Source organism: Lissotriton helveticus, chromosome 10, assembly GCF_964261635.1.
Source record: "Lissotriton helveticus chromosome 10, aLisHel1.1, whole genome shotgun sequence".
NCBI classification, from domain to species: Eukaryota; Metazoa; Chordata; class Amphibia; order Caudata; family Salamandridae; genus Lissotriton; species Lissotriton helveticus.
In genome coordinates, this window is record NC_136071.1 from 638,700,269 (window position 1) to 638,772,357 (window position 72,089).

At 46.9% G+C, this 72,089-nt stretch overlaps 1 protein-coding gene across 1 annotated transcript; it reads left to right on the plus strand.

Annotated features, from left to right (window-relative positions):
- The first annotated feature begins 4,424 nt into the window (after window positions 1-4,424).
- ARL6IP1 (ARL6 interacting reticulophagy regulator 1) lies at window positions 4,425-34,129 on the plus strand. Its single transcript, XM_078663173.1, has 6 exons — window positions 4,425-4,636; window positions 5,455-5,588; window positions 14,748-14,867; window positions 28,041-28,158; window positions 31,454-31,538; window positions 33,599-34,129. Exons 1-6 carry the CDS (start codon window positions 4,601-4,603, stop codon window positions 33,715-33,717), a joined length of 612 nt encoding a protein of 203 aa, XP_078519299.1. The 5' UTR covers window positions 4,425-4,600; the 3' UTR covers window positions 33,718-34,129.
- The last annotated feature ends 37,960 nt before the right edge of the window (window positions 34,130-72,089 follow it).

The following is a 72,089-nucleotide window of genomic DNA, read 5'->3' on the forward strand; positions in this document are numbered from 1 at the left end:
CACGACTCGACGCAGCTACAAACGAAGATCTATGTATTCCAGGAGGGGTCAGGTTTTCTTCTTGGCTGCAAGACAGCACGAGAGCTCGGCCTCATACACTTCGCCTTAACGGTGCAAGCCCAAGGTGTAGACCAGCTGGTTACAGAGCATTCCTCGCTGTTTGAAGGCATCGGATGCCTACGAGGCCCCCCCGTCCGGCTCCACATTGACCAGTCGGTAGCTCCTGTAGCCCTCCGCCACAGACGGATCGCTTTTCACCTCCGGCCGAAAGTCGAAGCTGAGCTGAGGATGCTTGAACACGCCGGCATCATCGAACGGGTAACTGGACTCACGCCGTGGGTGTCCCCCATCGTTGTAGCCAAGAAGCCGAAGCAACCCGATGCAGTGAGGATATGCGTGGACATGCGCCTCCCCAACCTAGCGATCAAGAGGGAACGTCACCTGACACCGACCATTGACGACATCATCGGGGAACTTGCAGGGTCGAAATGGTTCTCCAAGATGGACCTGCGGTCGGGGTACCATCAGATCCCTCTTCACCCGAACTCACGCCCAATAACAACTTTCTCCACCCACGCAGGCCTGTGGAGATATACGAGGCTGAACTTTGGCATCTCGAGTGCGGCCGAGGTGTTTCAGAACATCATTCACAATGTCCTCCAAGGCCTAGACGGCGTGCTCAATGTGAGCAACGACATCCTGGTGCATGCCCCAACACTGGAAGAGCACGTCGCACGTCTCCAAGCAGTGTTCGACCGGCTGAAAGAGAGAGGACTTACCCTCCACAAGGACAAATGCGAGTTCCTACGCAAAGACATCAGCTTCTTTGGATATAGGTTCTCCGACCAAGGATTTGGGCCCGACCCGGACAAGGTCAAAGACATCCAGGATGCACCAGCCCCCACCTCTGTGACAGCCGTCCGCAGCTTCCTTGGCATGGTGACATACTGCGGGCGCTTTATCAAGGATCTGTCAGATCTAACAGGACCACTCCGCGATCTTATAAAGTCAAATACCACATGGAAGTGGGACCGGACCAGCAAGAGTCATTCACAAACACCAAAGCAGCCCTGTCGGCTGACACGACCTTGGCCTACTTCAACCCGCAACACGAATCACAACTACTGGTGGACGCCAGCCCCACTGGCCTGGGAGCAGTCCTGTCGCAGCGCCAAGCATGCGGAGAGTGGGCACCTGTAGCGTACGCCAGCCGCACACTGACCCCGACCGAACAACGGTATTCACAAATCGAACGTGAAGCGATTGCCATACTATGGTGATGCCGCCATTTCCACATCTACCTCTACGGACATCCTTTCTCAGTGATCACTGATCATAAGCCCCTCATACCGCTTTTCCAAGGCTCATCTTCTCGCCCGCCTCCGAGAATTGAAAAATGGGTGCTGCAATTGCAAGAGTTCCACTTCACGGTGGAATACCGACCCGGCACGCGGAACCCCGCAGACTATCTGTCAAGACACGCCCGGCCAGTCACAGACGCTGAAGCGGCTGAAGCAGCAGCCACGGAAGAGTACGTCCGGCTAATCGTCGAACGGTCAAAGCCATGTCCAATGTCCCTAGAGGATGTAACGAGAGCCACGAAGGACGATGACTGCCTCCAGATTGCAATCCAAGCCATAGCATCCGGCAACTGGAATGCGCTACAAAGCCCAGCGTCGTTTCGCACTCAGGATGCCCAAGCCGTTCTAAAAGCCCTGTATCAGGTAAAACATGAACTATCTGTCTCAAGTGAAGGATGTCTACTGAGAGGCCCGCGCCTAGTACTACCCAGCAGCCTCGCCCAGCAAGCGGCCTTGCTAGCTCACGGGTCACACCAAGGCATCGTCAAGTCTAAAAACAGGCTCCGTAGCAAGTTGTGGTTCCCTGGACTCGACAGAGCCGTCGAGGACGTAGTTCACAGCTGTCCAGTGTGCCTAGCAACGAGCCTACCAAACCCTCCAGCACCGATCATTACCGAAGAAGGGCCAACATCCCCGTGGATTCGAGTGAGCGCCGATTTCGGCAGTCTTCCAGGAGGCAAGCACATGCTTGTAGTGGTGGATGATTTCTCCCGCTACCCCGAGGTAGAAATTGTGGCCTCCACGTCAGCGTCGGATGTGATACCAAAATTCGAAAAAATCATCGCCACCCACGGGATCATGAAAGAAGTCCGCACAGACAATGGACCCCCGTTCAACGGCAGCGAGTTCACAGAGTACCTGCAGAGCCATGGCGTCAAACATAAACGAATAACACCAAGATGGCCGCAAGCCAATGGAGAGGTAGAACGGCTGATGAGAACTCTGAATAAAACAATCCAAATTGCAGTCGCGGACGGTCACTGTCTGGAGCTGGCCATCTATCAGTTCCTCTGAGAGTATCGCCAGACCCCGCACTGCACTACCGCAATCGCCCCGAACAGACTCTCCTTCAACCGGGCTATTGCTGACACCATCCCACACCATCCCAGGTGGAAGTTAGCCCCAAACCCCAGCAACCGATCCATGGAACAACGCGCCAAGAACAACCAGGAGGCGTCCCGAAGGCGGAGGGCCGCAGACAGCCCCATTCAAGCCGGAGACGCAGTTCTTGTGAGAGACCGCCATCCTGGCGGAAAATTCCGCCTGCCATTTGAACTAGACCCCTGGAAAGTCACCGAGGTGAACGGGACTATGGTCACTGCTGTCAGAAATGGGGAAGTAGTCACAAGAAACGTTTCATTTTTCAAGCAAGTGCCAGAGGGAGGAGAAGATCCGGAACCGGATCACAGATACCTATGCCCGCAGCGCAGACCGTCAGGGTCAATCGACACAAGCACCACGACCCCCTCAACTAGTGATCTCGACCTGGACAACAATAGGCCAGAAAGACTCACTGAAGTCCCCAGCGTCGCTGAGGCTGGAGAAGCAGAAGACACCCCAACAGCCATGGCAGGAGATCGCAGCCAAGCGAAGTACAGTCTACGCCCATGCCCCAAGCCTTCCCAGAGGTACCGAGACTTTGTGGCCCAGTGCTGGCGATGAAATGATCCAGATGGCTGACCCCGCCGAGAATACAAGTAAGACTGTTCCAAGTTGTACCTGGTATGTTATGTTTGTTAAAGCAACTCAGAGACTACACCAGAGACTGTTCGGTGGACTTTGTTGAACACAGCAGAGTTAATGGTCCCAGCGCCTCCGCTGACCACCAGAGACTTTTATGTACCACTGTATTTCTCTAGCCTATTTTATCCCTAGGTAAAGGAGGAATGTAGTGTTGCTGCCAGCGGGGTGTACCACTGCAGCACACGCCCCCTCCCCACTGTTGTTCCATGTTCTACCCCCTGAGCGTAAGGGGGCTGTTGGTTTGATCCAAGCGTAAGCGTAGACACGCAAGGTCTTCAATAAAAGGCCCAAGGAGCTGGGCGTGGCTAGGTTACGTACTACCACCAACCATACCACACGTGTCCTGTGTCCTCTATGCTCAGGCCCATACCAGGACACCACAGTTTCCAACATCATATAAAGAGACTTGTGTCAATTTGTGGTCTGTTACTCTGAAATTAAAAGTTTGTTCACCATTTTAGCAGCTTTGAAGGGATGAAAAGTAAAACGGTTGACTCAGCATTGTGCATTATAGTTCTATATAGTTATCCAAGTCCATTATGGATTTTACAGCTATATGCGCTAGCACCCTTGCGGGTCTGGTTTGACTCAACAAGAAATTACGTAACTTGCTGGGAGGTGTTATGATATAATTATTAATGGTTATGACGTAATGAGAGCGCAGTATGTGATTGTATGCTGAGGAATAAAGAAGTACAATTCAGAGCTCAGTGTGTGGGTATTCCATTGTGCTCCCTGGGCTGGGGAGGGCGCTACAACTGTTACATCAAACCTACTTTCTTTGTAGGTGTTCGAGTTCTGAAATCAAATCTTGACGATAAGAAACCGAATTGCTTTCCTGCTGACTGATCAGTAAAGAAGAGATAAAGGAACAGGGCGGCTTTCATCATTTCTTGTGAAACGTAGCAGTTGAACATTGTTGAGCTTAGTACATTTCTCTTAAGTAACCGTGGCCATACCCTGACAGTAATGGCTGTTGTTTTCGAGACCGTTTCGCTTTCGTAACGCACGAGCACGTCGAACATTAATCTAAAAAGTAAATCTTCGTTGAAAAGACGTCCGTTAAGTACATGTTCTTCCAATATCCCAATAACGGAAAAATCGAATCAATTTTTGTGATCCAGATTATTGTTTAGTTTTAATGTGGTGTTGTGGGTGTGGTCTTATTTGATTATTTATTTTACGCACCAGATGTGCTCTTTGAAATGTGTTGGAGCTTCGTTTCGTAGCAAATTATGGCAACAGTAAACCGTGCGCATTCAAGCCTTCCAACATTTAAATGTAAACTTCTCCTGGTGGTTCGGGTTACGCATGCGCCTTGCCATTGGCTGACGAGGGTAGTTTTCGGTTGAGTTCACCAATCAGGAGCCCCGTGTCTGTCGATATTTCCTGTGAAGGCCGGAAACCCGTAAAACTGTCGGGGTTGCGCTATATTGTATACTCTGAACTCAACAGCTGTCGGGGTACAGTCGTTGACCGTCTGTGGAACAGGGATCATGGCGGAGGGAGACAACCGTAGCAGCAATCTGCTGGTAAGCAAGGAATGGGAGGGCATTACGTGGATTGCCTTAAGAGCTCAGGAACTGTGAGGGTGAGGAAGCTGTTTTCTGTGCTAGTTCTTTAGATGCTTACCGTGACGAGAAGCGGAGACAGGGCTACGTGATAGGAGAATAAGGACCCCTGGCAGGGGCTCTTAGAAGGAAGGGAGAATCGAGTGCTAAGGACGGAGGCTGGTAATCTATAAGGGCGGCTCTGTGTGAGGAGATGGGCACACGGTGTAGTCTCCGAGCTGAAGTCCGTGAAGGGATCCGGACTTCTGTGGCCCTTTTAGAATCATTAAAGCGAACGCAATAAGGGGGCTGACTGGGGTTGTAATAGAAGGCTTTCGGCGCTACAAAAGGGAACCTACTTAACGGGGCACTTGTTTAATGAGAATTGAACTGTTCTATGAAGAAAGAAGCGGGTTGGGGGAGTAGGTGAGGCGAGATTTTTAGGCTCTGGGTACCCTGGGACACATGTTTGACGTTATCGGAAGTTTTACGAGGGGGGGGGGGCGTAGACTGGTAGGCATGGCGTAAAGTGCAGAGCTGCCTACTTTGGAAATGGGGAACCAGGTTTGAGTCTAGGCGGCTGCTCAGCATTTTGTGATTCTGGGCAAATCACTTGATCTCCCAGTGCCTAACAAAAATGAATATGTCCTTGTGTAATGTAGTTGGTGCTCATGTATAGCACTCCACCTACTTTCGCGTTATTTAAAACTGCTCAAAAATAGAAGCGGGGTTGAAGTCCTGGCAACGTGTTACAAATGCAGTTTATTTACAAAAATAACGTTCTTTTTCTTGTTATTGAGGCCGCAGAAACAGCCAGCCTCGAGGAGCAACTTCAAGCATGGGGAGAAGTGATCCTGGTTTCCGATAGAGTGCTTCGATGGGAAAAACCTTGGTTTCCAGCTGCTCTGATTGGCGTCCTTTCTTCAATTTTCTTGTAAGTGTGGGATTGTTTAACATTTGCATGCCCTCTGTGTTTCACTGTTGCACCTAGAGGATTGGGACTCACCATTGAAATAATTGTTTAGATCAATGCAAATCTGAACTCATTTCAGTCTCTATCCACTACCAGACACTGCTACCCCCTCATCCTCCATCTGTGACGGTTTGCCCTATTTTCACCTCCTTAGTCTTTTCACTGCGTTTTTCCCCCACGTCGCTCATGGAGAATATCTGGTGAGGAAAAATAAGCGCAGGTCTCAAAAAACGTGTGCCGGTGCCCCCCCCCCCTAGTCAGTACACCAGTTGTACACACAAGGAATAGGATTGCCCGGGTAGGGAGGCAACACACACACACCTGTCCACGCTAGAAATTGAAGTTGTGCAGGCGTTGCTCACTTTGTGCCAGTGATGGCACTGCACTGTGAAAGAAGCTAGGTGATTAGTGCAGAGGCCTAGAACTTTTTTTTAATTTTTTAATTATTTATTGGTATTTCAGAATAAAACCATACACATTCTGATACGGTGTACGTATGCAAGATATTCAGCTGATCAGAGTACTTGCAGTAATCCGAAGACATCATGTGTCCACTATAACAGTGTGAATTGATATCACCAGAATCAAGAATCGTCAAGCAATAAACATTTAGAGGCAAAAATATCTCCAATACTACTTCCAAGTTCTATCCTAGCCCCGTAATACCCGTTTCAGCCGCATATCCGCATTCATATCATATTAGTTATACCTTTTCAGTGTAGACAACGTTTAGTCCAGCAGTCACATCCTAGTCTTCTCCAGAGCCGATGTGATAAATGGTTCCCATATGTCCCGGGGTCTCGAGGTGGGTGGCATCAGTTCCCAGAACCTGGCCAGCTGTGTGACTATATGTAACCTCTTTGATCCAATCCATGATTGTAGGTTTCCTCTTCCTCCCCGAGTGAACTTTAATTTGACGTTTGGCGAATAGCAGTGTGGAATGTAATTTACGTTTTGATATGTGTCTCCTTAACATAAGTCAGCAGCCCCAGCAGTAGGGATGGTGACAGGGAAACACCCAGGATCTGATGTATAGCCCCAAAGATCTGATAACCAGTATTCAGTGAGTACAGAATATTCCCATGCCATATGTAGAAAGGAGACGGGGCCAGCCCACTCCTCCAACAGCAGTCATCATCCCGTAATTCCACACGTTGTAAGCTCATAGGCGTTCTGTAATGTATATGGAGAAATTTGAAATGAATCAACCCTAGCCTATAGTTTGGGGATAGCTCATTTAACTGATTGCAGCAGTATGCCCATTGTTCGTCGGTCAGTGTGTGTGTGGGAGCTCCGCATTCCATCTCAACAACGCAATAGGTGTCCTCACAGGAGCTGCGGTTTGCATGTGTGTGTAGACCCTGGTTATAAGTTTACGTGGTGATGGTGAGTGGAGTAGGTTTTCCAGGGCTGATGTAAGTGTTGGGGCTGGGAAATCTGCAATGTGCGGCAAGCAATCCATAACATGTTCCCCTCTCTCAAAGAGCACCTTTCCAACACTCGGACTTACACGCAGATCACCCCCTGTCCCACCTCCCCTAACGTCACAGCCCCCACCCTTAACTTCCCCAACACAGTTCAGCAGCAAGAAGACACACACCTCACCTTCACACCCTGCTCCACAGTCAATCACCTGCCCCTCGCAGCTACCCCTCCCCTCATTCACAGACATAGACCTAGTCCCTACACACACCACTCGCTCTCCCAGCTTTCCTACTAACCTTCGTACCTCCGCTCTTCCTCTTGTCTCCCCCTCCACACTGTGCACTCCCATACCTTCCCCCGCACATTTTTTCTCGGAGCACCCCATCTCCCCCAATGGCACCACACACAATATGACTCTCTCTCCGACTTCTGCCCCCCCCCCCCACACTTAGCACTCCCACCACACCTAGCCTGCACCCCTCCATCAACCTCCCACCCCCCTCGCTCACTCCTCAATACCCCACATCCTCCCCCACAACAGCCAGCCTTCACATCACCCCCTTTTTCCGCTCCCCCACTAGCACGGATGCGCTTCCCAACACCTACCCTCGCGCTAACGCCCCCAGCACCCTCATCAGTCCCGACTCTCCACCCGGACTGCCCCCGGTCAACGCACCCATCATCACCTTGGACACTATTATGTCTACCCTCCTCCAATTGAAAGAAGAAGTACACTCCATTAAAGAGTTGCTCTTCACACACCCCAGACACCCCCACATCAACACCCCTACCACACCTAACACCACCACTTCCCCCTCACCTCCTACCCGCCCTACCACACAACACTCCACACACCGGACCTCTATCCCCCCTCGCAATACCAACAATCGCCGTAACAATTGCAATCTCGTCACTACCAAGCGCAGTACTCCCCCTTCTCCTCCTAACAACACTTCCTCCTCTCCCCCTACTCGCCTTAACACACATCTCCCCCCACATTGGACTTCTACCCCCTCTTGCAATACCACCAATCGCCCCAGACGCACCTCCAACCCGATCTCTGACCATGACGTACACACCCTTCTCCACTCTTACGACCCGGCTCCCCAAAAGCCACTAGCTACCAACATGTCCATCCCAACGATTATATCCAACCCCCTTAGGCAACAAAAGGATAACAGAGGCGCTGTCCCCAACAACCTCACTAATGTACCCCTCATTACGGAATCGTCCTCCACCCTATGCACCCCTAGCCTTAAATGCATACTTCTCAACTGCAGATCGGCCCAAAGACATTCCACGGAGGTCGCCGACCTCATCACGTCCCGGGAACTGGACCTAGCCATTCTGACTGAAACGTGGCTGTCTGATTCCTCCACACCTATACTGGATATCCTAGTCCCGCCCAACTACTGTATCATTAGACTTGACAGGGCCATAAAGACAGGCGGTGGAATTGCCTGCATCTACAGAAGCAACCTCTCAGTCTCCAAAGTGGCCGTCCCCTCTCTTACTTCCTGTGAATACCTTTGCCTCGATATCATCAGCGAAAGCAAACCGGTATGTTCACTCCACATTATATACCACCCACCTGGGGACAATCTCTCCTTCGTCCAACAACTCATGGATACAATATCAGCCAACTCAGGACGGCAGCACACCCAAATTTTCCTTGGCGACTACAATCTCCACTGGAATGACAGCAGTGACGCAGTGGTAAACAGCCTCAAAAGCTTTCTCAACGCACTTGATCTCAACCAAATATGCAATAACCCGACCCATAAGAGAGGTTCAACCCTTGACCTTATCATCTCCAAAGAGGGCGCTATTCAACTGGAATCAATCAAACCTTGTGATTGGTCAGATCACTACATTGTCTCCTTCCTCATCAAGGAAAAAATCAGACTTAACTCAGTTCAACCCCCTAAGCACAAAGTGTGGAAAAGAGACTTGAAGAAACTCAATCCAAACTCCCTACCGCCTAACAGCTGCAATCGCCTACTTCCCCCTCCCGGCGTATCAGACGTTCAACTTCTGACTGACTACTATCTCAATACTATGTCCACAATAATCAATTAGGCGGCGCCCATGCAACTGAAAAGAGTCTCGTCCAAGAAGACTTCCAACCCATGGTATGACGGTAGCCTCAATGAGGATAGACGAGCCATGCGAATGGCAGAGCGCACCTGGAGATCAGCCCCTTCTGCAGTGCACCTAAAAAGTCTAAAGATACAGAGAAACGCCTACTTCAGGAAAATAAAGCGCTCAAAAAGAAACTTCTTCAGCCTCCAACTCGCCCAAGCTAAAAACCGTCCAAAAAACTGTTTGAGTTAGTCAGAACACAATCCAAAGAGCAACCCCAGACACCCAGCCCTATGGGCGATACTCCTTCCTGCGAAGACTTCTCTGCCTTCTTTATCCAAAAAACTGAGAGAATAAGAAGTGATCTCCTCAATGACGCTATCCTGTACTCCAACCCCCGACACACAGCAGTCCTCAACCAAAGAACAATGCTACTTGGTCAGCCTTTGACACCTACTCCGAAGAAGAAATTGGCAGACTGCTCAACACCTTGAAACCTTCCAATCACCTCTCCGACCCCCTTCCTGCTAACGCTGTAAAGGACTTTTCTCCTTGGCTTCTCCCACTCTGGTCAAAGATTATCAATAGCTCTCTTCAACAAGGATCCATCCCCAACGCCCTCAAAGTAGGGCAAGTCACTCCGCTACTGAAAAAACCAACAGCAGACCCCACTGATCTAAACAATTACCGCCCTATTACAAACATTCCCACTCTCGCTAAACTGCTGGAAAAATGCGTACAACAACAACTGACTAAACACATAGATAAGTTTGATCTCCTAAACGCTCATCAGTCAGGCTTCCGAGCTGGGCACAGCACCGAAACTGCCATGACTCACATAGTGGACGATGCCCTCCAAATCCTAGACCAAAACGACACCTGCCTCCTCATCCTTCTGGATCTCTCCGCAGCATTCGATACAGTTAAACATGAGAACTTACTCGAACTGTTAAACACAAGAATGGGCATATCTGGGACTGTTCTAAAGTGGTTCACCTCATTCCTACACAACCGGACACAAAGATTCAAAAGCAACAACCTGCTGTCCTCTTCGGTACCTGTATCGCTAGGCGTCCCCCAAGGATCCTCCCTCTCCCCAACACTGTTCAACCTAGTTATGGAACCTCTCACTACGTTGCTACAGGCATCTAATGTGCACTTTCACATGTATGCCGACGACACCCAACTTTATCTCAAAATACAATCTCCCAAGGACATCATGCTTCTGAACACCACAATCAGAAACACCCAATCCTGGCTTTCTGAGAATCACCTCAAACTCAATGCTCTGAAGACCGAGTTCCTCCTGATCTCACCTCCCGCTAAAATATCCACGGCTCAAACATGGCTTAAGCATTTAACGGCTCTAAATGTACAGCCCATCGTAGTTGACTCCGCAAAATCTTTAGGCATAACACTGGACACCAATCTCAACATGCAGCAGCACATCAGCAAGGCAACCAAAGGAGCGAACTTTCAAATCAATACCCTGAGGAAACTCAAACCCTTCCTTCCTGCCAAAGACTTCCAAACTGCAGTACAATCTATAGTCATCCCGCACATAGATTACGGTAGCACCGCCCTCTGTGGGCTCCCCCTAACTACAACGGCACCCCTAAGAGCATCCCTTAACGCCGCAGCGAGACTCGTCACTGGCTCAAAAAAACACTCGCACATCTCCCCGGACTTTAAATCACTGAAATGGCTACCTTTTGAAGCCAGAATACAACTGAAAATCGCTTGCAGGACACACAAGGCTGTGCACCGGAATTCACCCGCCTATCTCACTCAAAAGCTGACAATTTCGGGTGGCTCCCGAACTACTAGAGGCACAAACAATCTTTTGCTGAAACCTCGAAGATTTCGGAAGGAAAAAACTTATAAACGCTCCTTTTCAGGAATGGCACCCAGGATCTGGAACTCACTCCCTCCGGAAACAAGGCTCATCTCCTCCGAAACAATCTTTAAGAGGGAAGTTAAAGCGATCCTCATGGCAAAATACACATGATCTATTGCTCCGTATCACTCATGAATCTGCCTTGCAAGTCCTTCCCGACCCTGGTCTACTGTGCCACCCGTGTTTTCGAATTACTTAACTGTATACGTTCACTCTTTGTATTTTGTTATAATGTTTGATGCACCTGGTTGATTATGTATATTGTTATATTGTTATATTATTGACGCACCTGGTTGACTTTGCACACTTTACCCTCTCCATCTCAACGTTCCTTACTACTCTCGCACCTGTGGGACTATACACCCTGCTCACACCTACCTCAACTGTACCCTCCTTTAAACTCTAAATATTCTAAACACGTTTAAGCAGGTATATGCTCCTTATTATTGCACTTTATACTATTGACGCAATTGTCTGCCTATACACTGTGTACCGACACTACCTCACCTGTTACCTACCTCATGTCCTTTATCCCACCTATGTAACTAGCACCTTGTACCTAACTACCTCATATATTACTCTGTATATACGCTTCATTACTTTGTATTTTTTACCCCCATGCCCTTGTAAAGCGCTCTGATATCTGCAAAGATCTTGTTCGCGCTATATAAAACTTTCAAAATAAATAAAAATAAAATAACTTGTGGTAAAGAAATAATTCCCCAAATTGCACCCTCTTCTGCTATCGGGGATCTCTGAAAGTGTCCCCTGGATAAAGATCCGCAAAAGTGTGTAGCTGCATTTTTTGCCCAATTGTGTTGCTGATCTCGTCTTTGACATTGGGCAACATTAGATTTTGTGCTAAAGGAATTGTGTAATATAATATCTGGGCTCCAGCGCGCCTCCGTAGCCCACCCCAGGCCCATCTAAGGGTTTCGGGAGTGTCAATACCGTCTCTGTGGCGGTGATATGCTTGGTACAATGCTACTTGAAGTGGAACCGGTGCCACCGCATCCCTCTCCACAGCTACGTGTGGTTGGAATGGCGTCTGATAAACCCAATAGTGCAGAAATTGAGTTTGTGCGCAAATCGCATATAGTTTCATGTCTGGGGCACCCAGGCCTTCTTGTATTAATGGAAGGGACAACAGCTCCCAAGATACTCGAGCCTGTCCGCCCACCCATACCAAAGAGATCATGAATGAGCGTAATGTTCTGGAAAAAAAGGTTGGGTGAATATAATTGGTAGGTTAACAAAAAGATATAAAAATTTAGGTAGGACAACCATTTTTGCCAGTGCGATCTTCCCAGCCAATGATAAAGGAAGCTTGGCCCATAGAGCCACCTTTTTCTTCCAGCCAAGTTATGGCTCTACCATAAATCGGATTCCACACCTGTAGGTCCTGGCTAATCCAATTCCCCAAATATTTTACTTTCTCAGCCTCCCACTTCAGTGGTAACTCCGAGGTCACAGCCCTGGTATTGTCTGTTAAGGGAAACATCACCGACTTAGCCCAATTGATAGAAATTCCATCCAGTCCACCGAACCTAATGAATTCCCTCAGAATAACGTCCAAGTTCTGCGCAGGGTTTAGGATATGCAACGTGACATCTGCATAGAGCGCTATCAGAAGGCTCCTAGACAGGGCTCGAAAAAATCTGAAAAATGGTACTAGTCCTGCAGGTCTAGTACCTTGAAAAATCTCCTCGACCTAACGGTAACCTACTTGACCTCCGTCTCTGAAAGCTGAGGAAATGTGACACGAGAAGATTTAAAGGCATCTTTATTGCTCATTTGCTTTGTGAGCAATAAAAAGGTCTTTACATCTTGTTATCTTGTCATATTTGCTCCGTTTTCAAAGACAGAGGACAAAAGTTAGTATGTTTTCCTACTCGCCAGAAAGGGCGAGTAGGACCTAAAAATAGCTCGACCTCATAAAATTTACCTCGCAAATGCGAGCGGATTTGTCGAGCCCTGCTAGAGCTAAAACCTATCCCCCTTGCCGCGTGGTGCTGTCTGATGTGTGCAGCTAGTGGTTCCATCGCAACAGCGAACAGCAGGGGAGACTTGGGCACCCCTGCCGCGTACCCCATGTTATCGGGAAAGGGTCAGATAGTAGACCATTAGCACGTATCCTAGCAGTTGGCCCAGTGTATTATAGCTTGATCCATTTGAGGAAAAGAGGGCTAAATTCCATCTGCTGTAATATCCGGAAGAGATAAGGCCATTCAAGCGAATCAAAGGCTTTTGTTGCGTCCAGAAATGCTGCCGCAGCCTGCACTTCTGGGTGTAAGTAATGCAAGACTGAAAAGATGGTTCTAGGTTAAGGGAAGTAGATCTACCCGGTATGAATCGCGACTGGTCTAGAAGTGCTATAATGGGTAACATAGGTTGTAACCTATTGGCTATCAGTTTCGCCAAAATCTTGACATCTACATTATTCAGCGACATTGGGCGATACGAATCGAAGTCAGTCAGGTTTTAACAGTTATAATAATTGCCTCTCGCATCGTGGGAGGCAGTATACCTGATTCATGGGCTTCTGCATATACTGCCAGAAGTTGAGGAGCAAGCTCCTCCACATATGTTTTATAGAAGGCGGTCGTCAGCCCATCTGAACCTGGGCCTTGTCTAAGGGTAGACTTCTAATCGCGTTATCTACATCCTCCACCGTAAATGGTAAGTTCATGTATTCCCTGTGCCTGTTATTGAACCAAACCAATTACAGGGAGTCTAAAAAGGCTTGCATACCCTCCGGGCACTTGGATTGTGTAGCTCTATATAAGTGGGAGTAAAATGAGGCAAACTCATTAAGTATAGCTTCTGGACCTTTCACACTACTGCCATCTCGATTTACCAGTTCAGGAGTATAGGCCGAGGACCTCGGGGGACAAATCGTGTTCGCCTTGGTCTATCCCCTGCCCCATATCTACACGCCTCTGCCTATTTCCCATGAAACTTCACCTCCCTCTGCGCCTCGTCTTCATAATTTAGGAGTTTGGATTTCAACGGAGCTAATGTAGCTGAAATCCGTCAGTAAAAGCACGTCTCAAGCTCTCTGATTTGGGACTCAATGGAGCTCAGTGTGTTTCTAATTGCCTTAAGCACCCCAGCTTGCCTAGCAATGCATTGTCCGCGAATGACCACTTTGAATACTTCCCATAAAGAAGCTTCAGTGGTAACCGAGCCTGTATTTAATGAAAAGTAGTCTGTTATATGACTTCGAATTTCTTCTTTAAACGCCTCGTCTAATAACGCATGTAGGGGCAATCTCCAGGAAAATGCTCTTCGCGCTGAGTCAGGGAGTGATAGTTTCAGGAGACAGGTGGAGTGATCTGATAGTGTTCTCGGCAAGTGTGACACCTACCACCCAGCTCGCCACACCCTGGGATGCCAGCCAATAGTTCAGCGGCGACCATGCCTTGTGCTCAGAGAAGCAAGTGACCTCCCTAGACTGATGGTATCGTGTATGCCAAATGTCGACAAGGCCCCCATCAAGTATTGCATTTTGGGGTTTCCCAGCAGCGAGGTGAAGTCACTTCTGCTTTATCTGGTGCTCCTGGTTATGTGTGGGAGAAGGGGGTATATCTAGGCTCCTTGGAATCTTGTTCTACTTTTCCAGTTGCTCGTCGCATGACATGTAGTACAGTATACACTCTGATATTGCCAGACCAAATATTTCTGTAATCATAACTTTTTATTTTATACATTTGCAGGATGATTTATTACTTGGACCCATCAGTTCTGTCAGGAGTTTCATCTTTTGTAATGTTGCTGTGTTTGGCAGATTACCTTGTCCCAACTCTTGCTCCTAAAATTTTTGGCTCCAATCAGTGGTGAGTATCAAAGTAAAACGTAATTGCCGTAAGGTGTACTGTGAATATAAACTGGATGTAGTTTCTTTTTTCCATGTTGGGTGTATTTCTGTCACATTTAGCTTCCATTCTATTTCTGATGTGCAAGTCCATACTTGTTAGGCAGCAGACCATCCAGAACGCAGCCGCAAGACTCGTACTCTACCTCCTATGCAGCACCCACATCACACTGCTCCTCCGGAAGCTTCACTTGCTCCCCACTCACAAGCACAGCCAATTCAAACATCTCACGCATACATACAAAGCCCTACACAACACAGGACCAGAATTCCTACTTTCACCAACCCACCAAACACGACCTCGACTCGACCTCGGACCTGGAGGAACTGGGTTCGAGTCTCGGTAATGACGCCAAAACCTCCTGTGATTCTGGGCAAATCACTTAATCTCCCCGTGCCTAAAATGAAAGTAACTGGAAAACGTAAAAATGTAACGCAACTGGAAAAATATGTAAAGCGCTCTGATACCTGATTCGGTTCGGGTCTAGTTCGCGCTATATAAAACTCTGCAAAAAAAAAAAAAAACACCTACACTCTAGCTCGCACCCCCGCCTGCATCAGGAAAAGCCAAACTGGAGGTCGCTCATTCTCCTACATCCCACTCAAGACATGGAACCACCTCCCTCAACACACCAGAGTCTCCTCTTCACTTAGTGAGTTCCGCAAGCATAGCACTCGTCACTTTTGGGCTGGACCCTGACCTGCAATCGGCATGCTGCACTTTTCGCCTGGTCCCTGCACAGAGGAGGGGCGTGGGACGCCTAGACAGTGGAGGTCCTGCAGCGCGAGACGTGCCCGGGCGAAGACCGGGCCTGTCTTAGCCCTGAGGAGGCTGGTGTGGGCCACCCCCTGAAAAGTACATAACTGGGAGACTGAACTCTCCGGGGATGAGTCTCTCTATCTTCCTTGTGGCCAATTACTAATTGATCTACTAATTACGGGAGGCCGTACGAGATTTTACACAACTAGGTCAAATTGTTGTAGGCTTTAGCTGGTACGGCCGAACATAGGTTGAGCCCCAAAACTGTGTGGAACTGAACTGAATTATTTGCTGAAACTCTAACTTGTACGTCAACAGGCTTATGATTGCAGGCCTATGTTTTATCAAAGACTTTTCGCCCCTCACCTATCATTCTCTGCGTGATTAATCCTAATTCTTTTGTTACTTACGTGCGAGAGAGTGGGATGGGTAAGAGAAAAGTGGGGAACATTGCTAAAACGCCAAGGGGTGTACAGTAATCACAAATGAATGATTTGACTGGGGCGATGGGGGGCCATCGAAAAAGAAATAAATTCCGTTGAAGAGATGCCAATACAAGGGAAGGTTGAAACTAGGAGCCCCCAGCTAAACTTACACCACACCTCCTTTAAATAGCCAGCCAGAGGTTACACAAGGCCAAGTGCCGCAGAATGGGATGTGTGCAAGAGACATCTGGGCATATATGTTTCAATCTTTTCCAGAGCTGGCAACTTACATGGAACGCATACGGGTATCAACATTCTGCCTCTGGGGTATTTTTACAAACCACATCGTTATTCAATCGAGAGTACAGAACAGGGGCTTCCAGGCGTTTCCTCCTGATCTCTATAATGTTCCAGTATTTAACCGTTTTGACATTTTCCCCACTCTCGAGGATATAGATTGACCGATTGCCACTAATGTCCGTGGTGTCCAAACAGTGGGTCTCTGTGTTTGTTTTTCCTTGAACGTCTGTTACCCCTATAAATACGTCCGCTACCTTGCCCACGGGTCCTAGTTTATTCGATCTAATTAAGACTTCTGTAAGCACTCAGGACATACTAACCCAGACAGACTAAAATGGTTTGCCATGGTATGGCCACAACTCAGGGAGAAGGTGCTAAGAACAGGTCACCTGTCTGTAACAGATTTGGTAATGTTGCCCGTTTGCGAACTAAAACCAGAGATCCTTTGTGGCAAAATTTGGTTGAAGAACTTCCCATACTGTGTTTACCAGACACCTTGGTTAGACAACTCGCTGCATATTAACGGATACAAAACATTGCACACACCAGTGGTACTTGCATCTTTCGGGAGAAACAAGGGAGGTATGTGTTCTTCCATGTCCAATCAGTAAGATTACATTCAAGATTTCGGCCACTTACTATCAGATCGTACTCTTGCATGTGAATAAAAAGTATTGTGTTGCTTTATTGTGTAGGCCTGTACGGAGTCCCCGTTGACGTGCATAATCAAATCTTCTGCTTTGGAGCCTGCTATTAATTCTGGTCTTAACAGCTTGTTGCTTCATTCCATCTTGGGCTGAATCGATTTTGGTCCCGATATTTAAAAAGGGCGATTGTAACAATCCCCATGTTACCGTCTGATCTCCCTTTTGAACTATTTTCTTTAAGTGACAGGCCGTGTTATTTTAAATAGATTGCAGTCATGGGCGGAAGATACAGTTGCCATCTCTGATCTCCAATACAGCTTTCGACAGGGCTTGGGGACAATCAAACAGGGCTTAAATTTAAGCCTTTGCTAGGTAAATATACACAGGCTAAGCAAGGGAGGCTATTTCTGGCATTCATGGACCATCGCTCCGTGTTTCATTATGCGAGACATGATCGACTTTGGAGCATACTTGTGGGAATGGGGGTGGATTCACCCCTTATAAACTATCATATTTGGGCATTCTTTTTGATCACGGGATCTTGGTCACATGCGGTTTTAGCCAGGAAACTGTATTTTTCCAAAGCCACTGGTGCTCTGGGTAACTTTGCTAGAAGATTGGGCAGAAGACCGGTGGTGGAACTAATGCAAGTCTATAAAGCTAAGTGTATTACAACTACTATGTACGGAGCAGGCATTTGGTGACACACGGATACTCTGTCCCTACAATTAACTGAGCACGCATTTACAAGATATTTACTGGAGGTCTCCAAAAGCGTTGCTACTATCATTCGTTACTCCGAGCTTGGGATCCCATACATTTCGGATATGATTAAGATCGAACCGATTTTGCTATGGCACAAAATATAGGGGACAATACATACTAGCTTCAATTGGAACATCATTAATGATTGCTTAAAGCTCCATAGGGTATCTTCTATTCCCTGGCTAAACTATATTAGAAAATTCATGAGTGATATTGTCCAGCCTGAATATTTTGTTAGGCTGGATAGTATTACCTCAATTTCAAGAAGAACATTGAAAGCTGACTGTTTAATGCATCTACAGCCAATTACACTTGCGCAAGAAATTGTGACAAACTCCGGTCTTATAAAAACAGTTGTTAATGACCTGCTTTGGCCTACAGCCCTATCTTGTGTATGTAACTGGGAGTTATGACAGGATGTTGCTGACTTTTTTCCGCCTGGGGTCTTTCCATAGACTTCTAAGTGCCCCGGCCATAAATGACTGGTCCAAAAACCTGGGCGTTTGCTCTTGTGATTTATCACCACAATCCACTATGCACATCCTTTAATTTTGTCAATTTTATTCTGTTCCAAAAAAAGATTGGATTGTGACCATTTTAAAAACTTTGGGCATGAGACCATGTCGTCCAGTTTTTGGTCATACAACTTTTAGATCATGAATTGGTCACTACTTCTGTTACATTCTTGAAATGTGTTATTAACTCATGGAAACCAATGTAAAACATGAGTCCTGGCTTTTAAATTTACGAATTTTTAACTGGTGTAAACATCTTTTTAATTGCTTTATTCCCCTATGATTGTTTGCTTGTAAAAAGATGTTATTAACTGTGCTTTTATGATTTACATTTTAAATCAAATAAAGCTATTTTTGAATTGCATTGAGTTCCGCAAGAAGCTGAAGACTTGGCTCTTCATATAATTACTTCTGATAGATACATCTGCCATGTGGATTCCTCACCTTGTGAATATCCCCTTGCGTCAGCAACATTCGGAAATTCTTTTTGTAGCTTCGCGCCGACGTGGATCCGGACGTCACAGAGGCACGGCACCGCACGCGACCTCGCTGACGTCACCGGCGCCTATAACAGGCCCACGCCGGCGTGATGACATCAGTTCCCTTTTTTCCGCGTCGTCGACGCTAACGGTTTTCAGGGATCGTGTAGTAGCTTACAGTAACTTTGTTACTATTTCTTCGTATTTGTGTCTTTCTTCATTCTCTTCGAGATGTCGGCGAAGAAGACGGGATTTAAAGCCTGCGGTGAATGTGGCAAGACCATGTCAATCACCGACCCCCACGACTGTTGTGTATGGTGTTTGAGCTCCGACCATGATGTCGAGGACTGTTCCTGCTGCAAAAAGATGACTCCAAAAGCCTTAAGAGAGAGGGAGACAAAGCTCCTTATGGCGAAACTCAAAAGCAAAAAAGCTAAGAAGTCATCAAAATCTCGATCTCGCCGATCGAGGTCGAGGTCTCGTTCGAGGTCACACTCGGAGTCATCGTCAGCTCACGCTTCGAAGTCCTCGAAGAAGAAACACAGAAGGAAGTCCCATGAGTCACGTCATCACTCTGGGAAGGACTCTAGCTCAAAACCGAAGTCCCAGATCAAGCTCGTGAGTAAAGTGGAGGTTTCGGAGTCGGAACATGAAGAGACTGTGCATCCGGTTTCACCCGAACCTCAGGAACAGGTCCATTCTCCGATTCCATCCAATCCTTCTGGTCAGGAGGATGAAGGTGAGGAGCAGGGGGCTGGTGGAGCCGAAGTTCCGGCACCCGATGGTTCATCGACTCCGGTTCCGGCACCCGAAGAAGAGGTCGACGTCGTATCGACTCCGCCTCCCCGGGAACAACCGAGAGGTCCGTATCCTGAGTTTCCGACTCCAGGTCAGGATCCTTCCCAGTTCCTGAACGCCATGTATGGTGTATATTCAAGGGCAATGTTCCCGTCTGGTGCACCTGTTGGTCCCACGGGTCCTATGGCCTTTAACCTAGGGGTTCCGCAGGCTTATGCCCCTGCACCCTTCATGCCCTTCATGCCGGCCCTACCGCCGCATTGGTATTTTCCGACACCACCGGTGTCGTCGACGCCGAAGCGCACGACGCCGGCTCCATCGACGCCGATCCCATCGACGCCGATACCCGTGACTCCGAGGCAAGATTCTGTCCGACCTCGTGTCGAGAAGCCTCGTCTGACGTCGGGTTCGACGCCGGCAGCGACCCCGTCGGAGTCGATTCCGAATCCTTTGACTTCGATTGTGAAAGAAAGGTCTCGGAGAAAGGCCCAGAGACTTTTAGAAGAGGAGAAATATGGGTATTCTGATACTGAGGAAGGAGAATTACAGGATTCTGAGGATCCCTTTGATGACTTATGTGAAGCCAGTGGTCTTGAACTGTCACCTGAATGGGAGTTGGCTTCTGTATCGAATGCTCCATCTAAGGATGTGGTGCCTTACCACACTGTGATTAAGAAGGCAGCGAGTTTACTAAACCTAACTCTGCCTACAGCTGATTATAAACCCAATATTTTAACTGAGGTACTTCATTCTCCCTCATCTGTGATCGAGCCTATGTTACCATTCAACGAGGCGTTGTCTGAACCTGTCTGAGGTCTGGAAGAAACCCTTGTCTGCTCCAGCGGTTTCTAGAACGGTGGCGAGAAGGTATAGAGCTGCACCGGATGATCCTGCATTTTTAACAACGCATCCTCTTCCTGAGAGTTTGGTAGTGCAGGCTGCCTGTTCTAAAAAATCTGCTGGGGCATTTCCACAGGTTCCTGGAGACAAGGAATCCAGGAAACAGGACCAAAATGCAAAAAAGGTTTTTTCATCAGCCAGCATGGCATTGAAATCAACCAATGCTACGTGTTTGATGGGGAGATATATCCATGCTTTGATGGACTCTGTCAAACAACTTATTCCAAAGGTTCCTGAGGATGACAGGAAGGATTTTCAAGAAGTAATCTCGGACACCCAAGCAGCTGCGAGACAGGTCATCCAGAGTGGTTTGGACACTGCAGACTCGGTGGCAAGAGTCATGGGTTCCTCTGTGGCTACTAGGAGAGCTGCTTGGCTCAAATCTTCAGAGTTTTCTGCTGATGTCCAGTCTGCTTTAATGGACTTACCCTTTGATGGTTCAGGTCTGTTTGGAAAAAAAGCTGATACTGCCTTGGAGCGTTTTAAGGACAGTAGGGCCACTGCAAAATCTTTAGGCCTTCAATCCAGGGGTACTACCGGAAGACGCTTCAGAGGATTTGGCCGATCTTCCTTTCGATCTTACAGATCATTCCAGCAGCAGCAGAACACGCTGTACAAGTCGTACAGAGGCAGACAAAGACCCCGTCCTAGAGGTCGTCAAGCTTCCTCCTCCTCCTCCTCCTCTCCTTCCCAACCCCCGGCCAACGCAGCAAAGCAGCCCTAGATCCGCCATTCCGGATCATGTGGGCCCAGTAGGGGGTCGGCTTACTCATTTTCTACAAGATTGGGAATTTATAACATCGGATCTTTGGGTTCTCAATCTTGTAGAGAATGGGTATGCTCTTCCTTTCCAGGAATTCCCTCCCAATTACCCTCCTTGCCAGGGTTATTGTTCGGAAGACCACCTGCTTCTCTTGCAGGAAGAAGTCCTGGCATTATTTCGAAAGGGTGCAATAGAGGTGGTTCCAGAGCAGGAAAGGGGTCAGGGGTGCTACTCCCGGTATTTCCTGATCCCCAAGAAAGATGGCAGACTTCGGCCAATCCTGGACCTCAGGATTTTGAACCTTTACCTGAAGCAGGAAAAGTTCAAAATGCTCACTCTTGCACAGGTTCTTCAGGCGCTGTTGGAAGAGGACTGGATGGTGTCGATCGACTTGCAAGATGCGTATTTTCATATTCCCATCTTGAAGTCTCACAGAAAGTATCTCCGTTTCACGGTTGGGTCACAGCATTACCAGTTTGTGGTCCTTCCGTTTGGCCTTACTACTGCACCTCGAGTCTTCACCAAGGTGATGGCAGTGGTGGCAGCTCATCTCAGGAGAACGGGGATTCATGTATTTCCGTATCTAGACGACTGGCTGATCAAAGCGGAGTCGCCAGAGAAGGTGCTCCATCATCTGCAAGAGACAACTCAGTTGTTGCACAGGGTGGGTTTTTCGATAAATGTACCCAAGTCTCACCTGGTGCCCTCACAGCGCAACCTGTTCATAGGTGCGGTACTGGACACAACCGTATGTCGTGCATTCCCTCCCCCTCAAAGAATTCGCGACATACGGGAGATGATTCCTTTATTTTACAATGGAGTGGTCGTTCCAGTCCTGAAGGTCCTTCGCCTACTCGGTCTGATGGCTTCATGCATTCTGTTGGTCAACCATGCACGCTGGCACATGAGGGCACTCCAGTGGTGCGTCCGCAGGCAGTGGTATCAGCACAACGGAGATCTCGGGGAGTCAGTGAGGATCTCCAGAGAAGCTGCAGCGGATCTGTCTTGGTGGAGCGTGGAAGGCAATCTGTCACAAGGAAAGCCTTTTCAACTTCCTCCATCGATGGCCACAGTGATAACGGATGCATCCACTCTCGGGTGGGGTGCTCATCTGGGAGACCTGGAGGTCAAGGGTCTTTGGTCTCCAGAGGAAAGGTTGCTTCACATCAACCTTCTAGAATTGCGGGCGATACGTTTGGCGCTCAAGGCCTTCCTCCCTTCCCTTCGCGGTCAGTCAGTCCAGATCCTGACGGACAACACGACCGCGATGTGGTACATCAATAAGCAGGGAGGAGTGGGGTCGCAGTGTCTCTGCAGAGAGGCTCTGCGTCTTTGGTCCTGGGTTCAGGACCATCAGATTTGTCTGATGGCAAATCATCTGGCCGGGGTTCTGAACGTTCGTGCAGACAGTCTCAGTCGACAGTTCTCTGCCGATCACGAGTGGAGGCTTCACCCGGAGGTGGTTCACGACATCTTTCAGATGTGGGGGACACCTCGGGTGGACCTGTTCGCCACTCACGAGAATGCTCACTGCCTGTCATTCTGCAGTCTCCAGTATCCGATGCAAGGAGCCTTGGGAGATGCGTTTCAGTTGAGTTGGGACTCGCAGCTCCTTTACGCGTTTCCTCCCATACCCTTGATTCCTCGGGTTCTGAGGAAGATTCGCCAAGACCGGGCCCAAGTCATATTGATCGCCCCGGATTGGCCAAGAAGGGTGTGGTATTCGGACCTTCTCCACCTCTCCTCTCACCCGCCGCTCCGTCTCCTTCACAGGGCAGATCTCCTCTCTCAGATGGAGGGGCAGGTTCTACACCCCCACCTCCAGACCTTACACCTTCATGCCTGGAGATTGAGCGGGGCAACCTGATTTCTTTTTCTCTCCCTTACGATGTGGTGGATGTCATTTTGTCAGCCAGGCGTGACTCCACTAAGTCCATCTATTCTTATAGGTGGTCTAAATTTGTTGTTTGGTGCAGGGAGAAGTCTATAGACCCTTTGAGGTCCCATTTATCTGATGTGCTCCAGTTTGCCCTTTCCCTGGCCCAGCAGGGACTTGCTGTTGCCACGGTGAAGGGTTATCTGTCTGCGCTGTCGGCATTTATCTGTATGCCTGACCAGCCTTCTCTTTTTAAGTCTCCCATTGTTTTAAGGTTTTTGAAGGGCCTTACTAATAGGTTCCCTCCTACACCCTTTGTTGTGCCTCAGTGGGATTTGAATCTAGTTTTGACATTTTTGATGGGTGCTCCCTTTGAGCCTCTTCACAAGTGTCCCATGAGGCTTCTAACTTTGAAAACGGTTTTTCTCGTTGCAATCACCTCGGCAAGGAGGGTAAGTGAGCTTCAAGCTCTTAGTTCCAAGCCCCCATTCCTGACCATTCATGCTGAACGAATGGTTCTTAGGACCAGGGCTGCTTTTCTGCCTAAGGTGGTGACTCCTTTCCACCTTGGTCAATCCATTACCCTTCCTACCTTTTATCCTCCCCCCTCACCCTTCCAAGGAGGAGGAGAGATTACACCGTCTTGACCCCAAGAGGGCGGTGTCTTTTTACTTGGACAGGACAAAAGACTGTCGAGTGGACGACCAGCTCTTCGTTGGCTTTGCTGGCTGCAAGAAAGGAAGAGCGGTCCATAAGAGGACTTTGTCGAGATGGATCGTCCTCCGCATTAAGATCTGCTACTCTTTGGCTGGTAAGGACCCACCAGAGGGTATTAGAGCACATTCGACTAGAGCAAAGTCTGCAACATCTGCTTTGTCTAGAGGTGTACCTGTTGAGGACATTTGCAGAGCCGCGACTTGGGCCTCCCTCCACACTTTCGCGAAGCACTACTGCTTGGATACCGAGGTGAGGAGGGACGGCCATTTCGCTCGCTCTGTCCTCCAAGATTTCCTGGTATAGCAGAGTGGACACCCTCCTCCGGGAGTGGGGACTGCTGTGGGACTCTATTCACAAGGTGAGGAATCCACACGGCAGATGTATCTATCAGAAGAACAAGTTACTTACCTTCGGTAACGCTTTTTCTGGTAGATACTATATCTGCCTGTGGATTCCTCACTGACCCACCCGCCTCCCCGTTGTCCACTCTTCTATGCCAGAGTTTCTATGATGTGTTATTTTATTGTCATGGAAATGTTCATTTCAAATGTTGTTATTGCATTTGCTTCACACTGTGTGTTACCTTGGTTTCTGTACTATGTATACTGTGTGTACTTCTACTATCATCGGTCCGTCCGTGTGCCTCGATGGCACGGAAAAAAGGGCGGAACTGATGTCATCACGCCGGCGTGGGCCTGTTATAGGCGCCGGTGACGTCAGCGAGGTCGCGTGCGGTGCCGTGCCTCTGTGACGTCCGGATCCACGTCGGCGCGAAGCTACAAAAAGAATTTCCGAATGTTGCTGACGCAAGGGGATATTCACAAGGTGAGGAATCCACAGGCAGATATAGTATCTACCAGAAAAAGCGTTACCGAAGGTAAGTAACTTGTTCTTTGGGACCACACACACCTACTCACCTTGGATAAGCACCTGGATACCCTCTTTGGATGTTTTTTTATTTATTTTTTTAACAATTTTTTATTGCAGGAATATGTAACATAGCCAGTATCTTAATATACTTTACATTGATCAGCGTAACAGAACATAATGAATGCCATTCAAGTTTGTTGTACACAGCCATTTGCCCACAACCCGGAGGTCGGGCGGCGCTAGTTTCGGATATTGTACATTCCCTGTTCTGCGCCAGAGGCCAAAGTCAGTATTTCAGGAGCTCGTCTTCCCGCTTTTCAGCTTTAAATGTGGAGCTCCTGCTCGCTAGACCGTTGTGCAATTCCTGGCTAACTGTGAAGTCTGTAAACTTGGTCCCTCCCCCACCCTTGTCTCCCAGTGTCTAAGTTGGTGCACGGTATGAGTATATGTATTAATGGTGTTGGATCACGGAGTAGATACCTCTGAGTGTATGTGTGTGTCCTAGAGAATCGTAGCTGGTGTGTGTGTCTCAGTCTGTTGCGTCTCAACGTGTGTCTCTTCCCCCTCATCCTCCTCCAGTACGCTGTCCCTCAGTGCCTGCACTAATGCTTCCCACCCCATTGCTGTTTCTTGTGCCCTGTCATCTGACCTGCGGCGCGCCAACTGGTAACGGATAGTGCTCTCCGCAGCCGCCCATTTTATGTATTCGTTCAACCATCTCCTGTGTGTCGGTGCTGTCTTCGATTTCCATCCTTTGGTCAGCTCCCTCTTCGCTATGAGTAGCCCCATATCTATAAACTTACTTGTCAGTTTGTTCTTTTTAGTGTGGGGGAACCAGTGTAAGATGGACACTGCACTATCATATTGGATATTCCTGTCAGTAACTGCGTTCAGGGTTACCTCTATGTCCGCCCAATAATCTTGTAATCTCGGGCAACTCCGTAACATGTGGACCAGGTCAGCCCTCTCCCGAGTGCACCTCCGGCATGCTGCATCCGCTACATGAAAGTATGCTGCAATTTTACTCTGGGTGAGGTAAGCGCGGTGAAGGATATAAAAGTGTATCAGTTGAAAGTGCGCATTTCCAGTGCTCTTTCTGGCCCTCCGCACTAGTTGCGACCACACAGTGTCTGGAATGTCTAACTGTAGATCCGCTTCCCATTTAGCTTTAAGAGATGTAAGCGGCCGTAGGGTCTCTGTGTGCATTCTGCGATATAGGCACGTTACGGCCTTGAACGTCCCCGCTGCCATCATGGTGTACTGGCATGCCAGCGCTGTGTCAGGCTCTATGAAACCCCCTGCCCAGTGCTTTTGTATGGCTCTCACCAACGCCGCATGCAGTAAGTAGTCTCCCCTCGGGAGATCATATCGCTCCTGCAAGGTCTGGTACGGGGATAATACCCCATCTTCGTAGAGATCACCTATCACCTGCAATCCCGCTTCCTCCCATAAACGCAGTCCTGACCAGTCCCCTCCGTGTGGGAGCGCTGTCACCATGCCCAACGGGATCTCCGGGGCATACGGGTATCCGGATCCGGTTCGCTTCTGCATGCGGTTCCAGCACAGGCGAAGGGTCCGCTCCTCTTGGGAGAGCTCCCGCAAAAGCAGTTTCTGCTGTAGCGTGATGTATGCCAGAACATGGCGGGGCGTACCGAAGTCTCTCCCCTGTTCCGGGCCGCGGTACACTCTCGCTACCTCCTGTGTAAAGAATTGCATCTGAGCCGCTAAGTAATAGAGCTCGCAGTCCGGGACAGCAAGGCCCCCTTCGTCTCTAGGACGGATCAACGTTGACAGTGCCACTCTGCGTCTACCCGTCCCCCACAAGAAGGATACCAACAGTGAGTTCAGTTGTTTGAAGATTGCCCCAGGTATCCACACCGGGAGGGTCCGGAAGAAGTACAATAGACGCGGTAACGCTATCATTTTCAGGAGTGCTACTCGGCCCGCCGTTGAGAGCGGCAGAGTTGCCCAGAAGGATATACAGCCCTTCAACGAGCGGATGCAGCGACCGACGTTACCGTCGAGGAGAGCCGTCGGGTCGTGGTAGATGTGCACCCCGAGGTAGCTCAGGCAATGGGGTTCCCAGCGTAGGTTCCGCTGAAGGGGAGGGCATTCCTCCTCCCTCCGCAGTGGGAAGAGGCAGCCCTCTTTGGATGTTAAGTACACTGCACAGGTCAACATAACGTATCTAATGATCCGCTAATCTAAGCAGTCGTTAAATAAGCTGATTTGTTAATGCAGACCAGTTGCTTATGCCGGTCTCAGTCTTGGCATGTTGTTTCCATGAGGCACATGGTCAAGACTAGTTGTATATACCACTCGCTGTATGTCAGGCACACCGGCAAGTCCTATCCTCACCAATGACCACCAGTGTTAGAACTGGTTTGCACCCTGTCCAGATAGGGACCCTACTGATTTGCATATAGATGGGTCTGAACTGGGGTGGCAGAGTGAGTTAAAGAAAGATGATGGATTCAACCCAGATCTGTGACTGGGGGTGAGTGTCTGAAAAGTTTCAGCACTCCGTCCATCTCCTTGTGTTTACTTTGTTGACGCTAAGTTGGCAGGGTATTTCCAGACGTGGGTACCTTGTTTGATTTGCCACTGGCTGATGAGGGGTGTTACCACTAAACCGGTCCCAGGATGCTTGTTTCTGGTTCAGGGAAGACCTGGCTTGGCAGTTTGAGCTGGACTGTTCCCATGAGGCACAGGGTCAAGACTGATTTGCGTATAGCTAGGTCTGAATTGAGGTGGCGATGTGAGCTAAAGAACAATGATGGATTCAACCCAGATCTGTGACTGGGGGAGAGTGTCTGAAAAGTTTCAGCACTCCGTCCATCATCTCCTTGTGTTTGATATGTTGGGTTATTTGTCAGCATATATTTGTTCTCACAAGCTACTGCTTGTGGCGTGGACTCCGATTCGACTTGCATTCACACTGCAGGTCACATGCGTGCATGTGTTTTTCTTTCTTTTTTTTTTTTGTTTTGCTGCACGCCATCTTCAGCCAGTAAACACAATGGTCCTCTCGGAGTACTGTTAACTGTTGCCTCCCAGTGATATCTTGTACAGCATGTTATCTTATTGAAAACAGTTATTGCAAAATGTTAACAAAAGTTTTGTTGCCAAACATCCTTATTTATTAACCCAAACTACATGGATGAATTAATTAAATAAAGTATACTCTACTGTCTTTTAGATATTTAAGGATTGTTTTTTTTTAAAATTTTTGTAAGTATGGTAATATCTGTAAAAATCTGAACTCTTAGTATTGCATGTTTATGTAGTTTAAAAATGATCATTTTTTTCTTCTCAATTAGGACAACTGAACAGCAGCAAAGATTCCATGAGATCTGTTGTACTCTTGTTAAAAGTCGTCGAAGAATCGTTGGCTGGTGGAAACGTCTTTTCTCTTTGAAAGAGGAAAAGCCTAAAATGGTATATATTGCTTTTTCCTGATTTTAATGTGTCTTGAGCGCAAATGTCATTTTTGTAATTCACTGCTTTGTATAGTGTAAATATGTCATGCAAAATATAAACTGAAAAGATTTCTGGTCTACCCAGTTGAACGTTGGTTCGTTTTCTGCACTTTACACTTTGGAAGCTTGCCAACATTAGTGAGCAAGGACAACAAATAGAATTTTATTAAAAATGTGATTTCCTAAAGTAATGTACCTTCCTTTATTCTGTGTCAGCAGGCTGTACAAAACCAGCATATGACCACTTTGACATCGTTTCATACTGTTTCAATTCTAATTGCGATTTGTCTTGCATATGAAACATTTGCTTTATGGTACATGACCTGGTCAGACTCACGTTATTTTTCTTACAAAAATATTTGTGTATACATAGAGGGCCTTTCAGGTTAGCGGTCTTCACTCGCTGGTCTTTTCAACTTTGTAATTTGCTACCACACATACCGCAGGGGGCAATATGTCGGTCAACTTCAGCTGTTCGCTCCCCATGCTATTTGTGAATGTGTTCTACAGGTACAGAATGTGCATATCCTTGGTGGGTCAAGAATGCTCTTTTATTTAGAACTTCTGGTTCATCGGTGTGTAAATCGTTTGAGCAAGGCAGAATCGGTTACTGAAGCGCATTCTGCTATTGTGTGGTACTCGTGGTTCGGTGGCTGGAAGGAACAGACGCCAGCAGGTTTACAGAGCAACGCACCTTGATGAATGTGTGACTACATGGGTTTCTGAGCCCTTCCTCCATGGAGCCCAGATTACCCTATAGTGGGGTACCTAGGGGCTCTAATATCAGTCAACAAAGGTCAGCCCTACACTGGTGAGTGGCACGCACTTGGGCGCTTGCCACGCAGGGATCCTGTGTTTCCATCTTGAAGAATGCCACTGACTCTCAGATGGCAGAAACATGTTGCCTGTGTGAGTGATGATGGGGTACTAGTTCCTCTTTTTCTTTTCCCCACGTTGGTTTTTTAATAAGAGGTATTCCGTTTAAATATAACGGTCAGTTTGGCATATCGCATTTTTTTTTTTTTTTTATTGTTCAATTTCACTGGTCCATTCTTAGTTGGAAGTGCCTCCCTGACTTCCAGGTATAGACTGGCCCATCGCCAAACTGGGTTTTCGATGAACATAGGGAGTCCTATGATGAAGCATGAGGACACGTCACATTTTTGTGTATGTCCTGAAATGGGCTGCTGTGAGGTGGAGCATTGATTAGTATACAAAATAAAGTTTCGGGTGGCTCAGTATTGATAGCGCGGTGGTGCCTGGAATGCAGCTCACTCTTGAGGCCCCATTGACTCTGGGCCCCTATTGTTGATGGAATCCAGGGTTTTTGTGCTTTGATGAACTGGAATTCCACACTAGTTCTCCTCTTCCAGCAACCGTTCACTCATTCTTAAATTAATCTGCAAGCTCCTCACATACAGCTATGCATGCAAACTTACCAGTCATTGACTAAGTACAATTGCCTATTAAAAAAAAAACCACACACATTGGCCTATAACTGCGCTGAAAACCGTTTAAGGCCAAACCTTTATGCTTTATTAGTGGTTGTAGTGCCATGAGTAGATTCAGTTACCTTGCTTTGGTATTCTTACAGTTGTGAAAGGATATGTTCTAGGATATGTTGAAGTGTCCTAATCAACATACAGTATGTCATTGTGGCTTAAAACGAACACCCTATTCCAAAAATGTAATTGTAAAACTTGTGAAGATGCTGAATTGTGTTATCTGTATTTGTAATTGGAGCGTAGACCTTGGAAGTTGGCAAAATATTTGACCGACTCTCCTTGTGGCTATGGCTCCAGGTTTCCCAGGAGTATTGTGCAATGCCTTTGACCTCCGATTGGGTCTTTTAAAATGCCATAGAGCAGGAAGTCTGTTGCCTAAAATCCTGCAGGTTCCAACGTATAAGTCACAGCAATTCTTCTTTCCAAACTACTTTCAGTCTCAGACCGTGTTTAAATATCAATGCCAAAATTGTCTAGCCTGGATTCACTAGCGAATGCGTTCGACTATTACTCCTTCCACGCTCTCCTTTATTACTGTTCTAACACCATTTAGGTTGTGTGAACCAAAACGGAATGCATAAAAGTGGTTTGGTATTAAAAAAATCTTTTGCCCTTATTGCATGCTAAGAATCACAAAGAATAGGCAATCAACACGAATGTTGAATTGTTTGATTTCTGTTTTCTTTCCACACGTTCCCTGATGAGACCACTTAATATCTCTGTTGGGAAGATGTCCTTATCCAGTGAAATGTGAAGAACTGTACCCCAGCCATTAAAAAAAAAAAGTGCATTTATGAAACAACCCAATTATGCCATTGTTGTCCCTGCCCAACTTTTGTCAAGAACCTGGTTATGGTGGCTAATCGACCCTCCGGTTTATCTTGTAGGTACTGAAATTTAGAGTTTTGTCGTATTCTGAGTGATTGACGTGGCCATCTCGTTAATGAAATCTTAGCGACGTATTCATGTAAACTGTAGTTCTTCTACCAAGTATTAGTGAAAGAGGGAGTGGCCAGGTCACACCACTGGGCTCTGTAAAAAAAACATCCCTTTAGTTTCCTTATCATTACTACGTGCCAACTTTTACAGTGGGTTTGTGTGGTTTTTTTGGTGTTTTTTTTCTTTCTTTTCTCTTCTCAACATTTGGAGTTTATAGAAACAAAGCTACCTTCCTTACATAGTGACTCACGTCTTTGAGCATTTTCATGAGACTTTCTACAAATTGATTTTGGTTACCACAGAATCATTTCACATAATCTAGAAATCTAGTGGTTATGTAGAGGTGAAGTTAGTGACCGGAAACATTTATTTCGAATAGTTTAAGTTGAAAGATATGAGCTGCTTGCTTTTCAAAAGAAGCCGAACAAGTTTCAAGGTTCTTGGGTAGGTTTTGTTTTTTAGAGTTATTTTAAGTCGTCCCCATGGTATTCCTGCATTCTAGGCTGCAGCTGCCTCCATAGCAAAAACGTTGCCCTCTAGACTTCACTGTTCTTCTTTGAGCTTTCTTTAAATATTGTGGCCGCTGTCTGCTTCAGGTCAGACCCTTGACTTAGCTGTGCTCAAGGATAGTAATATTGCAAATATCTTTGAAAAGAGAAGGCATGTGCCTGGGCACATTTCAAGAGGAGAAAGTCCTCTTAGCAGAAGGGGTCAGGATACAATAATTGTTCGGGTGAGAAGTTTAATGTATTGCTTTATTGTAAGTTTGAACATTCCCTAATCTCATGCTGTTATGTTTCTTCTTTCTAGTACTTCATGACTATGATCAGTACTCTGGCTGTAGTTGCATGGTTAGGACAGCAAGTCCACAACCTCCTCCTTACATACATTATTGGTAAGTTTTTGTCAGTGTCTATTTTTAGTGTTTTGTACGAGGGATGGTAATTTACAAATACTATTTCTGTGACTTTTTGTTGTTAGTACTCACATTTTTCATAGTCTTGCCATCTGGCTGTTCGCTTAATTGAAAAAAATGTACATGGCACTTTTTAATAAGACCTCAAACTGCTTGTGGCCTGATGTTTATTTTTTTTTCTTTCTAGCCTCACCTTTCTAGGGGGTCGGGAGGGTTGGGGATTATGCCAGTGGCATCAACTGGGCTCGGAAATTTAAACGATGAGTTTGGGCGTCCAGCTAGATCTAAGAATGTGATATGGTTTATAAGTTTGACTCAAATGTTAAAGTTTCTCCTTAGTGAGTAAATAAAATAAGTGCCGAGATCTGTTTAAGGAACAGTACCCTAAATTGTAAGATGAAGAAGACATGGATGCCTTTTGTACATCTACTGTGGAGCCGGGGCAGGTCACACTTTCACAATGGCATTGGTTTCCAAGGAGCAGTCCTGGCTATCTACAAAGGAGAACAAGCATTTGCAATGCAATAGGTCTTGCATTTGCGAAAGTTTAAGCTATTGGCATTGTAATTGACAATGCCTTTAATTTGTTTTGCTAATTAACACATAAATAAAAGGCGTTTTCCTTTTACAGTGCCAACAGCTCAAACGTTTGTAAATGCAAGACCTATTCAAAGAAGCGGCCGCCATTGTCCAGGGCTACTTTGAATGTGAAAGCGCGCATGGTTCCCTGAATGTTGCAGGAAAGCATGTTGTGCCTGCAGTAGGTGAAACTCTTTAAAGAAAATAGTGCTAACAGACCAAAAAATACATACCATGTAACAACTGAAGTACATGGGCCAGTCCTCATGGGAGGTTACAAATGAAGACCAGAATTGTCAGAATCCAAGTGAGATCTCTCCTTGGACAGCTGTCAGTACAGTGCATGTTACGTTCACTCAATATTTGTACTCTAGGTTGTTTTTCTTTTGGTGTTGGATGAATGTACACCTTGAAAAGTTGCCTGTTAACAAATACATATGTATACAAAAAAACCCAAAGGTTAATAGGACATAGTTGAGGGTGGTTAATAATTTTTTAGTTAAAAGTTTAGAAAAAACAAAATCTATAAATTCACTGAGGGGGGGTGGTGGGGGTTGGAAACTAAGGTTATAGTTGGGTGAAATGCGTGTCTGGTGGAAGTGAGCGCTACGCAGTCTGTGCGCGGAGTGCAGACTCTGTAGTGGGGCATGCCCACCTAATGGGGCTTGGGTCTCTGGAGGAAGTGGACTGTATGCACAGACTAGGTACAGAACACAGACTGCATAGTAGAGACGCCCCATGTAATGGGACTTCATAATTTATTGTGAGTGCACTTTTTGTAAGAAGTTGGGCACAACCCAAATACCTTGCTTTAAAACTTTTTTTTTCTATCTCCAGCTGGAGCTCTCCAACATTAATATTTTGTTAATTTGACAGGAGGGTGCGTTCCCCAACGAGCCCCCAGTTAGCTTAATTGTAGCACAGTGATTTGTGGTGAAGTAGCTACGAACTTGTGAAACCTATCTCCCATGTCAGATCAAATAGATGCATTAAACTTCATCCCTACAAACTGGGCAAGAGCTGTTAAGGTCACCTAAAGTTTTACAAAGAAAATGTTTCCAGTTTAGTTTGCAGCTTTATATAGCGTGGCTACTCACCTGTGAGGGGATACAGGCGGTGTTGATTAAGTCATTTGCCCAGGTTCACAGGATGTTGCGCCAGGACTCGAACCTGAATCCCCAGCTCACAACCGATATGTTATGTTTTACCTAGATGTAATGTGTCGCTATTATGCATACACGTTTGCTTAATTAAACTAATAATGACGATTTGTTTGCCTGTTACCAGTATTACAAACTTACTGCATGGAATGTTTGTGTGGCTATTTTGAAAATTCAATAGATCAAGCTTGCTTGGTCTTAGGTTAGAACCCTCTTGCTCCACTATCCACACTGCCTGATGGGCTCAATGTAAAACAAAATATTCTTCTGTTTTGAATGTATCTTTTCTTTTTTCTTTAGTGACCTTCTTACTGCTGCTTCCTGGGCTAAACCAACACGGACTTATCTCAAAGTATATTGGCATGGCTAAAAGAGAGATCAACAAACTTATGAAGCAAAAGGAGAAGAAAAACGAATGAAGCAACCATTGAAAAAAAAAATGATTTCCAAGGGAACAGCAGTCTGCATCATTCTTCACTGATGTCTTTTTAATTATATATGTTTTGTTGTTTGTTAATGTAAATGTTTGAATTGCACTGACCTTGTGTGGAAATGAAAGTAATGCATAATGTACTAATCAGCTGGTTTTTAAACCTACTGTTTTCGAAACCACTGATGTAGTCACTGAAATGTGTTGCATGTGAACATGTTTTATGTGTGTGGTCCTGTATTGCAAAACTTGTGAGGCACACTCTGCTTCTTACTCTGTAAATATGCCTGTCTACCTTTGTGTCTTTTTCTTAGCACCACCCAACCTCACTTAAATTATGTTTCACTTTCTTTAAATCTGTCTTGAATTTTGGCTTGTCAAATAAATTAGTCTCTTTTAAAGTAATTTCTCTTTCTCAATTTCTAAAAGTAGTGCCTGTGGTCCTTAACTGGGGCTATTAACCCCTTCAGCGCTGATGACAAAGCCAGCTTGTCATGGGCGTTACCTGCGCTACGCGGATGACGAGCTGGCTTTGTCATAAACAGTGCATATTTGAAATTTCAGCGCACATCGGGAAAACGCGGTCGAGGTTAAGATGGCAGGTAGGGTGAAAAGGAGGGTTATGAGGGACTTGACAAATTCAAAAATGTTCATGTTCACGTTCCCAGGCCTTCCTGATTATTTATTCTCACCCCAAAAACACCCCACAGCAAGCCTTCCCGCTTTTTATGGACTTGTTTTCCGCTGGTGCTCTTGCACTGCCTAAACTGTTCAATAAGTTAGTCTTCATTCAAGCCAGTACCGATAGTAACTGGCTTTCGAAGTATTATTGATCTCGGCCACCACCCTGAAAGACAGGCAGGTGACCATGATATTTCGGGCTCGGGAGGTGCCAGAGTGAACAGACTGGTGTGGGTTGGATAGATAGGGGTGAACCAATGAAGGACATTGCTTGTGAATCTCATATGATTCTCCAGTTTGTGCGTGTGGTGGTCGGATGTGTTGATGGAGCAGTTTATTTGTTTGATATTTTGCTGACCAGGCAATACAAACATTACAGCACAACATGCCAAAAAAAGTTAAATCTATGCATCCACTACTTAAATTACATTGCTTGGCAAGTAGCAGTTTTAGTATAGCTGTTCCTCAAGAAGAAACATTGATACTAAAATCCACTTGTGTCTGATTCCTATGCTTGTGTTGTAGCACATTTCCATCAACCTTCAGTCCTTGCATGTCAGTTAACCATGTTATTTTTTTCCTCTGTGTGAGAAGTTGGCCTGATGTGCAGTGCTCACTATTCTAGTGATCACTATATATCAGTCCAAACAACCCTTATTGATGATTGGTTGTAAGTCAACCTTATAGACCAGCTATCCTAGTAGCATGGATACGAGCAGTCTAAGGCTAAGACTCTAGAGGGCGTGTTAAGCCAGCTGTTTTACCATCACATTACCCCTTGAACACCCAGTGAAAGGACACCACACAAGTGTTATGAAAATAAACAATGTATTTATTAGAATCACAACAACCCTGTACTCTTTATGAGGACAGGGTGCTAAGCACACAACAAAACTCTTACGAAAATACTTTTAAGTTAGCACGTTACACAAATGCCCGAGGGGCACGAAAAACCATATACTTTCAAAGTGGAATGCGAATTACTAGCAGGTAAGTAACGATTCTCAGAGGCTTTGGGATCGCTAGGACTGGACTACTGAACCTTTAGATTACTAGCAGGAGGCCTAGGGAACTCGGGTGCAGAGTGTGCACTCTCACGCGGGATGCGGGACAAAGTCTATGGAAGCTAGAATTCACAAAGTTAGTGTTCACGGGCGAACCCGACCTGGTAGGGAGAAAATGACAGTGGATCCTGACCCTTGGATAGTGAGGCTATGCTGGGACACCGGAGTGCCGAAGTTACCTAGCCCAGGGGCTGCAGCTGCATAGGTCTGAAAAGACGTCGGGGATCTCGTTGCCGGACCGGGAGCCTGGAAGGAAGAAGTTGCTGGCAGGCGACCAGTGAAGGAAAGTTCGATGGATCCAAGCCTGGATCAAGGAAGAAGAAACCTGAAAGCAGAGGGGACCAAGTTCTTGAATCACTAGCCAGTGATTAAGTGGGCACCAGGATGGCACCGGGCGAAGTCACCGCAGTCAGGTGAGTGGGCGCTGCTGGGCTCTGCAGTCTCTCGGACCAGGAGGCGTTGTCGGCGACCAGGATGGAGGTGCGAGCTGTCCCACGAAGGATGAAGTCGTTGGCGTCGAAGTTACCCAGGATTGGGCAACAAGCCTTGGCTAATTCAAGCCCACGCGGTGGACTCAAAATGGCGTCTTGAGTGGACCAGGAGGGTCCGGGGTGCTCCTCTTCTGGAAGGGAGCAAGGGCCAGTCTGGAGCAACCAGACCAGCAGCAGAAATGTCGTCGGGCGTCGTCAGGAAGGCCACAAGCCAGCGGGCTAGTAGCCAAACAACGCGGTGAGCAGTAAAAAGCAGACGGGCCCCACGCAGATCGTGGAGATGCTGGGGGGCTGCTCTTCGGTGCTGGAGCTGCTCAGGGTGGGGGCTTCTCGGACCCCAAAGCACTCACCAGGAAATTACTCGGTGGGCTTGCTGTGCAGAAGTCGTGCAGTCTTGGCGATGGCCGGTCCCTCGAGGTCTCGTCGCACCCACGGTTCTCAGCTGGGCTGTAGAGGTGGGTAGAGGTCAGAGGTGCCAGGGAAGCCGGGTCTCGTCGAGCTGGGCAGTCGGATTCCGGAGGAAGGACGTGCAGCAGACCGCAGTGTTCTTAGATGGTGCCTGCGGATGCAGGGTGACTACTCCTTAGCCACAAGGGAGAATCTTGAGGAAGAAATCGTGAAGTCCTTTCGTGGAAAGTGGTATCTTGATTCCAAAGATGATCTGATTTGGAAGGGGGCCAGTCTCTACCTTTATCTGGGAAAAGGGGGCTGGCACGCGACTAGGTCCTGCCCTATGGGTGGGACCAGGAGGGGGGTGGTTACACCCACTTCCTTGGCGGGCTTTTCCCCAGGCCAGGGGCTGGAGTGCCCCTGGAACTGGTTCCAGCCAGCCTATGCACAGTGAGCACCGGGGTGCTACTTGCAGTCACCTTCCTCTAAAGCCCTGCCTACCTACAATACACAAAACCCTGTCTGGGACGGTGCTGGCACCGCCCCTGGCAGGAAACCCTTTGTCCTTATCTCCTGCTCTGGGAGGACTCCCAGCAGCAGGAGGGCAGACTTGTGTCTCGGTGGCAGCATCCATTTTGTGGATGCTAAGGCTCTGTCTGACTTTTAACCGGGTTATAGGTTACAGGCATGTCGTGTCCCTCTAGAAGGGTGGAATGCTAACCCCGTCGCCAGAATTGGCGAGGGGTTAGTATTCCAATTCGTATGACACCTTACTCGACATGTTTTGATAAAGCGATACCAGAGTTGGCACATAACCGCGAGGATTATAATGCACTTAAGAGTATATGGTATGCGATATCATGGAAACGGCTAAGGGATGGATCCCGAAAGCCGCAGACAGGCTCAGCTCATGCTAGAGCACCATCTCACACGATTCCAAGCACTCTGCCTTCAGGATTGTTAAGGCCTGCTATAGGAGTGACTGATAGGAGATCTGTGTGTCCATTCTTAGGGTTAGATATAGGTATACTATATCTAAAGCAAAGGGTGAGTACACCACCTTGCCCCAGCTGTCGTGCAGCCAGTTGTGTCAGTTTTAGTTAGTCAATCCAGGGGTGGCATAATACATGCTTCAGCCCCTGGGAGACTTCTGGGTGCACCTCAGCCCTGGGTACAGGGACTTGGAGAGGGCCCAGTGCCAATTCAGTACCTAAGTACAATTTGGGTAGAGAGAACAGCTAGGCTGTGGGTCTGATTAGCAGGCCCACAGCCAGGGAAAGTCGTAAACCAGTGCAGCAAAAAGCAAAAATCTGGGTGATCATAGGATTGCAGACCCTACTCTCCTACATGACCCCCCCCCAAACTTTGGGACAATAAGCTAACCTTGACCAGGTGAGTCTTCTTGCTCTAAGTGGAAATACCTGGAGAGCCCATCAGCATTGCTGTGATCAGTCCCAGGTCTATGCTCCACTGTAAAATCCATCCCCTGTAGGGAAATGGACCACCTAAGCAGTTTGGGGTTTTCACCCTTCATCTGATTTAGCCACAAGAGGGGCTTATGGTCTGTCTGAATGGTGAAGTGAGTGCCAAACAAGTAGGCCCTCAGCTTCTTCAGGGCCCAGACCACAGCAAAGGCCTCCCTCTCAATGGCTGACCAATTTTTCTCTCTGGGTGTCAACCTTCTACTAATGAAAGCAATAGGCTGATCATTACCATCAAAATTCAGTTGAGACAGAACAGCTCCCACACCCAACTCAGAAGCATCTGTTTGGACAATGAATGGCTTGGAGTAATCTGGACTCTTGAGGATAGGTGCTGTGCACATGGCCTGCTTTAGGTCATTGAATGCTTTCTGACAGCTTGCTGTCCACTGAACTTTCTTTGGCATCTTTTTGCTTGTCAGGTCATTAAGGGGGGTCACTATGGACCCATAATTTCTGACAAACTTCCTATAGTACCCAGTCAGGCCCAAGAAAGCTCGAACCTGAGTCTGGGTGATTGGAGGAGTCCAGTCCTTGATGGCCTGTATCTTACTCTCCAGTGGCTGAACCTGGCCTCCACCTACAAGGTGGCCCAGGTACACAACCTGTGACTGCCCTATCTGGCACTTGGTGGCCTTGATAGTGAGGCCTGCCTTTTGCAGGGCCTCTAACACTTTCCTCAGGTGGACCAGGTGATCCTCCCAGGTGGAGCTAAAGACAGCAATATCGTCAAGATAAGCTGCACAGAAGTCATCCAGCCCAGTGAGGACTTGATTCACCAACCTTTGGAAGGTGGCAGGTGCATTTTTCAGTCCAAAGGGCATTACCACAAATTGATAATGCCCTCCAGGGGTAGAAAATGCTGTCTTAGGTTTGGCTTCCTCAGCTAACCTGATTTGCCAATACCCAGCTGTCAAATCAAATGTGCTTAAGAAGTTGGCAGAAGCCAATCTATCTATAAGCTCATCTGCTCTTGGTATTGGGTGGGCATCAGTCTTAGTGACTGCATTGAGGCCTCTGTAGTCTACGCAAAACCTCATCTCTCTCTTACCACCCTGGGTGTGAGGCTTTGGCACTAGAACTACTGGGCTAGCCCAAGGGCTATCTGAGGGCTCAATGACTCCCAGTTCCAACATTTTCTGCACTTCAGTTTTGATGCAGTCTCTAACATGATCAGGCTGCCTGTAGATTTTACTCTTGACAGGCAGACTGTCTCCAGTGTCAACATCATGGGTACACCAATCAGTTTGGCTGGGTGTCAGAGAGAACATATGTCGAAAGGATTGCAGAACTTGCCTGCAATCCTGTTGCTGATGTTCAGTGAGGCTGCCACAAAAGACAACACCATCAACTGACCCATCATCAGGATTCTGAGTGAGCAGGTCTGGGAGAGGGTCACTCTCTTCCTCCTGTCCCTCATCTGTGGCCATGAGCAAGCTCATGTCCTTCCTGTCAACATATGCCTTGAGCCTGTTAACATGGAGCACTCTGAGAGGGCTCCTGGGAGTTCCAAGGTCCACCAAGTAGGTAACCTCTCCCTTTTGCTCAATGATGGTGTGGGGCCCAGACCATTTGTCTTTCAGAGCTGCTGGGGCCACTGGCTCCAGCACCCACACCTTCTGTCCTGGCTGGTACACAGTCAGTACAGCCTTTTGGTCATGCCAAGCTTTTTGAAGTTCCTGGCTGGCCTCAAGGTTTTTAGATGCCTTTTCCATATACTCAGCCATCCTGGAGCGGAGACCAAGTACATAGTCCACTATGTTGGTTGCAGGCTTTTTGAGAGGTCTCTCCCATCCTTCCTTCACCAAACACAGGGGTCCCCTTACAGGATGCCCATACAGAAGCTCAAAAGGGCTGTAGCCAACCCCCTTCTGTGGGACCTCTCTGTAAGCAAACAAGAGGCAGGGGATCAGGACATCCCATCTTCTCCTAAGAGGTTCAGGTAGTCCATGAATCATCCCTTTCAGGGTCCTGTTGAATCTCTCAACAAGCCCATTGCATTGTGGATGATAGGGTGTGGTGAACTTGTAGTTCACACCACACTCTTTCCACATGGCAGTCAGATATCCTGACATGAAGTTTGTACCTCTGTCAGAAACGACCTCCTTAGGGAAACCCACTCTGGAGAACACTCCAACTAGGGCTCTTGCCACTACAGGGGCTGTAGTGGTCCTAAGGGGAATAGCCTCAGGATACCTGGTGGCATGGTCCACCACCACCAGTATAAACTTGTGTCCTGATGCTGTCTGGGGTTCCATTGGACCAACAATGTCAATCCCCACTCTTTCAAAGGGAACCCCCACCACAGGTAGTGGTATGAGGGGGGCCTTTGTTGTGCCACCTGACTTACCACTGGCTTGGCAAGTGACACATGAGCGACAAAACTCCTTGGTATTCTCATTCATATGGGGCCAGTGAAAGTGTGAGACAAGCCTGTCCCAAGTCTTTGTCTGACCTAAATGACCTGCAAGGGGAATCTCATGGGCCAAGGTGAGAAGGAAACCTCTCAGAGACAAGGGGATGACCAGCCTCCTGGTTGCACCAGGCTTGGGGTCTCTTGACTCAGAGTACAGGAGTCCATCTTCCCAGTATACCCTGTGGGCACCTGTGGCATTCCCTGCAGCCTCAGCAGCAGCCTGCTGTCTGAGGGGTTCAAGGGAAGGGCAGCTCAACTGTTCCTTCCCCAGGTCTGCTCTGGAGGGTCCCCCTGAGCCCAGAAACTCAACTTGATCAAGTTCAAGCTCTTTAGGCTCAGTTTCCCTCAGCTCTTCTAGGTCAGCCTCCTCAGAGACTTGATCCTCAACCTGGGGCAAGGGGGAAGGCAAAGCCTTACCCTTACTGCTCTTCTTCTTGGGAGGTGTCTGGTCCATAATTTCAGGATCCAGCACCTGTTCAGTGGGGCATCTTCTGGCCTGTGACCTAGTCACAGCAAGCACATGTGCTGGCAAGCCTAACATCTCCATGTGAGTCCTCTGCTCCACTTCTGACCATTGTGATGACTCCAAATCATTGCCCAACAAACAATCAACTGGGAGGTCTGAACTGACTACAACTTTCTTTTGTCCCTTCACTCCACCCCAGGAGAAAGCTACAATTGCCACACTATGACTAGTAGTGACATTGCTGGCATTGGTCACCAGGAAATCAGTACCTGGCATGATCTGTCCAGGGTCCACAAAGTTAGGTGTCACCATGGTGACACTGGCACAAGTGTCCCTATAGGCCTGAGCCATTTTGCCATTAATCAAAGGTGTCTGCCTGTATTTGCCCAAAGTATTGGGACTTATTTCAGGGGACATATCCATATCCCCTGTACAGACAAGGACAGCCTGAGTGAGTGTGCCAACTAAGTTGTCAGACCCCTCAGTACCCAAGGTTAACCCAACTAATGCCTTGGGAGTGACACTACCACTACTGACTGTACTAGGGGGTGCAGTTGCTTTAGGAGCTGTAGTGGTAGGAGTTTGTCCTCCTCCTCTTTTGGTGCACTCACTAAACCAGTGAGATTTACTTTTGCAGTACTGGCACCACCTTTTTGACTGGCCTTCTTGAGTCTTCTTCTTCTGGGAAGCCTGACCCCCACCCTCTTTGGTTTGTTGGGGACCTGGTGAAGACTTCTGGTCATTTTGCTCATTCTTAACATTACCCTTCTGGTCTGCTTTCTTCTGACCACCCTGGTTCTGGTTCTGGTTCTGCTTGATCCTTGTCCTGACCCATTTGTCTGCCTTCTTTCCCAATTCTTGGGGAGAGGTCAGATCTGAATCAACAAGGTGCTGGTGCAGCAACTGGTTCTGACAATTGTTTAAAATTTGTTCTCTCATCATTAGATTATACAATCCTGTGTAATCGGTAACCTTGCTACCCAGCAACCAGCCCTCCAAAGCCTTAGTGGCACAATCCACAAAATCAGACCAGTCCTGAGACTGAGTTTTCTGGGTGTCTCTGAACAGCAACCTGTACTGCTCAGTGGTTAAACCAAACCCATCAACCAGTGTATTCTTCAGGACCTGGTAATTGTTAGCATCCTCCACTCTTGTAGTGAGGAGCTTATCTCTACCTTTACCATCAAAGGAGAGCCACAGTATAGCTGCCCACTGACTCTGGGGAATGTTCTGCACAGTGCAGGCCCTCTCCAGAGCAGCCATCCATTTCTGGATGTCATCCCCTTGCTTAAAGGGGGGCACTATTTTAGTCAGGTGTTTAGTATCTAAACCCTTCTCTCTATCTCTTGGGAGATTGCTGCCACCAGTGGGAGCTAGCCCACTCATCTGCTGCTCTCTTGCCAGGGCAAGCTTCTCTTTGGCCAGGGCAATTTCTTCCCTTTCAATCCTCAGTTCAGCTTGTCTCATCCTAGCCTCATGCTCCCTTCTCTGAGGGGAAGTAAATCTCCTCTGTGGAGGATTCCTTCTCCCCTGAGAAGAGGCATTAGAGTGCAGAGATCTATTGGAGTCCCTAGAAAGAGATCTATCTCTCCTAACTCCAAGGTTAGGCCCACTTCGGGTTAGTACTGGGGGGCCCCCAGATCCTAGCCCAAGTAAGTCTAAGTTGGTCCTAGTTAGCCTTCTGACTACCTCAAGACCCTTGTCTACCTCATCCCCAGAGAGTACCTCCTCATCCTCCTCCTCAACTGCTGAATCAGTGTTGGGGAGGTCTGGATCCCCAGAGGTTCCCTCTAAGGCTGGCATGCTCTCATGTAACTGAGAGAGCTTTCTGGCATCATATGTCTCTAAGAGACCTATCAGAAAGGGAAGGGTGGGGTTAGACCCCTGCTTCAGTTTCCTGGAGACACAGAGTTGCCTCATCTCCTGAAAATTGAGAGCTGCATATCTTGAAGTGACCTGTGGAGGGTCAACACTGACCAGGGGAGTCTCAGTAGAGTCCCCCTGAGTCGACATGCTTTTCTAGTGAGGTGTAAGTGGTGCACTTACCTACACTATATGTTTGCCTACTGATCCCTTGCTAGAGTTGTAGTTTAGGGTGTGCTAGGCCCTAGGAGCTACAACAGCTGGTTCAGTAGAACTCAGAGTATTCTAAGCTAAGTTATATGTACCTTTAGTACTTATGTGATCTTTCACAAGATATTCTTAGGGCATGTGTGGTAAAACAACAGCAAGCTCAAATCCCAACCGCTGCTCACCAATGTGAGAAGTTGGCCTGATGTGCAGTGCTCACTATTCTAGTGATCACTATATATCAGTCCAAACAACCCTTATTGATGATTGGTTGTAAGTCAACCTTATAGACCAGCTATCCTAGTAGCATGGATACGAGCAGTCTAAGGCTAAGACTCTAGAGGGCGTGTTAAGCCAGCTGTTTTACCATCACATTACCCCTTGAACACCCAGTGAAAGGACACCACACAAGTGTTATGAAAATAAACAATGTATTTATTAGAATCACAACAACCCTGTACTCTTTATGAGGACAGGGTGCTAAGCACACAACAAAACTCTTACGAAAATACTTTTAAGTTAGCACGTTACACAAATGCCCGAGGGGCACGAAAAACCATATACTTTCAAAGTGGAATGCGAATTACTAGCAGGTAAGTAACGATTCTCAGAGGCTTTGGGATCGCTAGGACTGGACTACTGAACCTTTAGATTACTAGCAGGAGGCCTAGGGAACTCGGGTGCAGAGTGTGCACTCTCACGCGGGATGCGGGACAAAGTCTATGGAAGCTAGAATTCACAAAGTTAGTGTTCACGGGCGAACCCGACCTGGTAGGGAGAAAATGACAGTGGATCCTGACCCTTGGATAGTGAGGCTATGCTGGGACACCGGAGTGCCGAAGTTACCTAGCCCAGGGGCTGCAGCTGCATAGGTCTGAAAAGACGTCGGGGATCTCGTTGCCGGACCGGGAGCCTGGAAGGAAGAAGTTGCTGGCAGGCGACCAGTGAAGGAAAGTTCGATGGATCCAAGCCTGGATCAAGGAAGAAGAAACCTGAAAGCAGAGGGGACCAAGTTCTTGAATCACTAGCCAGTGATTAAGTGGGCACCAGGATGGCACCGGGCGAAGTCACCGCAGTCAGGTGAGTGGGCGCTGCTGGGCTCTGCAGTCTCTCGGACCAGGAGGCGTTGTCGGCGACCAGGATGGAGGTGCGAGCTGTCCCACGAAGGATGAAGTCGTTGGCGTCGAAGTTACCCAGGATTGGGCAACAAGCCTTGGCTAATTCAAGCCCACGCGGTGGACTCAAAATGGCGTCTTGAGTGGACCAGGAGGGTCCGGGGTGCTCCTCTTCTGGAAGGGAGCAAGGGCCAGTCTGGAGCAACCAGACCAGCAGCAGAAATGTCGTCGGGCGTCGTCAGGAAGGCCACAAGCCAGCGGGCTAGTAGCCAAACAACGCGGTGAGCAGTAAAAAGCAGAAGGGCCCCACGCAGATCGTGGAGATGCTGGGGGGCTGCTCTTCGGTGCTGGAGCTGCTCAGGGTGGGGGCTTCTCGGACCCCAAAGCACTCACCAGGAAATTACTCGGTGGGCTTGCTGTGCAGAAGTCGTGCAGTCTTGGCGATGGCCGGTCCCTCGAGGTCTCGTCGCACCCACGGTTCTCAGCTGGGCTGTAGAGGTGGGTAGAGGTCAGAGGTGCCAGGGAAGCCGGGTCTCGTCGAGCTGGGCAGTCGGATTCCGGAGGAAGGACGTGCAGCAGACCGCAGTGTTCTTAGATGGTGCCTGCGGATGCAGGGTGACTACTCCTTAGCCACAAGGGAGAATCTTGAGGAAGAAATCGTGAAGTCCTTTCGTGGAAAGTGGTATCTTGATTCCAAAGATGATCTGATTTGGAAGGGGGCCAGTCTCTACCTTTATCTGGGAAAAGGGGGCTGGCACGCGACTAGGTCCTGCCCTATGGGTGGGACCAGGAGGGGGGTGGTTACACCCACTTCCTTGGCGGGCTTTTCCCCAGGCCAGGGGCTGGAGTGCCCCTGGAACTGGTTCCAGCCAGCCTATGCACAGTGAGCACCGGGGTGCTACTTGCAGTCACCTTCCTCTAAAGCCCTGCCTACCTACAATACACAAAACCCTGTCTGGGACGGTGCTGGCACCGCCCCTGGCAGGAAACCCTTTGTCCTTATCTCCTGCTCTGGGAGGACTCCCAGCAGCAGGAGGGCAGACTTGTGTCTCGGTGGCAGCATCCATTTTGTGGATGCTAAGGCTCTGTCTGACTTTTAACCGGGTTATAGGTTACAGGCATGTCGTGTCCCTCTAGAAGGGTGGAATGCTAACCCCGTCGCCAGAATTGGCGAGGGGTTAGTATTCCAATTCGTATGACACCTTACTCGACATGTTTTGATAAAGCGATACCAGAGTTGGCACATAACCGCGAGGATTATAATGCACTTAAGAGTATATGGTATGCGATATCATGGAAACGGCTAAGGGATGGATCCCGAAAGCCGCAGACAGGCTCAGCTCATGCTAGAGCACCATCTCACACGATTCCAAGCACTCTGCCTTCAGGATTGTTAAGGCCTGCTATAGGAGTGACTGATAGGAGATCTGTGTGTCCATTCTTAGGGTTAGATATAGGTATACTATATCTAAAGCAAAGGGTGAGTACACCACCTTGCCCCAGCTGTCGTGCAGCCAGTTGTGTCAGTTTTAGTTAGTCAATCCAGGGGTGGCATAATACATGCTTCAGCCCCTGGGAGACTTCTGGGTGCACCTCAGCCCTGGGTACAGGGACTTGGAGAGGGCCCAGTGCCAATTCAGTACCTAAGTACAATTTGGGTAGAGAGAACAGCTAGGCTGTGGGTCTGATTAGCAGGCCCACAGCCAGGGAAAGTCGTAAACCAGTGCAGCAAAAAGCAAAAATCTGGGTGATCATAGGATTGCAGACCCTACTCTCCTACACTCTGGTAAAAATGAGTACTATCTCTGAGGCAGTTGACTTTAACCCGAATCTATAAATATAGTGCATGGTCCCTCAACACACACAAACCTTCAGCTGCCATCCATTTGGTTAAATGCTGCTAAATCCTACAAGCTTATATTTGCTAAGTGCTCACTAAACCCACACCATCAACCCTGAGCCCAAAGCTCTTTAAATTCTGCCTCCATCTGCATTTCCATTTCTGCCTTCTATTACAATAATTCACAAGCTCTTGCACACTCCTGTGTTGAGTGAACTACAAAGAACCTTTTTATGTCCATGCACATCAAAAGCTGGTATCAGTAGTTCCTCTGGCTTTCTCTTGATGGCTTCTTCTGGCTAAATTGTTGACCGGAGATGCTCAATTGTCAAGGCCAAGAGGCTGTTCCGGATTTGGTCTCTGGGTCCATGCCAGGGTTTCTTGGCTAGGGGATACAGCGACCTGTTATGAAATGTCAAGTAGCAATTTTAGTATAGCTGTTCCTCAAGAAGAAACATTGATACTAAAACCCAAGGCACCATCACAGCCCTTAGTAAACTTCATTTCAGGTTTACATCAGACTACATAACCAATTGCACTTCATTGTAAGAGAACCCAACACTTGATTCCATTCTCAGCCCATGCAACGCCAAAAAAAGTGTTTTTTAATTTTTATATAACTTTAGTTGTTACTCCTGCCATAGGAAATACATGCTTGGATATGAAAGAAAAACCATCCTGGTGTGTTCTAGGAAACCTAATATGAGCTTTTGGGAATTTCTTGAAGCATTTTACACACCCACTACTGAGGGATCAGAAAGAGGATTTTCTGTGATAATTAAAGGAGGGGCATACACTTCTTATCAAATCATTAGTTCCTCTATCAAAGTGGTACATTTGTCAGTGAATAGTTATTTGTGTCGCAGAAGGCTTTGTGACTCAAACTAGCGTCACTCCCAAACCGGCTAAAAAAATTCACAGATGGACTATGTCTATGGCTTCCATGGCCATAAAATACACACTATGATTGATCTTGAAAATAAACTACTTTTCAATCGGGTGTGGGGAGCAGTTAGAGAGCTGCACCAACAGCGGGCCACTGCACCTTACGCAAAAACTGCAAATCCTGCAAATCCAACAGCCTGTGACAAATTATGCTACAGGGCAAATGGATTTGGGGCTGCCAGTGACCCAACGTGTTCCCAAGCAGATCACCCCAGTGGACTGAAGCATCACATGACGGTAACGCCAGAGAGCGAATTTACATATAAGCCAGAACCCTTATCATTCGTACAACATCGCTTCCTAGTGTTTCTCAATGGGCCAGCCAGTGTACAGTGAAAATAACTTTTGGGTGCTTGTCACTGTAATGATATGTTACCATTCTATTTCTAAAATATCATACCTTTAAATACCATTCACCCTGCCTTGTGGGCTACAAGGCCTACATTGGGGTGTCTTTTTAATATTTAAACGGGAGGTTTTGACTTTCAAAAATGCTTCTTTTGAAAGGTTTTGTTGCAATTTTTAAACTGCTACGGTCTGCCTACAGGGTTAGGCCTGAAGCCATGTTTGCACTACTGCTATAGTGGATGACACAATAGGTGCTACAGTCCATTAGTGGCATTTATCTTGGGACTTCTAGGAAAGTTAAATATGCCAATCCAAACATAAGGGGGAGTACAGGCACTTAACTACTTATTAGCGGGGGTGAAGTGCACAGATTTCTTAAACCAGCAGCAAAAATAGGGTCCCGCAAAGGTGAAAAATCTAGGACGACTTGTAGAAAATGAGAATTCAGGAGGGATTGTTTTATCAATGTGACTGCATGGGCTCAACAACAGATTGACTATGCTCAAGTTACTGTAGCAGGGGTAAATTGTGAGTATGATACCCAATATGTAATTGAAATGTGGTGATGTTAAAAAAAAAACCAATAAAATAAGTTAAATAAAATAACAGCAGTGCTGCAACACAGGGCTACTTTTAATATGACCTCAGGCTCTCAGCAGTGCACACATGCAAGTGCAACAAAGGCAGCTGGCCTCTGAACAGCCAATCCTCTATTATGTACTAGGGACTTAAAGTTAGTTTTAATCCCACTTCACTGTAATTTACTAGGGACTTCTAGAGTAGGTCATGTCAATCATAGGTGTACCCTAATGTGTTTTCACTGGGTATTTTCAACATAGCACTGGCTTTGGACCTGAGCAGAGCACAGGGCACTCTGAGTCGGAAAACCAGCTTCCAGGTGTCTCAAATGGGACAAAAATAGGGGGGTTGACACCACAAACCAGTCCTGATTTCCAGCAAAAGGGAGGGCCTTGAACTGGATCCCTAAATTGATCGGTAGCCAATGAAGCTATCTCAAATTACTTGATATCGAACCCTAGGGAGGAATTTTAAGGATCAAACTGGCAGCAGTATTTTGAAAAATATCAAGATGCTGGAGTAAAAAAAATAGGAATCCTGAGGTATATACTGTTGAAGTAGTACAGTTTGGAGGTGATCAAAGCATGCACAATTGTTTTTTGATGTTCTATGGGAATAAGGTGTAGCATACGTCTCAAGGTTCTACGCATCAGGAAACAAGAACTGGACAATGCTTTAATTTGAGGCTCAAAAGTGAGCTCCAAATCAAATTTGACTACAAAGTTCCTTACCACTGGGAAAGGTCCCATCTCTAATGGCCACCAGAGGTTAGGATCATGGATAGATCTAGTACCAAAAAAGCAGCTCGGTTTTGTTGGAGTTCAACTTAAAAAAAAAAAAAAATTCATCCAGTCTGACAGATCTAAGGCAGGACTTTAAAGATCTCAACGAGGCGGGAACATTTTCATGAAAGGCCAGGAGAAGTTGAGTTATCATCTTCATAGTTTTACACCCCTGGCAGGTGTCTGCACTCCTCAAATATGCTTCTAGCATCTGTCCCCAGGTTTCGTCTGAAACGTAAGGGTGGCAGTTCTGGGTCCTATCTCGCTGCAACTTACTGAAATTCTCTCCCCCTGGATCTACGTAACCTTAAGAATCCCTCTCCGTTAAAAAAAAAAAAAAGCTAAAAACTTTCTTGTTCAAGTAGCTTGTTCTCTGATTTGGTTCCCTTTGATGCTCAGGCTTGCGCCGGGACACTCGATTGAATAGCTGTGCGCGCTATAAATCCCGTAAATAAATAGGAAACTACTCTAAATCCCAAAGACAACAATATTGGCCAGAGGTGACATTTCTACATTAAAAAGGGCCAAACTGAAGCAAAACCTTTGGATTGCGGAGCTCCTCTGAGGTAAAAGGAGGGAGAAAAACTTCCCGAGTATGGTTGATGATGAAAGATTTGAACTATAACCGGGTGTGATCATCAGGAATACCCATTCTTTCCAGCCTCTCAAGTAAATTAGCATGAGAGACTGTATCAAACGACACACAAAGCTCCAAAAACATTACTATAACATGAGTTTCAGTGACGAGTGGTCTCAGTGCTATAACCATAGCGAAAACATTATTGCAAGTTATGGAGTAGAGGGTTTTCTTCCCTAAAAAGTGAAAGCTGCCTATTAATTTTTCCACCAGTTATTTGCCTCAGAAATAGACCGGGTAATAAATACTTTTTTGAGCCATACAAATTGCTTCATGGTTTTTCTTGAGCAGACTGATAAATCTCTTGAGCATCCTCATCATAATTGGTTCTCCAACACCTTTCTAGCTTCTTGCAACTAGATTTATGTAGTTTGAGAGCATCGGAGAACCAAGGAGCTGCAGGCTTTAAGCGTCAATAGCCTTTTCAACCCAATCATTGAAAAGAACAGCATCATGTTCTAAGACTCCGGTCTGATCAAAAGTGACGGACTGAAAGGCATCCGCCAGAAGCAAGTCTTTAACTTTGTGCCAGGGTTTTGACAACTGGCTCAATTTCATCAGTGCACCAGACAATTACAATTCCAAAGCAAATCAGGAGACCTGAAAGGGAAAGCACTACCACTTTTGTGCTCAAGTGCAGTTGGGCCAAGCTGCCAGCCTCTCACTCGAAGCTAGGTGAGTCTCTGATCATATTGTATGAGACTGCAAGACTGATGTTGTAGGCAGACTCAGAAAAAACATTTTAACACTGAAAATTTGGTGGCAGAGACATCACTGGCTGGAGCCAAGATATATTGCTGTTCTCACTCCCCGGCTCTTATTTTCATCTTGTTATACAGGTCTCCTGGCCTGAACCAAATCTCTCAAAGTAGCCAATCAAGTTGCACTCTCTTTCAATAGAGTATCTTAAATATCTTAAATATTCGTGTCAACTTCCCTCAGCAATTAATTTAGGTCCTTATTTAGAGCATGGGGCACATGATACTCCATCATGAAAGTGGCAAATGTCCCATCTGCTTTATTACATACACATTATAGCCTATGGCACTTGTAATACAATACCCTCTTTTTATTGTCTCCAATAAAATATTGTTTTTAAATCTAACTTGACATGACAGCCCACTGCAGTGACCTACTGGTTTGCAAAACAAGTGGTTATCTCCCTGGCCCGTTTAGAAAATCAAATCTGCTTACCTCAGAGTTTGAAGTATGGTGAAGAGTCTCCGACAAGGAAAAATCCCATTAAGTCCTACAAATTTCAGCTTTGTGAGTACCTAAGCCCAGGAAAAAGCTGCCTCTAGGGTAGGCCTCCTTTCAAATATAAAAGAGAGCTGGTCTCAATCATGCACAAATTGAAACTTGGCAAAGTCCAAAGATTAAAAATCAAGCATATGCAATTGCTTCTAGACAACGTTGCTCGAATTGCAACAGGTAAACTAATTTAAGGATTTTTTTTAACTGGGCCAGCTCTTTGTTCTGTGCCTGTTTTGACCTCAATTGCCATAGTACTTCTCGTCGTCGCCAATTTAAGGCTCCTGTACTTTCTTTCAGAAACCCGTTCTCCATATAATCCCTGGCCCATTTCAGTTTTTCGTGGCAATTTCCCTCTAGATTTCATATCTTCATGAATTCTCTGATCCCTTTCTTTTCCTCAGAAACAGATAATCACTTGTTTGAAAAAATGCATCATTTGTTTCTTTGGCACCCTTTTATCTTGAGGCCGATGTCTGTCCCAAACTGGTTAAAAAGTTATATTCAACTGGGCGTGTGAACACATTAGGCTAGCTTCAGGACAGCTAATTGTTTGAAGTTGATGATGGCTGCTCTCCTGGGTGCCATGTTCTTGAGTCTAGACTCTGGTAATGGATAGTTCTGGTCCTTTTCACCTGTCTGCTGCATTTGACATGGCCAACCAAACCATTCTGACTGAGAGCTAGTGACAATTGGTAAGCCACAGCCATTTTAAAAGTAGATCAACATCCTGAGCCATTGGTCACGGGTGATCTCATCATCCATTTTTAAGTCTTGATGTTGTCCCATCTTTTGTAGGCTCTGTACTGTTCACCAAACTGTTTAATATATAAGTTCAGCTGTCAATGATGCTTAGCTGTTTTGCTCTACAAATGATGTGACATTCATTGTATAGCTTGATCAAAAATGTGAGGCATACCCTTCCCTGGTTTTCTGAATGTCTTTGTCTCTTACAATGAAGCATGTGTCAAAATGACCACAAGCCGCTCGCAGCCGTGGGACAAAAGTGGATTGCGACCCTGTTTTCCTTGTTACTTTTAAACTTTGGGACACTCCATTTTAATAACATTACCGGACCTTTGCCGATTTAGAGACTGAGGACCGGAGGCACTGCTGCCGAATTTGCCGTGGGAGCGGGACTGCGAGGACCAGCAGTCTGTGCGGAAGCACATCGGCCGCACCTGGTTCCTCTTCCCGCCCCCCTCATCCAGCACTTAACGGCTCGCAGCCGTGGGACAAAAGTGGATTGCGACCCTGTTCTCCTTGTTACTTTTAAACTTTGGGACACTCCATTTTAATAACATTACCGGACCTTTGCCGATTTAGGGACTGAGGACCGGAGGCACTGCTGCCGAATTTGCTGTGGAAGCAGGACTGCGAGGACCAGCAGTCTGTGCGGGAGCACATCGGCCGCACCTGGTTCCTCTTCCCGCCTCCCTCATCTACTATATAGTCAATCACTGATCCGCGCATCGCGGGCCGGGCGCCGGGCGAAGCCCAGGCCCGTTGTAGCCCGTCCGAGATCGTGAGAGGACGGGCCGGGCCACCTCTCTAAAGCCCTCTACCTGGTGTCATCTGATAAACCTTGCACCTACTTGGACTTTTCACTGACTTGTGAGTGTTGTCTGTATTACTAATAAGGGCTGATACAAAAATGACTACACGTGAAAGTAGGAGTAGGGCGGCGGCGGGGTCTTTATTGCTGGGCACCTTGGATAATTTTATTATTCGGACCAACTCTGTTATTGATGATGGGATATCATTAATGGAATGGAGGGTATCGCAAGATTTGGCCCTGGCAAAACGTTCATCCATGGGTCATCTTGCAAATGCCCGCACCCCTGAACCCAAGCGTACAAATAACAGTACTATACACGCCGAGGCATTGGTCCATAGCCCCCCTAGTTCTCAAGACTCTTTTTGTAACTTACCCGCACCTATTGTACCCCCATCACTAGAATTAGATTTGCAGGTATCTGAATTAGAAAGTCCAGTCAAGGAACCAAACAATAGACAGTTAAGGGTAGACGGGAAGGCGCGATCCCAAAGAAGAGGCAGCCTAACATGCAAAGAAAGAAAAGAACGACCTCACTCAAACACAAGTCAAGTCATGACCAGTTAGCTACCCATAGGGGGGAAGACCATCAGGGGCCGCTAAATGGGTGTGCCTCGCCACATATGGAGGCCGTAATATGTGAATCAGTAGAGGGAGTTGTAGTTAGTACCCTTATACCAAATGACCACTGTAGTATAGGGAAAGAAGATCACCTAGAGGACTCACTAGTTGAGAAGCTGAAAGGGTTGTTAACCATTAGTCTTGCTCCTCTTCTCTCCAGACTCACTGGAATTGAGAAGCAGTTAATCAAATTGGAGGGAGCGATGAAATTTGTTAAAAACAGAGGGGATAACAAAAATAGCGATATAGGTAAAACACAGCCAATTGTAGTGGCAGACGCACAACTAGTCCATACTCCGACATCTGTCACGGCGAGCAGGGAGACCCAAGGGGCCGTATGCCCGCCAGAAACATTGGTTATATCTGGAAAGGAACTGCCAATTGTAAAACCCCAGAAAGCGACCGCAGCGGGGACACATGGCGACTTAACAAGGGGGGCACGCATTGTACACTTGCCACACCAGTCTAGCCCCTACGTGATCATTTTAACGGGGGTGCCAGAGTTAAATCAGGATAGCCGTGAGACTTTTTTCTGTTTAAAAAACAAGGTGGCTAATTGGCTAAATAAAAACAGGCCTCTGCCACCCCACTTTAGGGACGAAATAATGATGGTGCACCGCATGCCATGGCTGGGGAATAGCCCAAAAAACATCTCAGGGGACTGTGTGGTTGTAAACTTGAAGGACCCCCGGACAGTGAACTATATTTGTTCCTGGAACAATAATTATAATGACCCGAAATCCCAGATAGTACCAAGACCATTGTCCTTTTTTTACCCCCCACCAAATTACTCAGATGAGGGAGGGCATTGGACGCAAGTAACAAACAATTGTCATGGTCGGGCTACAAATACCGGATGTGGCCCTTTTTTTACGCAGCATCCAATCCCTCTCCAAAATAGATACAGTACACTGGAAATGGTGGACTGACTCTATTCGAAGATGGATGACTGGCAGTATGGAGTAACTGAGGGGAAGGTAACCAGAGAGAGGCCAGATGACCTACCCCTGATAACTGGAAAAAACTACAATCTCCCCAACTTAAGTACTGAGAGACGTAACCCGACGAGTGAGATAGACACCGTAAGGGAACTTATGGTAAATATAAAGGAAATCCCGTTAAAGACCAATGGTCACCAGTATAGTGTGATTAATGAGGTAGAGTTCTTGTCGCCTGTAACCGCCCCAAATAAAAGTGACACTAATTAACTTATCACCTTTGTATCCTGGAACGTGGCTGGGTTTTCGATTAAGTTAGGTGCACCAGCCTTCTTGTCATTTATTAAAACCTTCGCTATTGTTTGCTTACAGGAGACCTGGGCGGTGGAGGAAATTCATATTGAAGGGTTTCGAACATTTCATTTAGCAGCTGAACCATCTATAAGAGGCAGGAACAAGGGGGGTCTTTGTATTTACGTCTCGAATACCTCCAAAGTTAGCGTAGGGCTAAGGTTAGATTCGGCAGCAAAGGGGAGTGTACATCTAAGTTTCCCATTAAAAAAGGAGTGCGCCAGGGTTGCATATTGGCACCCTTTTTATTTAATTTATACATTAATAACATTGCATCGCACTTGATAAATTGTAGACAAGATTACCCACAATATGGAAGAAACCCGGTACCTATTCTGCTGTATGCAGACGATGCAGTGATTATGGCTAGGACACAAGTGGGCCTCCAAAGGTCTCTTAAAGTATTCTCAGATTTTATGAGCGAGAGAGGTCTGAAAATAAATAGTAGCAAGACCTATAGTATGTGCTGCACAAAAAAGAATAAATCCACGCAGTGTAGTATTTCTCTTGCTAACACCAGGATTGAAAACACTAAGACGTTCTCTTACCTGGGGATAATATTTGATAAAAATGGAGCATGGGTAGCAGCTGCTAGCACAAGGAGACTTGCTTTTTCGCGCGCAATCGGTGCACTGAGAAATTTTGCTGTCAAGCTCGGTGGACGGCCTGTTAAATCTTATTAGATATCTACAGAGCTAAGTGCGTGTCCACCGTTACCTATGGCGCAGGGTTATGGGGGATTGCGGATACTAGCGAAATACAGCTGTGCGAAAATGCTTTTGCACGATATTTGCTTGCCTCACCCAAGTGCACATCCACCTATGTTTGTCACCAAGAGTTAGGCTTAACATATGTAACCGATATAATCAAAGTGAGCCCAATATTATTATGGCACAAAAAATGGGTATCCCAGGAGACAACATTAAATAGGGATATTATCCAAGATTGCCTGAAATCCCAGGGAAGCCAAGAAATCAAATGGTTTAAGTACGTAAAAAACTTTTTAAAGGATCTAGGTCACCCTGAATTTTTTGAGAAACCAGAAAGAATGATAGAAATTACTAGAAAAAGGTTAAAGGAAATTTGTCTTATTCACCTGGAAAACAAGAGGTGGTAAATAGAGGGCAAGAAAACTTCTGTGATACAAAATCAATTAATGCTACAAAATCAAGGATTGCAGCTTTACTTAACGTGTATAGAAAATAGCTATACTCGGATGATTCTGACGCGCTTCAGAGGGGGAAGTCTATTTAGATTAGTAACATTCCCCGTTGTAAACACGTGGTCTAGATCATTCATTTTATGCCCATGGGATGGAATTTCGCATCAGTCTCTTATCCATTGCATTTTGTTTTGTAAATATTTTTCATTGATCAGGAAGAAATATTTAGTTCCAATACTCAAAAGATGGGGAGTTAGAGAATGCAGACCAGCCGTACTAAGAATGCAAATGCTGGAAGAGGATTTTACTATGTTTGCAATATCAACGTTTTAAAAAAATATGTTGAGATATCGAGCATCAATGAATTGATCGTAGGTCTTTTTTTATCTCCTAATGACTGTCTTTATCCATTGAAATATGTATTTGTGCTTTTATGGATTCTTATATATGAACTCGAATAAAGCTATTTTGAATTGAATTGAATTGACCACAAGCTAAAATCCTGTACACAGTGAGAAGCTTGATAGTCACTGCATATTTTTGACATTGTCTTTCAGTCCTTCTCTTACCCAAGCCAACAAACTAGAGAACTCAGGCTTTCGTCTGGGTAAAGATCTATCATTGACTAGTCAGATCAATGCAGTTGTATCTTCCTGCTTCACATCAGCTGTGTCTCCTGAAGAAAATCTCCCCGATTGCTATTCAATGCATATATATTTTAATGACCATATTAAATAAATACGTTTTACATGGGCCTCCCAGCATACAGCCTGGGGAAGCTCCAATATATTCAAAATCATATAGTCAGACTTGCCTCAAGGTTTTAGAAAAGCTACACTGCCATCCCTTGCCACGACATATTATGCTTAATGCTTTCTGTCTTATACATCGACTGTACTATTGAACTGGACTCTATTCAGAACCTTAAATGAAGCCCTATCTGTCCAAGTGTAAACTGGGATCAAAGTTGCCAATCCAAAAGAAGATTCCCAAGTCGTACATGCCCTTGTATTGGCATCTGTGCACAGTGGTGGCTTGCCCAGGGCGTGCTGCGGGGTGGTAGGGTGGGGCAGAGGAGGGGCAGGGTGGGGGTGGGTAGTAAACTCGGACATACGAAGGAACGTAGGGGCAGATTTCCAAGCCCCATGCGCCACTTTTGCGTCACTTTTAACATGGGAAAAGGAACTCAAAGTTGGCGCAAGGGGCTTGTAAATCTGCCCCTAATAATTATGCTCCCCCGTTCCGTCGTATGTCCGAGTTTACTACCCCCACTCTATTCCTCCCCCGCCTCACCGCCACGCAGCACGCCCTAGGCGAGCCGCCACTGTCTGTGCACACTACTAGCTCAGCCCCTTACTTCTAAACATCTATCATGATGACTCTTAAACATTTTCTGTTTCGATATACTCTGAGGTTGGTTTCTTCTTTAGATCAAGTCACAGTGCCATGAAACCTTTGCTTGTGAATGTGCGGTGTAAGTCCTGCTGAACCAACCAACCAATCAGTCAAATAAGTTAACACGTTACTTGACTCTAGGTTTACTAAGGCTAATTACAGGGCTTAAACGGGTAACATGGAAGCTGGCATGGCAATGTGTGATGTATTGGGATAACCTGCACAACGGCATCCTGCCAATACCTGTAATGTGATGGACAAATATGTTGCAGAAGAAGGCAAGTGATATAACAAGACCTAGGGTATTCTGTAACCATCACTTGATCTAGTAACCTGGTTTGTCCCTGGTGCACAACATAGGGTGTGCACCTTTGCTCCCCTCCAAATGGACGACAGCCCACCCAATTTAGAGTTACTTGCTGTGTCGACTGGAAGCTCTTTGACAAAAGTGCATCCACTGGTGAAGTCGATGCATTTATGGCAAAACTGGATGATGAGTGGGCCGCCATGTTACAACCCACTTAATACACTTCTTTTTTTAAATTTTTTTTATAAACAATCTCCCAAACCAGGGTGTGTTTCTGAAAACCAAATAAACAGCGGCCTTCACACAAAGGAGTGTTTTCCCTGTAAGTGGCAACCAATATTGGTTTCCTTGCCTGGCAGGGATCTGCAACAGTAAACCCACTTAAAATAGGGAAGAGCCTCCCGAAGTATTCACAGCATGGACACTGTTGTGGACAGACTACCACCTATGATAGACTACTGACAGACTAGGGCCGGACTTCTAGTACCCATTAACTATTACATCGACAGTTACTAGCGAGCCTCATATTGGTAACTCCGGAATGTGAATTTACCAGGTGCTACACCGAGGCATTGAGAATGAGGCCCTAAATGGATAGGGGAATAGCCAGTTTCCCGGAATGGGAGCTCCACAAATTTATGATAGATCAATTTGCTCTGCCAAACAATAAATGAGCAGCTTTGTCTTCCTCTTTTAGTGGATAGATTTAGTTTGCATCTTCACACCCTAAAAATAAATATGAATATAACTTGGTTTTCAGTGAAGATGCATGCGGATCCTACAAGGATAACTTTTTTCTCATTGACGCTAATGCATCATGAAAACTCCTGCTGATGTCACATGGCAGAGGTGAAGTACTTCTACAGATTGGTTAACTACTGTGATGGTATTGGTAGTGTGGGTGTCAACCCTCACCATTCCTTGCCACTGCAATGAGGATAGGTTGCCTGACAGAATACTACAATGTATCAAATGAGTTAAGAGGCGCCTGCCCTAATTTCTCAGTACCATTGAATGCAGAGCTGGACAAATTAGTAAGTTTAAGGTCTGGTGTTTGAGTTCCTATCAAAACCATTTACAAAATCCCACAAACCAAGACTCATCACACAAACATGCAAATGATTCTTTTCAAGTCCTGAACAATAATTAGAGTGACAATGGGCCACTTCCTATGTTTTGCTGTCCAGTTAATAGGGCTATTGTTAGTCTGAGGCACTGGCACAGTTAAGCAGAAATCCATTTAGGGGTTTGACTTGCAACAAAGCAGGGGAGTAATTGGTGCTGGAATGGTCTAGCATACAAGGTATATCGCTCACATGTACCACACTTCGGGCTCCTACATTTCTCTACTGGCTAGTCTTGGTTTTCCATTGACCAGTGGGCATGCAGGCCTTGGGTACTGATTTGATGCTGAGGCTCATAAGTTTGTGCGCCATCGCCCTGCGACAGTCAATCAATGCCATGTAGCAACCGCACAGTATCGGCCGGGTGATGAGCAAGGTACAGAGACACTTGAGTTCCCCCTACCCTGCTTACTCTTTCAACGTTTACATAGACAATTAAAAGCAGGACGGGATAAGAAAAAAAACTGTGCTCTGAGCAAATGAAAACACTAGTGCTCCTGAGGAGGGCTCATAAACACAGAAAAAAGAAGTTCCTAAAATGGAAATAAAATGAGGAATAGCGGAGGGATAGAGAACTTGGTCCCTGCTCTTGGGGTGGGATAAACACAGGAAGAAGCATGACAAATGCATGCCATGGACAAATAGGGAGAAAGAATAGGTGAGCTACAACGGAGCCAGCAAATGGGAAGCCTATGGGCGGGCTGAAGCCCACTAATTAGATACAGCTTGTCTCTTCGAGATGCCGCATGAGCTGTCTACAGCCAAGACCTGAAAACGAATGCTTAGGCCTGGCAAAAGGTTTAATTTTGCCACGTTAAAATGGCAATTTAAAACTGCATTCACAGCCTCCTTCTCATTAGAAAGCCCATGAAATCAAGAATGATGGTGACTCTGGTCTAAAGTTAATATACTTATAATAGGCAAATCTGTGATATTCTCAATCTTTGAGTCATCCATAATCAATCACAGTGTGCTAGTCCACCCCTTGTTAGGGGTGTTTAGGGATCACCTGCTGCCAGCTTTTTTTGTAGCAGCAGTCATAAATCCCATATGTCTACAATATTTTAATGCATTAAACCTATTGGGGAATTCTAAAATATATATGTCTAAAATTTTGGAAGCAAATAACTTTCATGACAAAAATATAGAACATAATAGAAGAGTGAATTGCCAGTGAAATAATCCTGAATAAGATTTTGCAATTCTGTGAACAAAGCATAAAGCAGGGTAGACAATGGTGTGTGTGTGGGGGTGTCTACATGGGCACTAGGGGTTTATGGATGAAGTTGAGCACTCATGAAGGCAAAAAACTGTACTTCTGTCACTTGCAGAATACTTTAAAAGGTTTAAACCTGGAACTAATAGTGTAAACACAATACAATCTGTGGAGGATTTTTGACCTCCTGACTCTTTTAGCTGGAACTTTTTTTCTAAACTTAAAAGGATCCATAAAGGGCTTACCTGAAGCACTGGTCTTCAAGCACCCCACATATTGAAGGATACTGTTCCCAGAATTGGGGAGACATTTGGATACACACTCCACTCCACTATGTCTTGAATTCTGAGACTGTCCCCGAAAAGAAGATAAATGTTCATCCTAAGACGAGCACTGCAAGTTATGCAGAAAAAGATTGACAGTCTACAAATTTGTCGTCAACGAGATCATGAAAATAATGTGACACCGAAAGAAGTATTACCCGAGTATGAATGGAACAGCATCATACAGTTCTCTCCTGCCACTTGTGCAGGCCATCTCACCCTTACTGCCCTCCAAATTGTGTCAGGCCACTTTACCCTCACTGTCATTCTGCACTCGGTTCCCCATCTTGTGATAACAAATACCATCCAATTCACATGATGCTGGCATTTGTCACATATAATCAGCATTCTGTACAGGGTACAGAAGGAAGACACTGTCTTACAAGAATATTAGGCGAGCTAAACTTTTCATGGAATGTGATTCCAGCCTTGTGTGTACAGTTAGTTAGAACAGAGCTTTCTGCAAGAAGTCATGTTTAGGGCATTCAATTGTTTAACATACTTTTGGGGGAAGCTGGGGGATACCCTCCACATAACACCCACCGACTCCTGAGGATTTGGGCTTACTCTTTTCAGTTTGCTCCAATGCCCCATCATGCACTCCTGATAAAGGATCACAGTAGACTTTTTTTGAGGCAGACAGATTCGATGCAACATTCTGCATTCTGAAAAGAGATTGAAGAACAAGATGACTGATAATTGTAAGCAAAAACCGCACATCCTTTTACCAAAAACCTATCAGTAGCCCAGAACAGTACTTTCTTTTATGGTACTTAAAATATGATTTGAATCTGTTCAAGTACATACATATATCACAATGTAACGAGAGCCAAAGGTTTAGCCAGACCTAAACACAATGTCACTGTGTTGTAGAAGAGTTACTTACTCACAAGATAACGCAGTGAGTAACGTGGAATCATCATTTTTAGGTCTCGCGCCTAGCATTGCAGTGCGTAGCAATTCTCGCACAGCACAAGACATTTTGTAGGGGGTTTCAGAAACAGGTCTAGGAATCGCACACACATGAGCGTGTGCTTTTCCTTTTGAGGCACGCTATTGGACTTGGTGTGCGTGTTTTTATAAAGAGAGCACGCAATAGGCCAAAGGCGGGCGCATTGCTCTGCCCACGGCCTATTGGTGTCTATTACGAGCACTGGCCGTCATGTGGTTTCAATTATTGTGCCCAGACACGGGCACGATAATTGAAACCATATATTTTGCTGTGGTGCGCGTGTGTACACCACTCGCGGGCTTCTTTGTTTTTCAAGCGAATGCGAAAGTGAAAGCGATCGCTTTTCCTGCCGTTTATTTGGTCTCGCATGGAATCAGCAATAGAGTGCAAATTCCACATGAGTTCCTTAATGCACTGCTTAATTTAGGGCTCTCCGCTGTATTACTAATTCAGCTGGTTACTTTGTGTCTACAATGTGCATAAGGCTGCCTTGTGGTGTTATATAATTGAGCACTTTCCTACAATATCACACTAGTCTGAAGGCATTTGTATGTCTGCTTTCAGTCTGCTCACAGTTTTGAGAATACCTGGTGCACTGTTGCAGGAGGCTCTTGCAGGCTTCTTCACGGGTACTATCTGAAGAACAGATCACTATGCAGGGACCCATCATACTCAAGGTCATGAAGGACCCCATCCCTAGTCCTCAACTTTTCCCTAACAAATCACCGACTTCAGGTGTGCTGCTTTACTTCGTTTGGATGGAAGCAAAGCAAGACTACAACGCCCAGAATGCATCAGGCTATCAGACAAAAATTCAGAGCAGGACCCAGTATCTCTAATGACATAGAGAGAATTGGTCAACGTAGACCACTGACGTCTGTGGCACAGGGAATTAAGATGTGGAAAGGGAAAACCTCGATATGACTCAGCCTTGGCCACAAGTGAGAGACCCAAATGCCAGCAGTTTAAGTGCGCAGTTTCGTTTGTCGGAACCTAAAATGGGGCTAATGAAGTGAACTAACAATGTAAACATATAATACAAACATGACATACAGGTGGGTGCAGTGGGTGACATCTTTACACACTACAAGGATACAAAGCTGCTCTTCTCTCGTCTGCCATTCCACGAATGACGAACACGAAGTCCGTTTGTTTTCGGGGAGTCCGTAGCTGGTGACTCGGTTGTGCCCTGAGGAACAGGGCCAGGTGTGAAGCCGGCTAAAGCTCCCGGCACGTGCACTCCTTTGCTGTTCAATATGGCCAGGGCCCCCGGAGGATGCCCCAGAGAGGTATTCGCGTTCAGAGAGGGGCTGCCGAAATGTGTGGCGCGGCTTTTCACACTGTATCTAGAACACTGTACAGAATCCCCAGGGGCACACTGAGGTATGCCATTGTTGATTTTAACCCCAGTGCCCGATAGCTGCTAGTGCACGCATATTAATATGTTGCCGTCATGCATTTTACCTCTGCCATCTGTGGCACACAGACTGGTTGCTTGACAAGGAGAAGTACTTGTAATTTGATCTACACTGCATGAGTTGGAAGTGGATGCACAAAGGATATTTGAACATTTACATACGCTGGAACTTGAAGTGTGATGAAAAAACTGGGGGGAGGGGCACTCAAAGGGGCCGACTAATGTAATTATGGGCGTGGCTTAAACACCACATAAGCTAAAAATCTGTGCTTAGCGTAGTGTGCCGCCCGACTGGTATTTTGCTACTTCTGTCATTGCCTACACATATATAATACGACAAGTAACATTACACCTACAACAAGCCAAGGGTTTGTCAATGGTTGTTAGCTGTATAAGATTAATAGGCAACAACTATGGTTTCGTTGTATATAACATTTAAAATGCTTCAATTCTTAAATGATGAGACTGTGAAAGAACTATAACGAGTCTTTCTGAAGTTACATAAGCGGCACTGAAGGGTGGTACTGCTGCAGGGGTGGGATTTTTTTTTCTCCCTGATGACGAGGGCAAAAATGGAGAGCCAGATAGAGAACCGTCTCAGCAACTTCTTTTTAGAACTGCCGAGCACCGGCAGGACCCAGCCTGCTTAAAGCCCAAGATATGGTTTTATATGGACTGAATAGGGTGGTGCCATGGGTTTCAGAAGACTATGGTTGGGAATGGCACGGATTAAAACGTGCAGTGTAAATGCACGTGGCTGCTGTAGACCCAGGCAGCTGTCTGAATACAGGTGAGCACCAACAAAGCACCTGGCAAAGGCAGATGGCAGAGAGCATTTGAGCTCAAATGTGTTCCTAAAATAACAATACTTTACCCGTGAAGTATTCTTGTTCGACGTTTGTCTCACGGTCTTGATGCAATAGTCATGGTTCAAAAACGAATACTTCACAGATGCAATTTCCCAGTTCTTTGCTTGAATACTGCACCCAGTCAAGGATTTTATCTTTAATTCTGGTATTTATTTTAAAACAATGCACAGAAAAAACAGGACAAGTCGAGCTTCTCATGTTGAACTGGGAAACTTGGGCGCTATGGTAATATGTGAATCGAATCTGTTAAATCAGGAACAGATTATGTGCAAACCAAATATTTTTCATTTGGAATGTAGTTCACATTAATATGCTGTTTGAAATGGGGCTGTGTTTTGTATCTTCTACCAGAAACATAGGGGCACATTAGGATGGCGGGCGGACAAAGTCCGCCCCCCATCCCGCCGTACAGAGAGACCGCCCGCCATAAGGGCGGGGGTCCCGTGCCTGCCATTAGGATGCAACCGCCACAGTGGCGGGCGCATCCTGCATCCCTAACATTGTGGCGGGCGGTGCACTCAGCACCACCCGCCACAATGTTAGGGAGGCATGTTGTGCACTTCCATGCACAACATGGCAGGCACCGCGCGGTGCCTGCCATGTTGTGCATGGAAGTGCAGGGAGTACCATAGGTGCCCCCAAGTGCACCCCCACACCCCTGGAGTCCTAGGGGGCTCGCAACGGGCCCCCCTAGCAGACTCCGCATGCCGGCATTCCTAAACGCACATTGTAATATGGCTGGCGGTGTCTGAAAGACACCGCCACCATATTGCAGCCTTTTCCACCCCGGTCGCAAGTCAACCAGGGCGGGGGTCTTTTCTACATGGATGGTGGGCGGATTGCCCCCGCCGTGCCGGCGGTGACTACCGCCGGGCCAGCGGGGGCAATCCGCCCGCAATCCTAATGGGGCCCATAGTTTTAGTCTGCAGTAATCATATCAATTTCCATCTCTTACTTTATTTTTCCTTCGCACACTGTAGTGCCATTGCATTTATATACCGCTTACTATCAATGCCAAGGCGTTGAACACTTCTGGGTGAGATAACTGGTAAACGATTTGACCTCAAATGTAGAGTTGAGTTTAGATGTAGTAAGAAGGGGAGCAAAGTTCTACTCTCAGGGCAGTCAGGGTATCATGCAAAGTGCTTACAAACATATACAAGAGAGGAGGGACGTGACACTGAACCATGGGGGACTCTGCATATGCTCACCATCCGTTGTGTGGCTTGTCCTTACAGAATGAAAAGCAAAAAACAGCTGATAAGGAATGAAGGGGAAACAAGATTCTACCCTAATCACCACTCACTCCCCAATACTGCAGGATTCTTTAGGGTTTCTAAAGGGGAAAAAGGAATAACAAGCATTGGCATGGCCAATAGGTCTCACCTTTGGCTAAACACCTATAAGGTCCCAAAGTGGGGTCCCATTTTTTTTGGTAGGCACGGGAGAAGGAGATTAAGATGTACTCCCCCTTCTGTGCTTCCTCCCCACTTCCCTCCATGATGTGCTCACCCTTGTTTGCTTGCTCCCCACTTCCCTCCCTGAAGTGCTCACCCTGTGTGCTTCCTCCCTACTTCCCTCCGTGATGTGCTCACCCATGTGTACTCCTCCCATTTCTCTCCGTGATGTGCTCACCCATGTGTGCTTCCTCCCCACTTCCCTCCGTGATGTGCTCACCCATGTGTGCTTCCTTCCCACTTCCCTCTGTAAAGTGCTCACCCTTGTGTGCTTCCTCCCCACTTCCCTCTGTCATGTTCTCACCCTGTGTGTTTCCTCCCCACTTCCCTCCATGATGTGCTCACCCATGTGTACTCCTCCCCACTTCCCTCTGTGATGTGCTCACCCTGTGTGCTTCCTCCCACTTTCCACCGTCATGTGCTCACCCATGTGTGCTTCCTCCCCACTTCCCTCCGTCATGTGCTCACCCATGTGTGCTTCCTCCCCACTTCCCTCCGTCATGTGCTCACCCTGTGTGCTTCCTCTCCACTTCCCTCCGTGATGTGCTTACCCTTGTGTGCTTCCTCCCCACTGTCCCTCCTCGCCCTTCATCCTGCACCTCCAAGTCCAACCCCATCTCTAGGATCTCCTTTCCTGTACCAGGGCAGAGTTTTGCACCACACATCCTCTCCGATCTTCCCATTAGCTTCATTTCCCACAAAAATGGATTTACTTCAAGTACATAAAAGGCATTGTCATTTACAATGCCAATACCTCAAACTCTAGTAAATGCGACACCTATTGCATGACAAATGCTTGTTCTGAGGGGCATGTGGTTAAGACAATCCTTGCATGCCCAAGACTAGGAAAGCTGGAAACGTTTACAAACTATGCAGAAAGCAACCTACTAGACAATATTTTAGGTGGGAACCAACCACTGTTAAAATGGCCAAAAGTAACAGACTCGCTACGTAAACACTTAAAAAACGCATGGAAAATCCACATGGATGTCAGAAGTTCCAACAAATCAAAGTCAAGCTGCGGGTACAACAGCGCTGTGTAGAAATATAAAAAAAATCCTTAATATCAGCAAAGAAACTAAAAAAAGATCGTTTAAACAAGGATGCAGTACTCAACTTGGAGCAAGTTAGGAAGGTGTACCATAAAACCCTGTAGGAGGAGAAAGGTCAAATACATGGAAGTACAATTGCTGCTAGTACATATGTTATTGGGTCATAACAATCAGGGAACATTTTGGGCCTTTATTAACTCTCTAAATAAATTCAATAACTTTAGGAATTAAGTCACTGAAGCTAAGTGGGTAGTTCGCGTGTAGGGCCTCTATGAGCTGAAACCAACCCAAGATACAATAATGAAATCATTTGAAAACATTCATCACAAGCAAAACAATGGGGGTAACTGTGATTACGAAAGCCTCTGTCAGGAGGGCCTTCCAATCACTCAGGGAAGATGTAGCCCCTGGTTCTAACTGGTTACCAGGCTCTCTATTTAAAGCTGATATTGAGTTTTGGACACACTAGTTAACCCCTCTGATTCAGTCAGCTTTTCTTAACGCACAAGTGCCCCAGTTATGGCGTGGCTCAAACCTCTTCCCAGTTCAAAAGAAGGGCATTAACACTGATCCACAATTTACAGGATAATTGCATTGTTGGACAATAACACAAAAGCATATGCCAAGAGTCTGTTAAAAGATTTGCAGTAGTAAGTAGACGCTGAAAAAGTAATCCCCTTCTATCAGACAAGGTTGAGACAGAAATTATCAACAACAAACAACATCATAATATTTTCTTACCTGGCACACCAAACATCATGCAATTTGTGTCCACCTCTGTTTGCATGCTTTGTCGATTATTCAGCTGCCTTTGGCAGAGTAGATCAACAGCTTTTATGGGTGAATTGAGCAAATGGAGCATACCACCTGCAATACTCAATGCAATAGTCGCTCTCTACTCCAATACTAGGGTTCCTATCAAACAGAGTAAAGGCGACAAAGCTACACAACATATACAAAAGAATCGAGGCTTAAAGCAGGGGTGCGTCCTGGTACCATTGTTATTCAGTCTCTACACAGCTGACCTTGGTAGCGCACTGAAATGAACAAACTCCTTTCACCCTAGGATTGGCACATTTCAGTTTTGGATCAATCAATATTTAGTCACCCTAAACCAGACGAAAATTGGTATGCAACGTGCAATGGATGAAGTGAATAATTATAACATGCCTAATAAGTTGAGTTTTTAAAAAAAATTTTTTTTTATTTATTCTGTTTTCAAATGTACAACATAAACAGAGGTACATTCACATCCTTTACTTCCCATATTAACACATGTACAGGATTTTTCTTTTACAAACATCTTATGCCCTTGTCTGAGCTGAGGGTGTGTCCGTCTCTTGCTTATTTCACATATCTATGTCCGTATCTGACAGATTTGTGTTCTGTTTCATTTGTAAATATGACGTGAAGGGCTTCCATATGTCCTTGGGCCTAGTTGCCATCGGGAGTTCCTCCGCATAGCAGGCAAGTTGATCTTTACAATACACTATATCAGTTAGCTAGTGTTCAAATGTTGGTGCCCTTTTGTTGCCCCAATTTTGCGCCACCTTTGGCTTTGCCAGCAGCAGCATGATGGCCCCTTGCTTCCGACTCCGCGGTCGCAGCCCCGAGACAAGCCCCAGCAGACATATGCGTGGTATGCACTCCACCTCTTCCGCCACCATTTCAGATACCACTCTTGTGACCTGCACCCAGAAGTCTTGCACCTTCCCGCAATACCAAGCTAAGGGGCAGATTTACAAGCCCCTTGCGCCACTTTTGTGTCACTTTTAACATGGTAAAAGTGATGCAAAAGTGGCGCAAGGGACTTGTAAATCTGCCCTTAAGTGCATAAAGTCAGCCTCTAGTGCACCACACCTTAAACAGTTAACGGATTCCCGCAACCCATATTTATGCAGTTTCTGTGGGGTGTAGTAGAGCTGTTGAATGTATTTGAAATGTATGATGCACAGATTGCAATTTGCTGTCAGCCGCCCCGTGAAATTGCAGCAAAATTCACAGTCTTTCTGCGTAAGAGAACTACCTAGCTCTGCGTTCCATGTCTCCATACTTTTGTCGTGCTGCGGGATGAGCTCCAACTATGTTGCGTTATAAAGTTGAGTAATCAGCTTCGCTCTGGAGGGGCTATCTAGCATGACCTGTAGTTGTTTTAGTGTTTGCGGTGCCGCTGGGTGTTGCAGGTTTACTGTCTTTAGAGCTGCCTGCAATCTATAGTATTTAAACTTATGTAAAGGGTTAGCAACACCAGTTCTAATGGCAGCCTCCAGCGTAATGTAAGAACTGTTGCGGTAGGCATCTCCCAATGTGGTAACTCCCATTCGCGCCAGAAGAGCTAGCGCCTTGGGTTCACATGCCACTGACATGCCAGGGTAGTGCGCCAGGGGCAGCGCGGGGGCAAACAATGGCATCTTCCCAGCCCATTTCGCTATTGTCTGCCAGGCTTTAATCGTGCTTTCAGCAGTGTTGATCTCGCCTCAGGGGCCTAGTTGATGCTGTCTTGGTAGGAAAGTAGTGTCTACCGCTACGTGAGAGTGGAATGTTGGTGGAAAGAACCAGTAGTAAGCAAAATGCATCTGTGCGCACAAATAATACAAGTAGAGGTCCGGAGCCCCAAATCCCCCTGCGAGTAAGGCCTTGTGAGCACCTCCTACCTACAGCGAGGTTGCTTTCCCACCCACACCAATTTAATTAGCAGAGTGCGGAGAGCTGAAAAACATGCCCTCCTCAGTTGCATAGTGTTGGAACCTAATGTTGTCAGGTCACCTAAGGTAGCCTGGCCTAGGGTAAGACAATCTCTAATTGAGGCACATGTGTAAAGATTGCATACAACCCAGCAGTAACATCAAGCAACTCCACTCAAAAATGACGCTACACCAAACTTTGTGTAAAAATAAGAGCTGTTTTATAAAAATATTCTATGTTGACTTCTCTCCCTCAGCAATTTACAATTAAATACAATGTCCAATTTCTATTAGTTCTTTCCATAAATCCAATAGTATTAGGAGATCCCAATTCAGCAGTGTTTACTCCTCCAACATTGAGTTATCCTTAGGCAACACTTTCTTAACAGACAATAATAGCACTTTATACAGTGACAGATTAACCACCCACGCTGAGGTCTCCTGATTACCAAAAGAACATTTACGCTTTTATATATTACCAACTTCAGCCTACTGCCTTGGGAGTTTCAAACTCAAAGGTCTCGGGGAAACTTCCTTTTCACCCACTGTGTGTCCCCTTTTTCACAATCAGTGAATAACCCCAGAATTTCAATTCTCAATTACAATATCGACAGCTCTGTTAACATCTCTTCTCAATTAGCACAGGATAAGGTCCCAATGTCTTTCTCCCTTCCTCCCCTGTAAGAAAAACCCAATAGGTGCACCTCCCTCAGTTCAATACCCACAGTGTCTCAGGCTTCTTTCCCAGCCTGGAGGTGTTTTCCTGCTTCACTCACTCCACTGAGCCTTTTAACGGCCCTCTCTCACTAATCAGGGCAGTCAGAAAGTAAATCAGCTTCAGAAGGAAGAAGGAGAGGGGGCCTCGGCAGTTACTCCCGAAGTTGGGGTCGGGACGAACTCCTCCCCAGACACTATACACTCCTCCCCCTGGTTCTCCACCTTACTTGGGGCCCAAACGAGGGATAACGCTGTGTCCAGACTTCGACACTCTCTCCTCCTGTAGGCTCCTGCACAATCTCCGGCGCTCCCCTCACCCGCCAGTAACGGTGGGGGCAGGACTGAGGAGGCCGGTCTGGCAATCTGGCGCAAACCTCGCCGAACACTCTCTGGGGTTGCTGTAGCACCTGCGCGGGAGATCAGTGTTCCCGCTCGGCGCCGCCTCCCTCACGCGGAGGACCGATGACTGCTACTGAGCCTGCGCCGGGTATTAGCAGACCGCCGGCTCCCTTACTTCCTTCAGCCGCTCCACTAGGCCTGCGCAAGGTTAAGCGCTTCCACAGCTCGAGCGCTGCAGCTCAGCAACACCAACGCCACCACTTGCCACTGCCTCAGGGGATACTTAGCAGCGCCGGGGTCAGAAACTCACTCCATCCTTCTCCTCTGGATACCGGTGAGGAATTCCCACGAAAAGGAAGGGAAGGGGAAAGTAGGCTTTCCCTGTCTAGCGCAGGGAAAGTGTGAGTCAAAGGGGCTCAGGGGCCCACAGCCACGGCCGTACTGATTCCCTCAGGAAATAAGGACCAATGAGAGGGTTCGGTCAGGGGCAAGAGGGGGAACGTCTTCTGGAAGAGATTGTCAATCCCACAGACCAACTAACTCCTTCTAGTGCGTCCTCCTCCTCACACCACTGCCTCTCTCCTCTACTTAACTGGGCTGCACAAAATGGCTTCCTGACCTCTGCCCTTATATAGCCTGTCCACACAGGCTCCAGTAGGGTCCAGAAAGTTCTGGAAGGCCTAATGTTAACCTATGGGGCATTCTAGGATATGGCAGTTGGGACAGTTGGTAGCCACCATTTTGTAACTCTAAGTGAATTCCTGTCAGGAAAGGCATCTAGGTCTAAGGTGAAAAACTATGAGGGTAAAAGAACACCTATCCCCCAGGCCAACACCATAAAAACCTAGTGGACTCAAAAAGATACAAAGGTATGAGGGGCAAAAAGGGGACAAAATAAATAAATAATTGGAGGAGCTACGCAAAAGGCCAGACAGGTCTAACACGCGTCCCCCCCAGCTGAAAGTGGGGAGAGCTACCCAACCCCTTGGGAGTCCTCATCACTAAGGTGCAAATACCTAGAGAGACCGTCTGCATTGGCGTGGTCTACTCCAGGCCGATGTTCCACCCGGAAGTCCATTCCCTGTAGGGAGATAGACCATCTCAGCAACTTAGGATTCTCCCCCTTCATCTGCATCAGCCAACAAAGGGGTCGGTGGTCAGTCTGAACCAGGAAGTGCGAGCCAAACAGGTATGGCCGCAGCTTCTTCAGAGCCCACACCACCGCGAAAGCTTCCCTCTCAATTGCACTCCACTTCTGTTCCCGGGGAAGCAGTCTCCTGGATAGGAAAACCACAGGCTGATCCAGGCCCTCTTCATTTAGTTGCGATAACACTGCCCCAATGCCATGTTCTGATGCATCTGTCTGGACAATGAACTCCTTGGAGAAGTCTGGGGCCCTCAGGACCGGTGCTGCACACATTGCCTGCTTCAACTTTTCAAAGGCTTGCTGACAAGCCTCTGTCCAAACTACCCGTCGAGGTTGTTTCTTTGAGGTAAGCTCTGTGAGGGGTGCTACAATAGTGCCATACCCCTTCACAAAGCGACGGTAGTAGCCTGTGAGGCCCAGGAAAGCTCGGACCTCAGTCTGGGTCTTGGGGGGTTCCCAGGCCATGATTGCCTCAATCATCGCCTGAAGGGGCTGCACTGTTCCCCTACCCACCAAATGTCCAAGGTACACAACCGACCCCTGCCCTATCTGACATTTGCTGGCCTTGATGGTCAATCCAGCTTGTTTCAGGGCCTGGAGAACTGCTTGCAAATGTTGCAAATGGTCCTCCCAACTGCTACTGAAGACAGCAATGTCATCCAGATAAGCAGCGGAGAAACCCTCCATTCCGGAGAGGACCTGATTCACCAGCCGCTGAAAAGTGGCAGGGGCATTTTTGAGCCCAAAGGGCATCACACAAAATTGGAAGTGTCCCTGAGGCGTGGAGAAGGCTGACCTTTGCTTTGCTCCATCTGTCAGGGAGATCTGCCAGTACCCTGAAGTGAGGTCAAAGGTACTTAGATATTGGGCAGCTCCCAGCCGGTCAATAAATTCATCCGCCCTAGGGATCGGATGAGCGTCAGTTTTTGTAACTGAGTTCAGTCCCCGGTAATCCACACAGAACCTCAGTTCTGGAGTGGTGCCCGGTGGAGCGGCTTTTGGCACTAGAACCACTGGGCTGGACCAGGGGCTGTTGGAAGGTTCGATAACTCCTAGTTCCAGCATCTTGGCGACCTCACCATAGATGCTAGCCTTCACCTTGTCGGACAGCCGGTAGGTCTTTGACTTCACTGGTGGGCTGTCTCCTGTGTCCACATCATGGGTACACAGGTGGGTCCTTCCCGGGACAAGGGAGAACAACGTAGAGTACTGCTCCAGTATCTGGCGGCAGTCCTCCCTCTGTTCAGGAGTTAGGGATGGGGAGAGAATCACTCCCTCCACTGACCCATCCTTTTCTTGAGACGAGAACAAGTCTGGGAGAGGTTCGCTTTCCGCTTCCTCTCCTCCATCAGTCACCATCATTAAGATGACCTCGGGCCTCTCATGGTGGGGTTTGAGTCGGTTAGCATGTAGCACCCGTAGGGGCTGTCGAGGGGTCTTAAGGTCCACCAGGTATGTGGCCTTACCCTTCTTTTCTAACACCTCAAAGGGGCCTGTCCAGCGATCCTGGAGGGCACTTAGCTCTCCAGGCTCCATCACCCACACTTTCTGGACAGGCTCCAATTCCACCTGGTGAGCGTTGTGGTCATACCACTCCTTCATCACTGCCTGGCTGGCCTCCAAGTTGTCAGAAGCTTGCTTCCACAACTTCGCCATTTGGCTCCTGAAGGCCAGCATGTAGCTCACCACATCCTGGGGGGGTTTCCTGGGAGACTTTTCCCATCCATCCTTCACCAGGCTGAGAGGACCGCATACAGGGTGCCCATACAGAAGCTCAAAGGGGCTGAAGCCCACTCCCTTCTGTGGCACTTCCCTGTAGGAGAATAGCAAACAGGGTAGGAGGACGTCCCATTTCCTCCGCAGGCTTTCAGGCAGACTTCTGATCATGCCCTTCAAGGTCTTGTTGAACCTTTCTACCAGACCATTGGACTGGGGGTGATAGGGAGTGGTGAACCGGTAGGTCGCTCCACACTCCTTCCACATTGCCCGCATGTATGCTGGCATAAAGTTGGTCCCCCTGTCGGACACAACTTCCTTGGGGAATCCCACTCGGGTAAAGATCCCCATCAGGGCCCTAGCCACCACAGGTGCAGTGACAGTCCTCAGAGGTATTGCCTCTGGGTACCGTGTGGCATGATCCACCAGAACCAGGATAAACCTGTGACCAGCTGTTGTTGGT

What these genes read in the sequence shown, in the direction of transcription:
- ARL6IP1 (XM_078663173.1), top strand. Translation starts at nt 4,601, where the DNA reads ATGGCGGAGGGAGACAACCGTAGCAGCAATCTGCTG. An exon ending in ACCGTAGCAGCAATCTGCTG is followed by an intron (nt 4,637 to 5,454) that starts GTAAGCAAGGAA and finishes CTTGTTATTGAG; the next exon opens with GCCGCAGAAACAGCCAGCCT. An exon ending in CCTCCTTACATACATTATTG is followed by an intron (nt 31,539 to 33,598) that starts GTAAGTTTTTGT and finishes TTTTTTCTTTAG; the next exon opens with TGACCTTCTTACTGCTGCTT.